Here is a 70,435-nt window from a genome sequence, read left to right on the forward strand (position 1 = left end):
CAGTGCTGTCTAGAACGACACAGCTCAGCGGGAGAGTCCCTTTCTTGTGGCTGAGATGGGTGCGCTGAGCTGACGGTCAGTAGGTCTGGGCTCCACTCCCAGCCATTTGCCCTCAAGCCACATTTTCTGCCTTGTCTGCTTCTCTAAAATAGGGATGGCCATCACTCCCTCACTCAAGACTGTCTGAGAATCTAATGAAAGAAGTGCTTCAAACCTGCTTGAAGGGACTTTCCTGGTGGTCCAGTGGTTAAGACTTCACTTTCTAATGCAGGGTGTGTGGGTTCGATCCATGGTTGGGAAGCTGAGATCCCACATGCCTCGGGGCCAAAAAACCAAACCATAAAGAAGAAGAAATGTCTTAACAAACTCTAGACTTCCACATCAACAAATCTTAAAAAAATGAAAAAACAAACCCGCTTGGAGATGCATTCCAGGGTATTAGAGAATGAGGTATTAGGAGTGAAAAGTTTCAGGGTCTGTGATTTGCTTAAAAGTGTTTCAGCCAACAAAAGGAGATGAAGCAAATACGGCAACATGTGAACAATGATTAATCTAGGTGAAGGGTGTATAGATGGGTATAGTTACCCTTATCTCTACACTTTTCTGAATACTTGAAATTTTTCATAGCAAGCATTCCATAGTCATCCAAAAAAGTACTTGAGCAAGGTAAACAGAAGAGAGGGTGTTACTCACGGAGAAGATGCCCTTGGGGAGGTCCAGTCCTAGGCTCTTCAGCCAGGTGGGGTTCACCATCCAAGGAGCTGCAGCAGCCCACCCTTTACCAGCCTTGGGCACAGAGCCATGGTCAGGAAGTGATTTTGGTTTCCCTGCTTCCTCCCCAGGCAGGCCAGGTGCCTGTGGCTGGGTGAGGGAAGCCTCCCACCTCTTCTCAGGGCAAGGCACTATCTGACAGACCCAGCTCCGAAGCCAAAGCAGCCGAAGCAGCCGCAGGCACTGGGGACAGTGGGGGCTGACTAGCACAGCCAACCAGTGTGGGGGGGGTGGGAGGGGCTGATGAATATGCAGATAGAGGCCGGAGCTGGTTGGCTGCCCCCTGCCATCTCCCATTCCCACCCCAACTCAGATGCGCAGAAGAGCCAGTTCAGAGAGGACCTTCTTGAAATGCCATCTCTTCTGCTGTTGCCTAAGGATCCACAGAGCCTCTTGAAATTTTGAGACTGAATTATCCAGCTTCTCCCATTACATAGCGCTCCCGACCTCTGCTTCCAGGTTCTCCAGGGAGTCAGCACCAAAGGGATCATTTTTCTCCCTGTCCCTCAAGTTTCTTGAGGATATGGAAACCAGCTCAGCACCAAAAACATGGCATCTCAGCTCTGCAGGAAAGCTATGTGACTTCTCCCTCCAGCAGAGGTCTGGAAACCGTAGGGGAGGTCATTTGCTGGGCCCAAAGCCCCCTTCTCTGGCAGAGCTGGGGAGAACTCACTGACCAAATCACTTCCCCCAAACATCACTTGAATTTTAGCAACTTCTCCTTCAGTTTGGGAAGTAAAGTGAATGTTGTGAAACACAGCAATGAAAATCGATGAGCTTAAAGCTCAATTCACCATGGATAAGTCCTCAAAACATAATGTTGAGTGAAAGACTTAAGTCACAGAATGATACAGGTACTGTGATTCCATTTATATTGCATTTAAAAATAGACCAAAATGTCTAGATTATTGCTGAGTACTTATCTATCCATTATTTTTAATTACAAATGAATGAAGAGATAGATGGATGGAATCTGGGTATCATGAGAATACAAAGAGAATATAGATACAGTCTCTATGGACCCCAGGCTCTAGCCCCATCTACCATCTGGTAAATATTAGGAAAAATGTAAGAAAGGATGCGAGTGTGAAGTTCAGGCCACACTTATGAATACTGGAGGATTTCAGTTAAAGAAAAATTAGACTGTGTGTATTATTTAGGCTGAGCTGCCCTCTTTGTGGGGCTTCCCAAGTGGCACAGTGGTAAAGAATCTGCCTATTGATGCAGGAAGACATAGGTTCAATTGCAAAGACCCAACACAACTGAGCATGCATGCACATGTCCTCTCTGCGGTGTTTGTTTTCTTTTTTTAATTAACTGAGCCATTTATTCTTCCTAGAAATACATACTTTTTTCTTGTACAATTTGAAAGTAGATACATGTTTTCCTCAGTTTAAAGAGCCAAAAACATGTACTGAAACTGCGATGAAAACGAGATGGTTAATATATAGTCCAGTATAGCAGGGGTTAACTCTGGGATGACCAGCAAGGAGGGTCACACAGGGCTTTGTCATTTCTTAAGTTGCATGGTGAGCATGGGTATTCTTTTTTATTCCTTTCCTTTAAATCACACACATGTATTTTATATGCCATTTTGAATATATATTTTACCATAAAAATTTAAAAATTTTCTTAGGACCCCTGCCATAAACACAAGTTTATGAACTTGTAGTCATCAACTCCTGTCCCAATAGATGATGCTGTGTCCTGGGAGGCTTTAAATACAGAAGGTGTAAGCTGATTGGGGTGGACCTTGGGCTCCATGGGAGCTTATATGAGAATTTCAAGAAAATTAGTTTCTACCTTTATCCTGTGAGATAAACTTTACATGTTACCACATACATGTGTACACACACATGTACACTCCTACATGTGTGCAGTATCTGATACTGTAATATCTAATTAACTTGGGTGACGACTGAAACTCCAGGAGAAATGCTTTGCCACATTGTCCAGGCCTGAGCTTCTAATCTGTCAATGAGAATCTCAAAAACTAATTATTGAAAACTGCAAAAATTAAGTAGCTATTAAGAAATATTAACAGCTACCCCTGCAAAGATTGCCACGAATCCTGATTACTGTTTTTGGATTCTTTAGCTGCATCCATCAGTGTTGTCAGCATGGCAGTATGTATTCATTCCATTTGTATTTATTGAGTACCTATGCAATACCAGAGACTGCATCCTGTGCAGAGCATTCAGGAAAACACAGTCAACTCTTTCCTCCTGCTACTCTTCCCAGTTGAGGAGACAGACAGGTAAAAATGTTATTATATTGCAATGTAGAGACACAGGCACATGCTTTGGAAAAACAGAAAAGATGTTAATTCTGCTACATGGGATTCAGAAGGGATTCAAAAGGTATTTAGAGGATGATTAGGAGTGCCTAGGAAAAGGCAATGGCACCCCACTCCAGTACTCTTGCCTGGAAAATCCCATGGACGGAGGAGCTTGGTAGGCTGCAGTCCATGGGGTTGCTAAGAGTCGGCCATGACTGAGTGACTTTGCTTTCCCTTTTCACTTTCATGCATTGGAGAAGGAAATGGCAACCCACTCCAGTGTTCTTGCCTGGACAATCCCAGGGACGGGGGAGCCTGGTGGGCTGCCGTCTATGGGGTTGCACAGAGTTGGACACGACTGAAGCGACGCAACAACAGCAGCAGCAGGGGAACAGGAGTTGGGAACAGCCCAGGCAAAGGTGTGAAGGAGTGCAATAAAGCTATTAAAGCTCAGAAGCCGTGAGAATGGGGGTGTGCAAGTAAGGAGAGCATTACAGTATAGCCAGTCAGTTCAGTTCAGTCGCTCAGTCGTGTTTGACTCCTTGCGACCCCTTGAATCACAGCACGCCAGGCCTCCCTGTCCATCACCAACTCCCGGAGTTCACTCAGACTCACGTCCATCGAGTCAGTGATGCCATCCAGCCATCCATCCTCTGTCATCCCCTTTTCCTCCTGCCCCCAATCCCTCCCAGCATCACAGTCTTTTCCAATGAGTCAACTCTTTGCATGAGGTGGCCAAAGTACTGGAGTTTCAGCTTTAGCATCAGTCCTTCCAAAGAAATCCCAGGGCTGATCTCCTTCAGAATGGACTGGTTGGATCTCCTTGCAGTCCAAGGAACTCTCAAGAGTTTTCTCCAACACCACAGTTCAAAAGCATCAATTCCTCGGCGCTCAGCCTTCTTGACAGTCCAACTCTCACAGCCATACATGACCACAGGAAAAACCATAGCCTTGACTAGACGGACCTTTGTTGGCAAAGTAATGTCTCTGCTTTTCAGTATGCTATCTAGGTTGGTCATAACTCTCCTTCCAAGGAGTAAGCGTCTTTTAATTTCATGGCTGCAGTCACCATCTGCAGTGATTTTGGAGCCCACAAAAATAAAATCTGACACTGTTTCCACTGTTTCCCCATCTATTTCCCATGAAGTGATGGGACCGGATGCCATGATTTTCGTTTTCTGAATGTTGAGCTTTAAGCCAACTTTTTCACTCTCCTCTTTCACTTTCATCAAGAGGCCTTTTAGTTCCTCTTCACTTTCTGCCATGACGGTGGTGTCATCTGCATATCTGAGGTTACTGATCTTGATTCCAGCTTGTGTTTCTTCCAGCCCAGCGTTTCTCATGATGTACTCTGCATACAAGTTAAATAAGCAGAGTGACAATATACAGCCTTGACGTACTCCTTTTCCTATTTGGAACCAGTCTGTTGTTCCATGTCCAGTCCTAACTGTTGCTTCCTGACCTGCATACAGGTTTCTCAAGAGGCAGGTCAGGTGGTCTGGTATTCCCATCTCTTTCAGAATTTTCCACAGTTTACTGTGATCCACACAAAGGCTTTGGCATAGTCAATAAAGCAGACATAGATGTTTTTGTGGAGCTCTCTTGCTTTTTCCATGATCCAGCAGATGTTGGCAATTTGATCTCTGGTTCCTCTGCCTTTTCTAAAACCAGCTTGAGCATCAGGAAGTTCATGGTTCATGTATTGCTGAAGCCTGGCTTGGAGAATTTTGAGCATTACTTTACTAGCATGTGAGATGAGTGCAATTGTGTGGTAGTTTGAGCATTCTTTGGCATTGCCTTTCTTTGGGACTGGAATGAAAACTGACCTTTTCCAGTCCTGTGGCCACTGCTGAGTTTTCCAAATTTGCTGGCATATTGAGTGCAGCACTTTCACAGCATCATCTTTCAGCATTTGAAATAGCTCAACTGGAATTCCATCACCACCACTAGCTTTGTTCGTAGTGATGCTTTCTAAGGCCCACTTAACTTCACATTCCAGGATGTCTGGCTCTAGGTCAGTGATCACACCATCGTGATTATCTGGGTTGTGAAGATCTTTTTTGTACAGTTCTTCTGTGTATTCTTGCCACCTCTTCTTAATATCTTCTGCTTCTGTTAGGTCCATACCATTTCTGTCCTTTATTGAGCCCATCTTCGCATGAAATGTTCCCTTGATATCTCTAATTTTCTTGAAGAGATCTCTAGTCTTTCCCATTCTGTTGTTTTCCTCTATTTCTTTGCATTGATCGCTGAGGAAGGCTTTCTTATCTCTTCTTGTTATTCTTTGGAACTCTGCATGCAGATGATTTTATCTTTCCTTTTCTCCTTTGCTTTTCGCTTCTCTTCTTTTCACAGCTATTTGTAAGGCCTCCCCAGACAGCCATTTTTCTTTTTTGGATTTCTTTTCCATGGGGATAATCTTGATCCCTGTCTCCTGTACACAATGTCACAAACCTCAGTCCATAGTTCATCAGGCACTCTATCTATCAGATCTGGTCCCTTAAATCTATTTCTCACTTCCATTGTATAATCATAAGGAATTTGATTTAGGTCATACCTGAATGGTCTAGTGGTTTCCCCTACTTTCTTCAATTTAAGTCTGAATTTGGCAATAAGGAGTTCATGATCTGAGCCACAGTCAGCTCTCGGTCTTGTTTTTGATGACTGTATAGAGCTTCTCCATCTCTGGCTGCAAAGAATATAATCAATCTGATTTCGGTATTGACCATCTGGTAATGTCCATGTGTAGAGTCTTCTCTTGTGTTGTTGGAAGAGGGTGTTTGTTATGATCAGTGCATTTTCTTGGCAAAACTCTATTAGTCTTTGCCCTGCTTCATTCTGTATTCCAAGGCCAAATTTGCCTGTTACTCCAGGTGTTTCTTGACTTCCTACTTTTGCATTCCAGTCCCCTATAATGAAAAGGACATTTTTTTGAGTGTTAGTTCTAAAAGGTCTTGTAGGTCTTCATAGAACTGTTCAATTTCAGCTTCTTTAGTGTTACTGGTTGGGGCATAGACTTGGATTACTGTGATATTGAATGGTTTGCCTTGGAAACGAACAGAGATCATTCTGTCATTTTTGAGACTGCATCCAAGTACTGCATTTCGGACTCTTTTGCTGACCATGATGGCTACTCCATTTCTTCTAAGGGATTCCTGCCCGTAGTAGTAGATATGATGGTCATCTGAGTTAAATTCACCCATTCCAGTCCATTTTAGTTTGCTGATTCCTAGAATGTCTTGCCATCTCCTGTTCAGATTAGAGTAGAGAGGATTTCCAGCAAATTTGGAAAACTCAGCAGTGGCCACAGGACTGGAAAAGGTCAGTTTTCATTCCAGTCCCAAAGAAAGGCAATGCCAAAGAATGCTCAAACTACCACACAATTGCACTCATCTCACATGCTAGTAAAGTAATGCTCAAAATTCTCCAAGCCAGGCTTCAGCAATACGTGAACCATGAACTTCCCGATGCTCAAGCTGGTTTTAGAAAAGGCAGAGGAACCAGAGATCAAATTGCCAACATCTGCTGGATCATGGAAAATGCAAGAGAGCTCCACAAAAACATCTATGTCTGCTTTATTGACTATGCCAAAGCCTTTGACTGTGTGGATCACAGTAAATTGTGGAAAATTCTGAAAGAGATGGGAATACCAGACCACCTGACCTGCCTCTTGAGAAACCTGTATGCAGGTCAGGAAGCAACAGTTAGGACTGGACATGGAACAACAGACTGGTTCCAAATAGGAAAAGGAGTACGTCAAGGCTGTATATTGTCACTCTGCTTATTTAACTTGTATGCAGAGTACATCATGAGAAACGCTGGGCTGGAAGAAACACAAGCTGGAATCAAGATTGCCAGGAGAAATATCAGTAACCTCAGATATGCAGATGACACCACCGTTATGGCAGAAAGTGAAGAGGAACTAAAAGGCCTCTTGATGAAAGTGAAAGAGGAGAGTGAAAAAGTTGGCTTAAAGCTCAACATTCAGAAAACGAAAATCATGGCATCCGGTCCCATCACTTCATGGGAAATAGATGGGGAAACAGTGGAAACAGTGTCAGATTTTATTTTTGTGGGCTCCAAAATCACTGCAGATGGTGACTGCAGCCATGAAATTAAAAGACGCTTACTCCTTGGAAGGAGAGTTATGACCAACCTAGATAGCATACTGAAAAGCAGAGACATTACTTTGCCAACAAAGGTCCGTCTAGTCAAGGCTATGGTTTTTCCTGTGGTCATGTATGGCTGTGAGAGTTGGACTGTGAAGAAGGCTGAGTGCCGAAGAATTGATGCTTTTGAACTGTGGTGTTGGAGAAAACTCTTGAGAGTTCCTTGGACTGCAAGGAGATCCAACCAGTCCATTCTGAAGGAGATCAGCCCTGGGATTTCTTTGGAAGGACTGATGCTAAAGCTGAAACTCCAGTACTTTGGCCACCTCACGCAAAGAGTTGACTCATTGGAAAAGACTGTGATGCTGGGAGGAATTGGGGGCAGGAGGAGAAGGGGATGACAGAGGATGGATGGCTGGATGGCATCACTGACTCGATGGACGTGAGTCTGAGTGAACTCCGGGAGTTGGTGATGGACAGGGAGTCCTGGCGGAACTGAACTGAGAGAGGATTACAATATAGCCAGAAGCCAGATCAAACTGAAGAGTTTGGACTTTATCCCACTGATAGGGAGATGCACCTATGGACTTTAAGCAGGGAAATGACAGGATTAGATTTGCATTTCAAAGACATCTTTGACACAGGTGTGGAGAATAAGTTAAGAGAATTTGGGAGTGGCCTCCTGGGTTCTTTGGGGAAGCCTTTTAAAATAATGCAGGTGAAGGATCGGAGAAGGCAATGGCACCCCACTCCAGTACTCTTGCCTGGAAAACCCCATGGACAGAGGAGCCTGGTAGGCTGCAGTCCATGGGGTCGCTAAGAGTCGGACACGACTGAGGGACTTCACTTTCACTTCTCACTTTCATGCATTGGAGAAGGAAATGGCAACCCACTCCAGTGTTCTTGCCTGGAGAATCCCAGGGACGGGGGAGCCTGGTGGGCTGCTGTCTATGGAGTTGCACAGAGTCGGACACGACTGAAGCGACTTAGCAGCAGCAGCAGCAGGTGAAGGATGCTGAGGACTTGATCGGGGCAGCGGCAGGGCAAGGATGTTTTCTCTATTTCAAGTTAGGGCTTCTGCTCACCCTTCCAGAATTCCAGTGGAAGTGCTTTCAGGGTTTGCATCATTGAAGGCACCAGAAAGTTCCTAAGGACCAGGCAAGTGGACTCAACTAAAGAAACCAACATGAGTAGGCATCAAGCGGCTCATTCATTCATTCTTTTTTTTTTTACATTCATTCATTCTTAATTCAACCAGAAGCCTATAGAACACCTTTTCTATTAGAAAAGTGAACTATGAAAGTGAATACTCAGGAGCCTGGGGCTTCAAGGGGAGGGGAAGCTAAAGAATAGAGGGAGTGCCATGTGCTTTCACTTTGAAGCAGGGCAGTCCAATTCAGCCCAGAAAATTTTACTGCACATCTAAACTATCACAATCTCTGTTCTAGGTGCTGGGGATACATTATACTTCAAAAACAAACAAACATATGGAGAAATCTGACTTGTGGTTACCAGAGGAAGGGGGATTGGACTTCCAATTATAAGTACTAGGGATGCAATGTACAATATGATAAATTATGTTGCATGTTATTAATATATATGAATGTTTTAAAGAGCGCAACTGCTAAGAGTTCTCATCACAAGAAAAACATTTTTTTAAATTTTCTTTAATTTTGTATCTATATGAGATGATTTGTTGTTTAGTTGCTAAGTCATGTCCGACTCCTTGAGACACCATGGACTGCAGCACTCCAGACTTCCCTGCCCTTCACTATTTCCCAGAGTTTGCTCAAACTCATGTCCATTGAGTCAGTGAGTGATGCTATCTAACCATCTCATCCACTGCTGTGCTCTTCTCCTCCTGCCCTCAATCTGTCCAGCATCAGGGTCTTTCCCAAAGAGTTGGCTCTTGCACCAGGTGTCTAAAGTATTAGAGCTTCAGCATCAGTCATTCCAATGAATATTTGGGGTTGATTTCCTTTAGGATTGACTGGTTTGATATCCTTGCAGTCCAGGGACTCTCAACAGTCTTCTCCAGCACCACAATTGGAGAGCCTCAGCCCTCTTTATGGTTCAATTCCCACAGCTGTACATGACTCCTGGAAAAACCATAGCATTAACTAGATAGACCTTTATCCGCAAAGCATGTCTCTGCTTTTCAATATGCTGTCTAGGTTTGTCATTGCTTTTCTTCCAAGGAGCAAGTGTCTCTTAATTTCATGGCTGCAATCACCGTCTGCAGTGACTTTGGAGACTTTATTAAGTCTGTCACGGTTTCCATTTTTTCCTCATCTATTTGCCATAACGTGATAGGAATGGATTGCCAAGATCTTAGTTTTTTGAATGCTGAGATGATGCTCGCTAAACTTTTTGTGATAATCACTTCATGAGATGCATAAATCAAGTTACGCTATCTTAAATTTATACAGTGCTGCTGCTGTGTCACTTCAGTCGTGTCCGACTCTGTGCGACCCCATAGACGGCAGCCCACCAGGTTCTGCCGTCCCTGGGATTCTCCACGCAGGAACACTGGAGTGGCTTGCCATTTCCTTCTCCAATGCATGACAATGAAAAGTGAAAGTGAAGTCGCTCAGTCGTGTCCGACTCTTAGCGACCCCATGGACTGCAGCCTACCAGGCTCCTCCGTCCATGGGATTTTCCAGGCAAGCGTACTGGAGTGGGTTGCCATTGCCTTCTCCGTATACAGTGCTACAAGTCAATAATATTTCAACAAAAACTGTAATTTTAATAAATGGCCGGAGATAAAAGAAGTGAACAAGATAGCCCAGGTTCCTAATCTCATGGAGTTTATATTCTAGGGGTAGAATGACAAATGAACAGCCTCCAAAACGCGCAAGAGGTATGAGGAACAACCAGCTTAGCTGGAGAGAGTTTGAGAAGGGACGATGAGGAGACAAGGATGCAGAAGAAGGCTTGGTGAACATCTTCAGGTCAGTTAACGGGCAATGGGAGCCCTTTAGCGGTTCCTCGGTGCTCCGTTTCTTTGTTCCGGGGTTAGGGAGCGAGCGAAGTGATTTTTTTTCCCCCCTGCTCTATCTTTGAGGAGGAACCTGAGGCTTAGAGAAGCAACGTCACCTGCCCAAGTCCACACAAAGTGTAAGATCGCACAGACACGTCAGCCAAGGTCCGAGTCCGAAGAAGCCCACGCTACCTTCCGCTTTTTGACCCCCGGGAATGCAGGGGAGGAATGGCGCGGTGCCCTGGGTGGGGGGTGTCCCAAGAGAGATGGGCGCCCAGTTTATCCGAACTCTCCGCGGAGAGATACGGGGAGGATGGGACCCCGGGGCGGGGGCGATCTGTCGCCGGACGGTCTCAGGAGCCTTCGGGAGGCCCGGCCTGAGCCTCAGCAGGCCCCCCCGTTCCGCCCGCCAGTGGTTCGGTCCGGACAGCCATCCGCCCCTCTCCCCGAGCAGCGGGTGCCGCGGCCCGCCCCGCTTCCGGTTGCTGCCGGGCCCGATATCCGGTGTCCGCCCGCCCTCGGCTCCGCCGCCGTGATGCTGTCCCGGTCCCGCTGCGCGTCCCGGGCGTTCAGCCGCTCGCTGTCCGCCTTCCAGAAGGTACGGTCCGACCGGGCCGGGACCCCCGGCGGGTGAGAAAGTCGCCGGCGGGCAGACAGGGGTGGGGTGGGGACGACAAGGGGCGTGGCGCGCCGGCCAGGCCGGGCACCAAGGGCACCGGGACGCGGAGGCCGCCGCCGCGGAGCTGGGCGGCCCGGAGCCGCTGTCGCCTCCGGGGCGTCTTGCGGAGCCTAGCGGCCGGGCGCCTTTCCCGCGGCCGCAGGCGCCGCGCCCCTGCCCGACCCCACCCTCAGTCCGCGCCGGCCGAGGAGCCGCCCAGAACCGCGCCCGCCCGGACACCAGACTCTATTAGAGCTCGGGGGCGGGGGGCGCCGCGGAAGCCCCCGACTGGATCCGGGGGCCTCTTTTCTAATCTGTTAAAAAGCCAGTGGGTTATCACTCCCGTGGGGGAAGGTTGAGATAGTCTGGCAGGCCCGGCGTCCCGCCCGCGTTGTTGCTGTAGCCTTTGCCTTTGGAAGGAGGCCCGAGGTTACCTGTCACCAGTCCCGGGGGCAGCTTTAAGTCTGTACTTGGAAAAGCTGTTTCCTCCCTCACTTTTCGTCTCGGGTGACCGACGTCTTCTTTCTCAACAGGGGAACTGCCCTCTAGTGAGACGTTCCCTGCCTGGTAAGTTCTGCCCTTTTGCCGTCCCCTAAAAATGCTCTCTCCTCCTCCTGGGCAGAGCCGCGTGTGAGGAAATCGGGTGCCTGTGTTTCTCCGCCTCGTGTTCAGAGAGAGAGAGAGAGGAGCGAAACAAAAGACGCTTTTTTTTTTTTTTTTTTTTTAATTATTGGTGTATTTGGCTGCACCAGGTCTTAGTTGAGGCACTTGGGAATCTAGTTCCCCGACCAGGGATGGAACGGGGATCGCCGCCCCCCCATCCTCGCCACCCGCCACCTACCCTCCACGCCCCGCATTGGTTGGAAGTGCCGAGTCCTAGCCACTGGAAGCCACCCCAAATGCTATTTAGTAACAGCTGTCGTTTGTTCATTTAGCACATAGTTACTCAGTATCTTCTCAGTGTCAGGCACCTGTGCTGCTAGGCACTCACAAGGGATACAGCAGTGAAGGGGGGGCGGGTGGGGGTGGGTTTCTCACCCTCCGGGAGCTTACAACCTAGTTAGGGAAAGACAATATGTAAATTGCTCAACAGATGGATTATCATGAATGCTGAAAAGGAAACAAATGAAGCTGGACACTGAAGCTGTGACCCAGAGGATGTGACAGGACAGGGGCCATCCAGATGAAGAGCAGGAGAAGGAAAGGGAATGACATGTATAAAGTCCTTGAGGAAGGAAAGCGCTCATCAGTATTTTGGAACTAGCATAAGAGGTGATTTGGCCAGAGCATTTTGGTTGAGGGAGAGAGTGGTATGAGATAGAAGATGGTAGAGAGATGAATGGAAAGAATTCAGGTTTTTATCCCAATAATTTTTTATATGCCTGGCATAAATATTCGTTGAATGAGTTGATTTTCTTATGGGCATTCTATGCGCCAAGTATTGTTTTGAGTGCTTTCTGTGCATTTTTTCAGTTACTCATCAAGAAACAGTAAAATAAATATTTTCTCTATTTTACAAATGTATGACTCAAGGCTAAGAGAGGTTAAGTGCCTTGACCAAGGTCACTCTGCCAACTATTGGTCAAGCCGGGTCTGCTCCTCAGCCTGAACTCCTACCCCATCATATTATCATTTACTCATGCTGCTGCTGCTGCCAACTCGCTTCAGTCGTGTCCAACTCTTAGTGACCCCATGGACTGCAGCCTACCAGGCTCCTGCATCCATGGGATTTTCCAGGCAAGAGTTCTGGAGTAGGGTGCCATTGCCTTCTCCAATCATTTACTCATAATGAATAGATTATTTGTTGAATTCTTACTACATAGCCAGACAGTATGCTAGGTGGCAGGGATAGAGGTGGTCTCTACCCTCCAGGAGGGTACATAAGTACCCTTAATTACATAAGTACATAATTACATTGTGATTACTGTGAAAGAGAAGTAGGGGGTGGGATGATATAGCCAGGCTTGGGAGGGTGGAGAGTGAGGTGGCACCATCAGTAAAGGCTTCCCCAGAGAAGTGACATTTATGCCAAGTCTTGGAGAATATATAGGAGTTGGCCAAGAGAACAATATTCTAGGCAAAGGGAATGGCTTATGCAAAGTTTTCAGACAGGAAGAGACATGACCAGTCATAGAAATGGAAAAGAAGCTTGTCTGGAAGGGCTGGACAGGAATGTGTAAAGTTTTTGGACTTTATCCTTATAGTCATGAGATCATAAGAACCTAGCACAGTGTTAGCTCATAGGGGACTCTCAGTAATAAACTCTTTACCTTGGAATTTTGAAAAATGTCAGTAAACATTTTCTCCATTTTATAGACTGGCAGGACAATGAGAAGAGCCTTGTTCTTGCTTTTTGTGCTGTGGTTCAGGGCTTCTCCTTGGGCTAGTCACTTAACCTCCAAAAGCCCTCCTTATATATGAAATGAGAATAATGGCAATGGTCATTCCACATCAGGGAGTGTTAGATGAAAATCAAAATGAGGTCATTATGTGAAAGCTTTTTATAAATTCTAAAGCACTGTATAAATGAAACTTGCTGTAGGATAAACTCTAAAGTGGAATTAGAGTTCCAAAAATCAGTATGGGCTGCTTGCTTGCTGCAAGCTCATATACATGCTGTGTTTGGGATTTGTACTATAGTTGTTGGCTATTGGACATAAAGAGGTGACTTACGTGACTGAAACCTTGAGGATGTTTGTGGGAAGCTGGGACAAGAGAGAATTGTCTTCCAGTTGGTATTTCCTGTGCCCATGGTTCAGCAAGAGTTGTTTTTGATCTGAAAAAACAAGACACATGAAAGAATATAATCAGGTGAAGCAGATAGAGTAATTAGTTGTCTGTTGCAGCAGTGCGGTTATTTGTAATAAGGACAATTGGTGGAGCAGAAAGAGGCTCTCACCTTAAGTGTGACCAGAATGGAAGGTCTCAGCAAGAGTGGGAAGGCAATAAACGGAAAGGAGGTGTAATAGTTTGCTTGAGCAAGCTGAAGACCTAGGGCCTGAAGTAGCCTAGTCTTTGCTGTTGGGATTCAGGCAACAAGACTTCCAGCTCAGTGCATTTTAAGTAACCAGGGAAACAAACTCTGGCCAGACGTTCCACTGCTTCACCAGGCTGTGTGGAGTCACAGGATAAGCTATCATGTGTCTCCTTCAGGCTTCAATTGTATTTGAAAACTTGGGAAGTAGAGGCATTCTATCATGAAAACATACAGGGATAATGAAAGTTTATGAATTTCGAGATAAATAAGATTATAGAATTCTCCCCTTTCTTCTTCAAACCCATTCCCTGCAGTCTCACATACCCATTATTCTCTGCCATTACGATTACTATGGTGGAAAAGTTTAAGAGACAGGACTCTGTGTGATACAGATTATATTATTGCCTGCTGTTGATCCTGCTCTCTCTGAGTTAGGGGGTGCACAACTTCTTCTCCATTCCCAGCAGGTATCCTGTATGAGATAAAGAGTTGTTGGTTAAGAGTTGTTTTGTTTCTTGCAGGGATCTCCTTATGTCAGGGACCAGGTTACCCTGACAGCAGGAAGACTGTGTAAGTATCACTGGGGAGCACAGATATGTGGACCCGGGGTATTGACACCAGTTTGACCATCTGCTTTCTTTCCTGTCTTTCAAGCCTAGTAATCAAGCTGGTTATATTGAGTCCCTCGACCTGACCTTGATGTTAATTTATGATATGAGCCTGAGCTTCAGCCCCATGTGAAGTATTGGACCAGGAGTGTGTCAGGACCAGGTGTTCAGATTATAGTGAAAGTGGAGCTGGAATCCTCTTTTTATGGAAATTGATAGAAGGGTGCTCCTAAATATTCTGGTTGGATACAAGTGAAGCTGAAGGACTGGAGGTTATGTTTATTGTGGAGGTTAAGAGCATCCTTTTGGTTGCATAGTTACGCATTTTAGAAACAGTAAAAGCAAGAGACTAGTCATTTAAGTCCTGGGACTTTGACTAGTGTAGAGGGAATGAATGCTACTGTTACATAATGCAAAATTTGGAGAGAGGCCACCCATGTGTGTTTCAGATTAACTTCTGCTTATGAATGTTGCTTAATGCTTCTTTGCTTCCAAATATTTTCAGGGTGGTTGTAAGAGGACGCTCTTTAGTTTCCTGTTGAGCAGCCATCAAGCTATTTTTCTCTATAGGTGGAATCTTCAAAATGAAGGGTCAGCAGATTGCTCCTTCTTCACTGTGTATTACAGTGTCAATTTGGCATTCATAAGTCTTTGAACTGTGTGTACCTTTTGATCTAGCAATCCCATTTCTAGGAATCTGTACTGAACTCCTGGTGTACCTGTGTTTCTCAGAATGGTCAAACAGCAATGGGTTGGTTAGGCTATGCTGTGTTATATGTTCATTCTATAAGTGGGAAAAAGCAGGTTATAAAATTATTCCTTTTGTATTGTATGGTATAGTCCCATTGTAAATTTTCTTTTTGGTCTTTCTAAGTTTACTATTGTTAACATCTAATACTTTTGAAAATTAAAAATTATTTAGGGAGTGTCAAACTGTGTTTCTCATCTATAGTTTAAATGAAAATTAGAGCGACCACAAATCCTATGCAATAAATAAAACAAATAACTATTTGAAAGTAAATTATTTTTAAAACCCCTAAACTTTGAATGATGAGGATCACAGATTAGGGTATTACTCTAATCTAGTAACTGTTTTTGTATTGTATTTTGTCTTTTTTCTGTGAATAAGGTACCTGTTTTACTAAAAATCTTTTATTGTAAAACTATGTTTGGTTTTATGTTTTTATTTAATAGGTTACACATTTACATGGTTGAAAAGTAAAAAGAGTGTGCATGAGAAGATTTTATCCTGTTCTCCTGTGCTACTACATTCCTATTCCCAGAGATAGCTGATGTGCCAGGTTCTGGGTGTCCTCAGAGAGCAGTCTCTGCATTGACACATTACCCGTTAGTTCTTGCCCATGAACGTGTATCCATACATGGTTGGAAACTTTTATGCAGGACACTTTGTGTTCTGTATTTTTTTTAATAACACATTTTCCCTTGATTTTACACAGAACTTAAAAATACCAAAGGCAACTTAAATCTGTTTCACTTTTTATTGTAAAGGTGCTAGTTGTAGAATATTCAGACAGTCCTGAAGTCCAAATCACTCTTCCAAAATGTGTGTATGTGACAGATAACCACAGATAGCATATATATCAACGTTTTCCCATCTCCAGTGGTAACCACTGTTCATGGCTTTATGCATACAAAGTCATATCATTCTCCAGGTTACATTATTTCAAGTTAGTGCCATATCAGAGAATACCTTGCTCTTTTGCGGTTCCTCTTGAATGAGTCCAGAGTGGACTGATGTGCTGCTTTCTGGCAGGAGAACAGGAGATTATGAGGTTTTCAGTGGGGTTTGTTTGTTTGTTTTGTTTTGTTTATTTTGCATATAACACCTTGTTTTACTTTCATCTTGCTGTCTTATCTAAATCTATAATCACATAAACAGAAATTCTGTTTTAAAGTGGCAAGTGGCAAGTACCCTGAGGGCATACAGTTTTATCTTACATGGATTTAGTTAAGAAAAAACCTAATCAGGAAGCTGAGTCCTTTTGTGATTATGCAAAGGACCAAGACGCTGTCTTTTTCTTCAAAGATGCAAATGTAAGTCTGTTCTGGAAGAGCTGGCATTTCACTGCAGCACATTTCACTCACCCAAGGGCCTCACTGCTTGAGGCACCCAAGTAATCCAGGCTTTACTCTAGACCTGCTGAGTCAGGGTCTCTGGGAATGGGGCCTAGACAGGTATGCTTTGAAAAAGTTCCCCAGGTAACAGTGATGGCCACTCCTAGTCAAGAATCACTGGTTTAAAGGGAAGGTGAAAGAATCTAAAAAAGAGTGGATATTTGTATAACTAACTCACTTTGCTGTACAGCAGAAACTAACACAACATTGTAAATCAACTGTACTCTAATAAAAATTAATTAAAAATAAAGGGAAGGTGATTCTCATGCCTTATCTAGACTAAAATGTGAGTGATTCACCTGTTAAAGGAGTTTACTTTTATGTTTGTTTTGTAGCATTAACAGCAGTAATATCTTCAGCGTTCGCTTCTTTAGAACTACAGCTGTGTGCAGTAAGTACCTTCAGCACCCTGCATTCTTGGGAATGGAATTTTAATGAGAAGAATAGCAATTGACTGAATTTAATGGCAGAAAAAAAAGGAGAAATATGGACTGCGTGATTTCCCCCCTCCCCTTTTTTCCTAGAGGATGATGTGATTACAGTCAAAACCCCAGCATTTGCAGAATCTGTCACAGAGGGGGATGTCAGGTGGGAGAAAGGTAAGATTTACTGCCTTCTCACTTGTTAAGTTTAAATACTTTTGAAAAGTCCCCTTTACTCCCCTTACCTCCATGATAATTAGTGGAACCTATGGCTCCACTCTTCTTTACATGCAGTGTACTTTCCCCTGGCTTGTAGGAAAGGGGTCCTGTAACACCTGCCAAAGGGGATTTTGTGGCTAGTTTTCTTGTTACCCACTGCTCACCCCTAACAGGTAGCCTTTGACTGTCTTTTCAGCTGTTGGAGACACAGTTGCAGAAGATGAAGTGGTTTGTGAGATTGAAACTGACAAGGTAGGCTTGCCCTATTGGTGCCATCTTTCATGGTCTCCCCTTGGTGTTTTAACCTAATGAAAGGAACAGGGACTTAGTTGTTGTTTGAAGATAATTGTTAGCTGCCTCAGTAAAATTGTTGGAATAGCTCAGTAAAAAGAAAAAAAAAAGCATTTAACGTTTAATTTTAGATTGTTCTAGGTGTATGTACTATGTACTTTAGTAGCTTTAGTTTTGTAGCTTTTGTGTGTGTATACATGAACTGTTTCCAGTTGTTTTTTATGTATCACTTGGCAACACACTAACTGAATCTTGCTTTAATGTTTCTGAGAAAGGACAGACAAGGTGCATCTTCACAGTAGCATTGATTACTCTTACTCTGAAAGTGTGGCCTTGATGTTTATGCAGGGTCTTGTATATCTGTGTTGCAACTCTTGTGACTCATTTGCGATTCTGTACAATTAATTTTCTAATGCTGAGTAAACATTTGGACTCTTTCTCCATCTGTCTTCCTTGTGAAGACCTCTGTGCAGGTTCCGTCACCAGCAAATGGCGTGATTGAAGCTCTTTTGGTACCTGATGGGGGAAAAGTAGAAGGAGGCACTCCTCTTTTCACACTCAGGAAAACTGGCGGTAAAGAAGTTCTCCTGGTTGTCAAGGTCTCCAGTGTTCCCCCTTGGAATTGGGGCTGAGCATAATATACTAATTCTTGATACATCAAATACCATTTTGCATTCCCTCTGCCTTTAGTGAGGCAGTAAGAGGAGAGAGATATATGTATGGTGTGAACTTTAAATGTCAAGTTTTAGAAGAAAAGGGTATTAAGAAAAGAAACCTCACAGTAGTGTTCTTTTTGGTGCTGGACCTTTTCTTAAATAGGAAGGAAGAAGATTCTAGAGAGAGTGTTTTTTTTCCTGTCCCCTTCCCTGACCCTGGCAGCAGAGTCACATGGGGGCTTTAAAAATAACACGAATGTCCAGATTCTGAGGCCAAGGGATTCTAATATATTAAATCTGGGGTTTTCAGATCCTGGTTATCTATCATAGTTTTTGTTATTGTCTTTAACACTCTCCAAGTGATTCTGATACACAGCCAGGGCTGGCAGCCACTGTTCTAAAGTGAGAAGAAGCAGTGTTTCATCATGTCTATTAGGGAGAATTTTGGAGTAGTTTTTTCACATCTGTTCTGTCACAACATTTTTTAGGGAGGGTTGAATTTTTCTTGGGAAGAAATAAGGAAATGAATTTATATTGGATCTTATAGTCAGTGTATTAGAGATTAGGGAAGAAAACTTTTGATTCTTAGTTAAATGCTGTAACTACTAAAGTCTATTTCATGGTTAAGATAGTTAAGCAGAAAGATTGTAGATGGCCTCATTATGTTTGATCAGGTTAAGATCAGAAGCCCAGAATGGAAAGAACATACACTTGTGTACACTTCTACACAAGTAGAAGACTAGGGAATAAGATTGATTCTTCTAGTTGGAGAATTTCATCTTCTGACCATTCCTTAAGAGGGTGTTCTTCTGATTTAAATATAAACCCAGATGGTGATATTCAAATGGGTAAAATAAAAAAATATTTAAAGTTGTGAATTTCATTGCTTGACCACCTCATTGTTTCTGAGAGTTATTCTAGATAAAATGCTTTGAACTCTTAAGTCTAAATGTGTCCTTGATTATTTAAGTGTTTATTTTTTAATAGTTAAGAGTTTTTCCACATGTGATGTTAAAATAGGAGACATAGGAGACAATCAGTATTACTGTACCTGGAAAGTTGTTACTTTTATGTGTGTGTTTCAACATCTTAAATTGCTGGGGTTTTTTTGCTTTGAAGTCTATTACCATTGACTTAGGTGCTTTGAAAGTACTGGCTGAATTTGATGACTAATAGACATTTATGCAATCAGGAAGGCAGCTGAATTCAGCCAGTTATCTTATGTAGGATGTTTAGGAGTCCTGGGGAAAGAACAGTGCCTTAAGTCACTCTGTGTATCTCATAGCCTTACGCGTATAGAAGGTACTCAGGAAGCATTTGTTAACTGATGAGAAAGAGAGCTTTTGCTGCTAAATTCTACTTAGTATCTGCAGTTTGGTTGCTTTCCATTCCACATAGTGCCAATGGCATCTATTTTTCTTGTTTTCCAGCTGCTCCTGCTAAGGCCAAGCCAGCTGCAGCCCCTGCTGCCGCAGCCCCAAAAGCAGAACCCACAGTGTCTGCTGTTCCTCCTCCCCCTGCAGCACCTATACCCACCCAGATGCCACCTGTGCCCTCGCCCTCACAGCCGCTCACTAGCAAACCAGGTAAGCCTCTGCCTCCCATGTGTCTTTCTACGGGAGACCATCTCATCTAATGCCACATTCCCTCAGAGGGCAAAGTCAGACTAATTATGGCTCTGGACAGGTTTCATTGGCTGCATTGTAAAAGAAACTTTAGACTTTGTATCAGAAGACCTGAGTTTGCATCTCAGCTTTCTGTGTATAGCTGTGTGACCTTAGACTAGTTATTTAACTTCTCTGACCAGATTGTTTATTTGTGAAGTAGGAGTGATACTGATGTATCTCAGCATACCTTGACACGTAAGTGACAAGTGCAGTGTGAAAGCATGGGCATATACTCGAGTAAATGTTTCTCATTGTCTGATGCAGTGCACCTGCTCTCATTTACAGTGTCTGCTGTAAAACCCACCGCTGCCCCTCCAAGAGCTGAGGCAGGAGCTGGTGTAGGTCTGCGTTCAGAACATCGGGTAAGCCTCTAAGGACCACTTCCAAGAAAGAAGCCGAGGAGCAGTGTTGAGATTAATAAAATACGGGTATGCTCTGCCTGCCTTTGAGTGGCCGGCAGCTGATTCCCTTGGCCTGGCAAGGAAATTCATTTTAGGAAATGACTTGTTCATTCACGTGACCGTCAAATGAAAAGACTGGAACTGGAGGTCTTCTGAACACTTGTCCACTGGTTTTTTCCCTCTCTCGTGCTACCACTGAAGTGCTGTGGGTGAGAAAGGTGCATACAGGGGATGGTAGCCTGGTAACGCGTCTCCTCCCTCCCACACTTCAGAGAGGTGGTTTAGCGAGCTCTATTCCTGTTCTTCCGGGATGCTTAGCTGAGGGCTGCCCAGTGGCAGTCAGGGGCAGACATAAAACCTCAAGGAAGTATGGTCAAGAGTGTGGGTTCCTCTGCCTGAGAATACCTCATAAAAATACGATAGCCTGAAAAATGTGTTGCTTCTGAGTTTCCATTCCACAAGTAGCTATTCTCATGCAAGTCTTTATCACCAGAAATTGCCTTGTCTATAATGACTCTTGGGCTGGCTAGCCCTACACCACACACTCTTCCTTTCCATAAATTGGTTTTGGTTTATAAACCAAACCATTTCCTGGGCCTCTATTCTTCATCAGACTTCAGGGCACATCAGAGTGAGTAGTTTTTAATCTGTATTTCCTTGTTTTTGCTCAGAGGAGCAAGCCACCACAGGAAAGAGGAAGCCTGGATCTCTTCCTGTATTTAGATACTACAGTCCTTAATTATCCCCTCCCAGCAAGCCCAGTGCTCCTGCAGACTAAGTGGGAGGGCTAGGCCCAAAGACACCAGGTTGGCAATACTTGTCGCACTCTCCCTTTCAGGAGAAGATGAACAGGATGCGGCAACGCATCGCCCAGCGTCTGAAGGAGGCTCAGAACACCTGCGCGATGCTCACCACTTTCAATGAGATTGACATGAGGTGAGAGCTCTAGTCCTCCTCCTCCCTGTGCTCTTTTTCTTGTAAAATACTTGAACTTGCCCAAAACTAACTTAACAGGAAAGAAGTACTTCTTTGCACTGTTTCTTGACTTACACAGAGTGACCCACTGGTTTCATTCTCTGATTGACTTTCCTAATACTATGCCTGCCTCCTCTGTGACTTAAAAAACTTAGCCTTGTAGATTTATACCTGAATCTTGTGATTTCTGATAAACGAGGCTGGTAATAGTCTTAAACTCTAATGATCACTGTTAACAAGTAGAGAGAGGGGAGTCAGGCCAACAAGGCTCCCATTCAGGATGGAGAATCATTTGACAGCATGCCCAGAGTCAGGGGGCCATATCCTGCTTCCTTCTCACTGTGACTGCTCCTTATGTGTGTTCCTAAGCGACTCAGGATTGAGTGGGTAGAAAGGCACAGGCTTTTCATATCTTTCACCTTTTCCAACTTCGATAATGAAATGGGAAGCAAGTTTTGCTTTTAAAGACAGAAACCTCAGAATATTAACCAAAGGTGCTGATTCAGTAAGCCCATTTCTATAGTAAGATAATTGTTGACTCACTTTTCTTCTGCAAGACTTTGTTTACAGGTATAGGGAAGAGATTGTAGTTAAAGTCAACAGACGGTTTTTGAGTGCTTACTGTGCACAATATATTACACTATATTTTGGTGGAATGCAAAGATGAGTGATAAAGAACGCTTAGCCTGGAGCTACCATCTTGTTGGATAAATGCAAAGTAAAATCTAGAAAAACAAGTATCAGAAAAATACAAAAAGTGTGAGGTGGAGGAGAGAATGAGATTGTTTGTTTTTGAGGTGGAGGTAGGAGTCAGAAAAGGATTCCTGGAGAAAAAGATCTTTAAGGGGCCTTAACGATTCACATTTTGATGTAATGGAGGAAGGTCATTCCAGAAGATGTTAACAGTATGGACCTGGCACAGATAGGAAAGTACAGGACACATCTGAGAAACAATCACTGTGAGGAAGATGTGTAGGAAAGAATGGTAAAGAAAGTTGCATCCATATTTCAGAATGTTTTAAGGGCCAGGTTAAGAGTTCATATCTAATACAGGAAGTAAAGTCATCAAGTCTTTAGGTCATCTCTTTGCTTCTTTTTATCCCAAGTGCTTAGTCTGCTAATCTGCATTTCACTAGGGTAAATGGTTTCCTTTGGAAAGGGTCTGAAAAATGTAGAGAGGGAGATGGTTTAGTGACAGCATGCTGTAGCATTGTTCACAGAGCAGGGTTCTGTGGTCCATTTCACTGGATGTCATCCATTCTATTGTGAAGCTTCCCCAAAAGACTAGATGTCATCCAAGCCAAAGATTTCTCTTGTATCCATAGGATGCAGGGAAGGACCTTGACTAATGAGTCACAAAGGCTGCAGCTTATGTTTCAGTGCATTAGGGCCAAATTGTACACAAATTGAATTGGATTTTGAAATTCTACCCAATTCCTTAAGACAAAACATGTAAATATTTGTGGCCTTGAAAGATGCAGTTGGCCCAACAGCTTTGATTGGAAAGTAAGTACAGTAGTTGGATCTCCTTTCAGCAGCTAATCGAGGTGTCACTTACTGATGGCCTGGGGTCCCTCTGCAGTCAGTAATCTGGTTTAGATTGAGTGCCCTTTGGGTCTTGTGCTGATCAGCTAACCCATAAGGGGCCTTTCTGAGACCTCCTCCTCTCCCCTGTTGTCCCAGCCTCTGCCTCCAAGGACAGAACTCTGAAATAGAAACTACTTAATGACCAGACAATAGCATTTGGGCAGTTTTGAGAGCAGAGATGTTTATCGCTTCTCTTTCTGTCTTCTGCAGCTCTTGTGTCTTGGGAACCAGTAATGTCTTTAGGGTGGTAATCCTAGCACTAAATGTAGTTAGACTCAGGAAAACAAACATTTTAAACCCAATCAGTCCCCCTAGGAAAACTTCCGTTTTAAAAAACAAGAGGTCTAAAGAGGGGAGTTAAAGTTATACCATCTTATCTTTCGTGCTAATGTCAGATTAAGCCATTATAGGGAGAAAGAGAAAACTGAGCATTTGGGCCTGAGATAAAGTTAAATTCAATTTCCATCATGCAACTGTCTTCCCATAAATACGGAGATTTCTGCAGCAAAATGATGGGAAAGCCATTTCCCGCTAACTCCAGTATATGTGTTGTATGTTCGTGAAAAACCAGCCCCAAAAGAACAAAGACTGGTCACACTGCAGAGGTTTCCCAGTAGCCTTGCTGCTTATACTTTAAAAAGCTTAGGTCCACACATGTTTCTAATTACCAAGGAAACTATGTCCATTAAATTAATTTTAAGGGCAAGAACTGTGTATTAGCTATGTCTTGGTGTCTTGCATTGACCACCATGTGTGGTGGGTATTAGTGCCCATTTGAAGGAACCAAGCAGATGGAACTGCTCACTCTGGGGAGATCCATGAATATACTGACTTCCTCATGAGCCTAACACAACACTGGATTGTATCCATCCATAGGTAGTCAAGACTGCTTTTGCTCACATGAAACCTGTGCACCTGTGTGGTTTGGGGTTTTATTTGTTTTCATTTGTTAGGAATGTCACAAGGAAGTCATAATTAGGTTTGGTGGTTATTTTGAAAATAAACAAGAAATATTTAATGAAAAAGTTCGTCGCTCAGTCATGTCCAACTCGTTGTGACCCCAAGGACTGTAGCTTGCCAATCTCCTCAGTCCATGGACTTCTCCAGGCAAGAATACTGAAGTGGGTTGCCATGCCCTTATCCAGGGGATCTTCTCAACCAGAGGATTGAACTTGGGTATCCTGAATTGCAGGCGGATTGTTTACCATCTGAACCACCAGGGAAGCCTGTTTAATAAAAAGAATGGTGCTTATTTTGTGGACTTTATGCTTTTAAGAAAAAAAACACCAAAACTATTTTCAGAGTAGATAGCTCATGAATTCAGTGTAGCTAGAAGTCACTTTCTTGTCCAGGGTGAAGCTGTTGATGTGCTGTATGAACTCATTCATTTTGTCTGTCACATAATCTCTGACTTCTGGAGCATTAAAATGTCCTTACATAGAGTGGATCTGATTCCCTTGGATCTAGGTTTTTAAAGGAATGAAGTAATTGTGTTAACCTCTAGTGGACTATTTCAAAACTTGAACTTAGATGGTACAGAATAAGGGAAAACTTTACCCAGTTGTATGCCTGGAGTTAGAAACCAGTGTGAAAGTCAGAATTGAGGTGTCTTTTGTGGTCAGTTTGTTTTGTAATGTGTTCTTGCAGTAATATCCAGGAGATGCGGGCTCGGCACAAAGATGCTTTTCTGAAGAAACATAACCTCAAACTAGGCTTCATGTCAGCATTTGTGAAGGCCTCAGCCTTTGCCTTGCAGGAGCAGCCTGTGGTAAATGCAGGTGAGTTTGTGGTGGCCAGAATCAACAGAGGTCCTGGAGGTATGTGTATAAATACAGAAATTCTCCCCCACGCTCAAGACACAAAGACGATGGTCCTCCAACTGAGGCTTCTTATTTCAGATGTGTGAGAACTTGAGTACCTTTCTTAGGGATTTCTGGACTGACCTTCCTGAATGGGCATCAAGAGTGCTTCCTCCCCACCAGCTGGACAGAACAGGTTCCCTTCCCAGTGCAGAGCTTGGCAGCTGCTCTGGCGACAGGCAGTTCTGAGCCAGTCCATTTCTCCAAGTTTCTCATGTCAGTGTGGAAACTTCATGTTGTGGCTGGTGCCCACCCTCCCACAATGGGACCTGACTTCTATATTTGGCATAGCTCCAGGGTGACCTTTGATTTCTGGTCAGTGGGCTTCATTGGAAGGCCTTGGGCTTGGCCCCTCTTTTGTGGGCTTGATGCTCATTTTCCTTACTTTTTCCTCACCTACATCGTTGAAATGTTGACTTAACAAGCAGTTCTCTTCTCCACTGAGACAATTCTCTGTGTCCTTAGAAGATTAGAGGACATGGGTACTTTTGCAGCCGTCAGCGTGCAGGGTCCCGAAAGGTCTAGAAATAGAAGTCCTAACCCCTTCCGCCAAGTGGCGCACCCTCAGGTAGGGGAAGGCTTCGTTTCATCCAAATGTGAAACCTCTGCACTTCTTCCATTCTTAGGCGTCCTGATGACTCTCTCCATCTCTTCTGCCTGCCCATACATGTAGGCGTTTCTTAGAGTTCCCTTGGCCTCTTTCTCACTTTATTTGCTTTTCCGGGATGTCTTATCTACAAAACAACATAGAATTCCTATGGAAAAGATTCTCAAGCCTGTATTTTCTCATGAGCATCAGACCTAAATTCTTAGCTATTGATTTGCTCTCTCAGGCTAGCATATTAAAGACAGACTACACCACTTCCTACTGAGTCTTCTGGAAAGAGGCTTCCCTCGCTCCTTGTTGCGACTGAGCAGCAGAATGGGTGACATCCCCCCACTTCCACTTCCTTTACTAACTTGCTCTTTCTGGGGGGCACTTTTAAACCTGCCATTAGCTGAGGGAGGGCTGGAGTAGAGCTGGTGAACGAGAACTTGGGCACATACTTACCCTGTGTTAGCCCGTGTACCGATCCTTCTCAGGGCTGCCGAGGAGACGGATGCTCCTGTGCTTAGTCAGGACACTTGGGAGAAGTTAGGCTTGGTTGGCATGGGAGTAAGAGGGGTGCTGGCTGCCACTTGTAATGCGGCGGTTTTTGTGCTGGCTGGTCAGTCCACACCGTACGAAGCCTCTCGGACTTTTACTCTATTAATGCAAATGTTGCCTCGCTAGCCTCGGCCTGGGGAGTTGTATGTAACGTGTGTCTTCTCTCTCATAGTGATTGACGATGCAACCAAAGAGGTGGTGTATAGGGATTATATTGACATCAGCGTTGCGGTGGCCACCCCTCGGGTATGTTGGAGCAAGAAGTGGGGAGCTCTGGTCTTTGACTCTTACCCATTTGAAGAAGCAGACCTCTTGAGAGACTTTTTTCTGTACTTTGATTTTTCTAGAAGCGAGTTGTTTGAAGAATAAATCTGTTTTTGACCATACCACATTCTTCTATCTTTTGCAAGTCTAAATATTTTAGACTACGTTAATCACATTGAGTAAGATACTCTGGGGCGGGGAGACCTTTGGCTTGAATCAAGAGAGTTGTAACTATAATGGGTACTGTTAATTTACACCTGAAAAGAACTTTTTACTCTCATCAGGGTCTGGTTGTTCCCGTCATCAGGAATGTGGAAACAATGAATTATGCCGATATTGAGCGAACCATCAGTGAACTGGGAGAGAAGGTAAAATGGACGGGTGTATGTGAGCTGCAGGGCAGGTCATGGAAGAGAGCCTGGGAAGGCTGGGCCAGTGAGCAGTGCTCAGGGAGCTAGAGCCTCCCTTTGTTGTGAAAGGAGAACGTGGCCCCTGAGAACGGCAGTCACGTGCGAGAGCTGAAGTACGGCTCTGGTGGAGCTTATGGTGCTCTTGTGAGTGAAGATCTCATCTCATCCAGTTAAACCTGCTTGGAAGAGGAAAGGTCCCGGAGTCCTTTCCTCTGGCCTGTAACTAGTCACAGGCATCTATCTCAGTTAAAGCTAGAACTTGGACCGTTGATCTCAGATGTGAGCCTTCTGGACTTCCTTTAGGTGGAGGGAGCTGAGTTGACATTACCTTTCAATTATAAAATCTGTTTTTAGGCCCGGAAGAATGAACTTGCCATTGAAGATATGGATGGTGGTACTTTTACCATCAGCAATGGAGGTGTTTTTGGCTCGCTCTTTGGAACACCCATCATCAACCCCCCTCAGTCTGCCATCCTGGGCATGCATGCCATCGTTGATAGGCCAGTGGTCATAGGAGGCAAGGTATGAACCATCACCATTAATGTCCCAGCAGCTACATGATGAGGTGAGGGAAGTCTTAACTAAATGCTCCTTAAAGATTTGCTATAATTTCAGGCATAAGTTGAATCTCTTCATTTCTAATTAATAGCTAAGGCATTGGTTCTCAAATTGTGTGTGGAACAGCAGCACCTGGGAACTTGTTGGAAATGCAAACTCTTGGCCCCTTCCCAGACCTAGTAAAGCAGAGAGTACAGATGGTTCTGAGGCACGTTAAGGTTTGAGCACCATGGAGCTGAGAAAGCTTGCTCCTTCATCTGGGACTAGTCAGCAGGCTTCGTTCTCTAGGGAGTGTGGGGGTGCCATCGAAGGCGTGGTCCTTGCCTCGGGAAGTGGAGGGCAGCAGTGCAGAGCCACTGCCAGCCTGCCCGCTTGTCGTGACGAGGCTCAGAGCTTTCCTGGGAATCAGGGAATGAGGCCAGAGGGTCTTGAGCTGGCCCCGCGAGCTATGCTGGTAGGAAAATGTTTTCTGGGACCCCTGTGTTTAGAACCTTTTGAAGTCCCTAACTCCTTGAACCCCAAAATTGTAGATATCTGCTGAAAATGCTCATATACCCAACCTTGCATAGAGTTTCAGAGAATTTGTGGACCCCAAGTTAAAAAAAATTATTATATCTTTAAAGAAAAAACTGCAGGTAGCCAAAATTGAAGAGGAACTTTTCCTTGTAGATGGCAGACAAGTGAGAGGGCAGAGCATGGTTTTTATTTAAAGACGGTTGCAAGGAGACTCCTGTTTTCTTGGGTTAAGCTTTTTGTTTTTGAGTATGTGAGTTTTGCACTCAGGGTCTGGCTTGGTCTTTGAACACATTGTATCTAGAACCAACAAAGCAAAGTAGGAAAGTCTCTGGACCTGGGGACTTACCTGTGGGCTGTGCTTAGTCATCTTCCCCCTTCATCAGGGCTTTCTCTGCACCACTGCAGACAAACCTGTTGACCTCTCTCCTCTGTAGGTGGAGGTGCGGCCCATGATGTACGTGGCCCTGACGTATGATCACCGGCTGATCGATGGCAGAGAGGCTGTGACTTTCCTCCGCAAAATTAAGGCAGCGGTAGAGGATCCCAGAGTCCTCCTACTGGACCTTTAGGAGGAAGCCTTGTGCCCTACACATCAACCATGCAGGAACTGAAAACCGGTCTTCTCCCTGTCCCCTCACAGGCCCCAGGTTAGCCTGGTGACAGGCACATGCTGTTGGCCTCAAGCAAGGAAACCAGGGCACTATGTAACCAGCAGTCGCAGGTCTCTCTTGGTGTTCTGCCAGGCTCTCTCCCTCTCTGCACCCTCTCCTATGCGCAAATATCTGATTTCCTTAGGCTTGAGGGAGAGAGAGAGCCTTAATGGATGCTCCTTATTATTCCTGCCTTTCCTCCCATTAGCCCTCCACAGAGATGATTTCGCTTTCTTCCTGTCCAGTACACTATAGGGAACCTGCCGGGGACCATGTGATTAAGTTTCTATCTTTTGAACGTCTGTTCTTCAGAGACGCCTAGGAGGGTGCTCTGCCTCCCAGGCTTGGAGCAGCCTCTGTCCTGGCTGTGCATGTCCTCACTCCATTCCACCCGTGTGGAGGTACCACAGGCCACGGGGTGCTGCTTTGCTTAAGTGGCACCTGCATTCTCAGCTGTCATTGTCTAAAAGCTGCCTCTTCTACCTCTTCCAGGAAGCACATGCTGGGGGATCTGGAGGGGCAGAGCTGGGGAGTAGGCAGCGTTGAGGTGGGAGAGGGCAGATTCTGAGGTCATGTGTTATTAACGAGATTGGAGCAGAGCCCAGGCCTGCCCTCATACTCTCCGTCATAACTCCACCACGAAGACCCATTTTGGCCCAAGCACACACAGCTGTGGTGGTGGTGACCTTTCCCAGCTGCTAGGAGCAGTTTATCCCATCTTGTCCTCACTTAGATGCTAGCACCTCTTGGTAGGGAGACAAGAGCGTGTCCCAACCTCGGGCTCACACGGCTCCTGGTAGAGACTGGCATGAAGGTGACTTCCTGTGGACTGGCTCGGATTGTCTTGAGCTTTTAAATTCCGTTGGTATAAACCTGTGGGCTGCAGAGGCGGTTCTGTTCCTTTCTGTGTCAATGCCCTTCGGGAGTGGCGCCTCGGCTCTTCTTCCATAGAACACAGGTCTGGTGCAGGACGGATTGTGGTGGAAACCAGCCCAAGATGCTCGTACACAATGGGGAAAAGGCCAGTGTCACCTCGGAGGTACTGCCTTGGGTCTGGGCACGACATTGGAATTCTTTGGAGCATGGTTAAATGCACACATCTTGTCAGGAGAGTTACTGGGCTTCATCACATTGTATCCAACTGTATCCAGGCCTGAGGCTGCTGACCCTTGACAACCAGGAGCCATTGACTTAGTGTGGAATGACCATTTGTATCTTGAGCGAAGAAGCAAGGCCTGGGGGTTGGGGGGGGAGGGGTGGGAGCCAGTACTGAGTGCCTGCAGCAGCTACTACGTCTTCACTATTCAGAACGTAACTAAAATATTTAAAAACTGATTTTAAATGCAAATTAAAGGGCAAATGTTCGCAAACGGTGTTTCTGCTTCTATACTTCTTTTGAGGTTGTACTGATGAAGAAAAACTTGTTCCCCCCTGCTTGAGGCCCCTTCAAATGCCAGCATTTACATTTTGGTGGGGCCTCGTGTTATTTCTGGGGTGGACTGGGGAGAGGTGGAGCGACCCATAATTTCATATTTTGCAGTTGATGGCCACGTGGGTACCCAGACGCTCAAGGTTGGTCAGAACAGATGAGGGTAGATCACTCCTCGGGGCAGTGGTCTGTGAGGGCCAGCGGATGGGGCTGAGAGCTGATCTGTGCGGCGTACGTGGGACATACATTGGTAGTGTCCAGGCTGAAGCAGCCTGGCTGTTGCCCATGCAGTCCCCACCTGCTGACCTTGCTCACAGTGGTACCATCTTCATATGAAGGTCTGTCACAGGAACAGAGTGGCTCCTAGAGGGCAGAACTAGAGCTGGTAGGGAGAAGAAACTTGGGTTCAGTGAAAGAATTTTAGAATGATCAAGTCTGGGGCATGGAGCTACAAGCCTTCATGTCTTTAGCAAACCTACAAAGGAGGAATATTTAGCCCCGTTTTTATCAAATGGAGACAGACTGTAAGCCCCGCTGGGACCACAGTTCTAAACCCAAGGCCTAGCAGAGTGCCAGATGTGCAGTGCTTATTGCACAAATGAGGCCAGAAGTTCAGAGGCAACTGGCACTTCGTAGGGTGATTGGAGGTTCTGGCCTGACAGGGAGTGTAGTAGAAGGAATAGACTTGGAATGGACTCCACCAGGCTCTGGCCAGGTCCTCTAATTTACCTCCCTGAGTTCCAGCCTTCTCAGGAGCCACCATGTGTTTAAGGGATCTCTGTGAGGATGGACCCCCACCCGCAAGCACCATGACCCTCTTTGAAGACTTGCCTGTTTTGTGTCCCACAGAGCCCAGTGTCCCCTACATGCTGGGACTTTTCTGTGGGTTCACAGCTGCTCTGTGGGGTATAGGCTGGCATGCTGTTCACTACCAGCCCTGCTTCCTCCCTCCTAGCAGGTTCCAAACACACTCTTGGTTATCATGGAGCTCCTCTGGGGGAACCCTCCTTTATTCCCATTCTAGCAGGGCCCCTCTCATTGCGTTGATGAGGCAAGGACACCAGAGGTAAGAGCAGGCTTTATTGGAGTGATGGTGGAGGAGGTGGGCAAGCCCCAGGGAGAGCCAGCACCTCCTTGCGTCCTTTGCCTCAGACTCATCCCAAGGACTCCCCACAGCACAGGTCCCCAGCCCTTCACAGCCAGGACTGGAGGGTGGTGTCAGAGATGCCCCCTGGTGGTGATGGAGACAGGCGAGAAAGGGTTGAGGGCAGAGGTCTATGGAAATTTCTGTCTTGGATGCCACACCCCAGTGACAGTCCTGAGAGGAAGAAGAGGGCCCCCAAATCTGGGGAGGGAATTATCTTTGGGGGTAACTACTTATGCTAGCTCTTCAGAGACCAGAAACTTCTTGCTTCTGGCTAGAAGCTTGGGCAATCATTCTGGGTGTTGCGTGGTTTCATTTCAAAAGGAAATGAAGTCACAGTGGGCAGTGGATTGAGTGGACCCTCAACACTGAAATGCAAAATGGTAAACAGGACAGAAGTCCAAGAAGGGAATCCTAGTGGAGACAACTTTCCTTCAAGCGGCTTCAGGCTGGCGACGGAATCATGGTCCCCCAGCTCAGACCCACGGGCCAGGGTTTGCTTTGTCTCCACGTGGGTGGGCTAGCTGGGGAAGGGAGCCCTTTATTCTGTTTTCAAAACTTCTGTAAGTGGCAGAGCTGTGCCTTCCCCTCTTTCTCCCCCTCCCTCCTTATCCTTATTTTCCTCCCCTCCTTTCCTTTTGCTCTCAAAGGTCTGTAATTACAAGATAAGCGGCATGGTCAGAGGGGGTGGGTTGTCCCGTCCCTCCCGCTCCACCACATATCTGCTACAGACTTCTTCCCTGCTTCCCCGCCTCCCCCATCCCCTGGGGAAGTAGCCTTTGGTAGAAGGGGCACACTGGTTGTGTGGCTAAGATGACCAGCTAGGACAGCCCTGGTTTGGAGCCAGGAAGCCAGGGGACTAGTAACCTGAGATGAGTCTCCAGAGCCATCCTGAGTGGGGCACATGTCAGATCACGAGTCAAGATTTCTCGGCTCAGCAGGTGGTGGTCAGTAGCTCAGAGCTAATGCCAAGGAAGGCACCTTTTAACAGGGCAGGTCCCAGTTCAAGGTACAGGGTGTAGACACAGAAGGTGACTTGACTGATGGGCGGAGGATGGACAGGCGGAGACGTTCAAGCTGCCTAACAGGCTGAGATCTCTGCCCCTCAGCACCAACTAGAAAGCATTTCTCCAAGAGGTGGCTGGGGGAGTCCACAAGGCCCTTCCTGGTCAGTGGTGATGAGACTTCTGAGGCCCAAGGGTGGGGTCCTGACCAGGAAAGGCAAGCTGCCTTGCATTCTTTGCCCAGGGGCCACTGCTGGGAGGTGGCAGGCAAAGAGACATGAGGAGATCCAGACCAGTCCAGCCACTCCCTTTGCCGATACCACGCCCTCCTATCCCCCCAGTTTGCTCCACTGGATGGAACTGAAAAAGGGGTGGGCCTTGAGCTCGTGGACGCCGCCGCCTCCAGCGCCCAGGCGCCGGGCAGGGTCGAACTGCAGGAGCTGCGGAGAAAAGCCCAGTCAGCCCTGGACAGGCTGGCCAGGCCCCCGGAACCCCGTGTTACCCTGGTGGGGGGGCAGGGGGCGGACATTGGTGTTTGGCCACCGAGGTAGAGAAATTTGTTGGCCCTGTGACCCTCCTGCACCCGTGCCGGACACCTAGCACATGGGGTGGCTTGTTCACACACACGGCTCTGCCCTCCCTTCTGTCCACCCTCAGGCCAAGAAGGCACCACCGGGAGGCCACCTGCACCTCACCTCAGTCAGCAGGGAGGCCGCCGGGCCACTGAGCCACTCGGGCAGCTGCAGCTGGGTGTGGGGCTGGATTCCTGAGGGGTGGCTCTGGGACAGCGCCTGGGAAGACACGGGGAGGCGGCCCCCAGGAGTCTGTACACTCCAATGGCGCCCGAGATTTTATGTCTTCCCCCTGTGTCACACCTCACGGGCACGGCCATGACTCCATCGCCTTCTGCTTTGGATCTGCTGCCTGCCGGGCTGAGGAAGGTGCCTGCACCTGTGATCCCTAGTTTCCGCAACAACCTTCAAAGTAAGCAATTGGCACCCCCATTTTAAGGGCAAGAAGCAGGTCGACGGATTTGTGCTGAGTTCAGGGTTTGAACCCAGGCCCCTGTGGCTCCAAGCTTGCTAGAAGCACCGGTCTTGGGTTGCCATCGGGGCAAGCACTCTATCAGGAATAGCACTGAAACCTGTCTCCTTACAGAAACCAAATCTCCACGGGTGGCTCCTTTGCCATGGCATGCTCCTGCCAGGGTCAAGGCAGGGCTGTGGTGGGAGAAGGCAGGACCTATCTGTGTTCCAGAAGGGTGCAGCTGTGGAGGAGCAGAGGAGTGTGTCTGGAGGTCAAGAAGACAGGCAAGAAGCCACCTGGAGGAAGGCCAGGAGCCCTGAGCTGGAGAGGTGGGAGGGCCCTGGCTAATAGGAGAGAACCACTCTGGGCGGCTGTTTGCAGCCAGGGCTCTCAGAGGCCCTGGCCTCGGGACCAAAGCAGGAGGGAGCCAGGAGAGACCAGTCAGCTCTGAACTTCCGGTTACACCACATCCACTCAGGACACTTCCTGCTCAAATGGAGCTTGGCTTCTCCCTGCTGCCTGACTTAACCAGCCCCAGGTGGAGCACTGAGCTCATGGGGGAGGACAGAGAGCTGAGCCCACCACCCTGAGCAAGGTGCTTGCGAGGGGAACTTCAAAGCTCTGGGTTGACCCAGGCGGGACAGGGAAGCTGCTGGCCTGGGATGATGGAAACCCTCTCTCTGGTCTTCCAGCCAAAGTCTGGGGGCCACAGCTCTGAAGGGTGTGGATGGGGGGACATGGTGTGAGCAGTGGGGAGAGGAGGCCTGTGGGGGATGATCTGAGGAAAAGGGCTGTGTCACACTCAGCCTCCCTCCAGAGCCAGGCCCAAGCGCCCTCTTCCAGGAAACTTCCTTGAGCACCTCAGCTCAACTCTCCCTCATCTAAGTTGACAGTCTCCCTAGCTATCGCCACTTGCCTGACGAGGGTCGGGGTGCAAAGTGTGGCCAAGGTCTGGGTGGGAATTGCTTCCTCCTCCTCTCACGGTCTCCGAGCTGGGGCAGAGGGGGCCTGTGCCGACAAGACATTGGGCCCAATGGCCAGGTCTTGAGCAATCAGGTAGGCTCAGCCCCCAACACTGACTGTTGGACTAACCCCAGCCCATCCTATGCTCAGTGACACCCGCCAGGCTCCACACCCTGCCCACACAGAGCTCACCGTCCCGGTCAGCAGTTCATACAGGAGAGACCCAAAGCTCCACCAGTCACAGGCGTCGGTCAGCTCCGAAATCCCACCGACCTCTGCGGGAGCCAGAACAGTCTTCAGTCTCGCTGAGAGGGCAGGTCTCCCCTCAACCCCTTCCCCACCACCCCCACCCCCAGAATGGGCCTGTTGCCTCTCTCATCCTCAGTCCCCCGGCCCACCCCACACACAGACACTCAGGGGCTGCCCCGCCCCTCCCTTCTTGCCTGGGGCACTGTAGAGGTTGTGCGAAGCCTCCCTGCAACACTGGGGCTCCACCTCTGACCACTGGCCAAAATACGTGAGTCGGATGTGGCCTTGTCATGCCGTGTGTGTTCAGGGAGGAGCCAGAGGGGACGAGAACTGCAGTTAGTCATCTTGGAACCTTTGACGTAGGGCAGGGGACCCCAGGAGCCAGTGGGCCGTGCTGGGCAGAGGTTCCCTAGGGGCTCGGCCCCTTGAGGCCCCCGGGACAACCTGGTCGTCAAAGGAGCGGCTGCCCCAGAGCTCAGGGTGGGGAAAGGGTCTGCTTTCCAAGCTTAACCACAGCCGGCCAGCTTGGCCGAGGCCTTCCAGAAAAGGCAGGGGACACGGGTGGCCCAGGGGAACAGTCAGATACCGTCCGCCTCCTCTGGGCTCTGGGGAAATCTTGAGGCTGTGGGGGCCTCCCTCCTGAGGGGGGGGTGGGGTTAGGGCCCACTCATCTGCCCCCAGCACCACCCCCCAGCCTGGGGCTCCTACCGGCCTGGTCCAGGAGCAGATTCCGGGGATTGAGGTCCCGGCACAGCACCCCTTGCTGGTGCAGCGCCTCCAGGGCCAGCAGCGTCTCGGCCGCCCACTGCCTCACCTGCTCCTCCTTCAGACTCCAGGCGCCCCCGCCGGACACTGGGCTGGCCCCTCCAGAGGCCGAGGGGCGGCTTGGGCCTGTGCCTCGGCAGCAGCCCCCCAGCACCCGGCCAGCCCCGGCCCGAACCCAAGGGAGCCCCCACGGGGGCGCGGGCTCTGAGCTCTGGCTAGGCCCTCGCCCAGCGTGGGAGTGCAGGCAGCCACCTGGGGCCTTTGGAAGGTCCCAGAAGCGGGCAGTGCTCGTCCTGGCTGAGGCTTCACCCCCAGCCTCTCTCTGGGCTTTAACGGACGCCACCCCTCTGGCTGGGGTGAGGCTCTGAGAAGTCCATGGAGGCTCCAGAGGGATTCCGTCCTGCAGGCGGGTGTATCCCAGGGGCACCGAGCTGGTCCCGAGGCTGAGGTGGGAGTTTAGCGGAGCCTTCATCCTCTCCAGGCTGGAGCCGGACCCGGTCCCAGACTGCTGGGGGCACGGCTGGGAGAGCAGGTGGGACCAGAGCGTACCTCCTGGGCCAAGCAGAGGGAGCCGCAAGCATGGGGACAGGAGAGGAAATGAGTGTGTCCGTGTCTTTGTCCCACGCCTGCTCCCCCTCTGTCATAGGCACAGACCCTCTGCCTTCAGGTCCTCACTCGGCTCCCTCCCCTCCCGAAGCCCAGGATGCCCTCTCTCCTCTCCACCCACCCATGACGGGGCCCCAGCCTCACAAAATATGTGCTTAACCCCTAAGGAGATATAAATTATTCTCTAATGTCCTTGGTCTAGGTGGCGGGTTCTCCAGTGTCTGATATATATTTGTCAAAGGGAGAATCCTGGAAAAGGGCATGGCAACCCACTCCAGTATTCTTGCCTGGAGAATCTCATGGACAGAGGAGCCTGGAGGGCTGCAGTCCACGGGGTCACAAAGAGTCGGACACGACTGAGCGACTAAGCACAGCGCAAAGGGAGAATAGTGTCATGAATTTAAGTAAAATAAAAGAAGGCTAGGCATGGATCTGTGATGACTATATGTCATGATCCAGAGAGATGTACCTCATTGAAAACAAACAAACAAAAAATCCTGGCTGATCAATAAATATCTGCTGTGGCCCAGTTCCTGTCCTTATAGCTTTGGCACCATCATCGCATGTGGCCACTCGGAGGGGTGGGCACGGACTAGAAAAGTGAAAAGAGCCAAGACTGGGGGAGATGGTGACAAAGGGGACACCTACATACATGCCCTCATTCACCCAAGACGTGAACGTCCTCCCTGGACGTCCCCTGCCCCCTGGCATCACTGAGAAGCCCACAGCAGGCTAGTCCTGCCTTCCCCCTCGAGGAAGGCTGGGCCTGTGGCTGGGGAACGAGCTCCGAATTTTAAGGGGATAAGACAGGACAACCTCCCGAGGCCTGAGGAGCTGACGGGGTGCCCAGGGCCCACTCACCTTTCACGTGCTCCAGGTGTAGGAAGATGGAGTCCTCGGTCACAAAGTACCGCAGCAGCTGGGTCATGTAGGGGACGCCGTGCGGGATGATGGTCAGCCGCTCTCGGCTCGTCATGTGGCACCTGGACAGGCCCTGAGGAGGGGGCAGGCCGGGCAGATCAGCTGGGGACTGGCCAGAGGCCACTCTGCTCTTCAGGGGCAACCAGATGAAGTGTGGGAGCCCCTCTGAGGAGCAGCTGCCTCCCCCCAGTTTCTGTCCTGACCCTCAACCCTCTTTCCACCATGGAAGGCAGGCCATCCCCTCCCTGTCTGGACCAAGGGTAAGGCAGTATATGTGTGTGTGTTTCTGGGAAGTCGGGCACATGCCCGGGGTGCAGAACTAGCAGCTGTGGGATCTGGAGGGAATGTGGGCTTCCCATACGGGTTCTGGGTAGAGGTTCCCCAAAGGGCAGGGGTTTCCAAGAACTCCAAGAAGGTCCCAAGGGGAAGGAGGAATGGCAGGGGGTGGGGTGGCACCTGCCTTCACCACGAAGGTCCCTCCAGTTGCTAGGTCCTGGACGAGCTGTACCTGCAGAGGTCCAGGAGGCACTAGTCAAGGCACAAGTTAGTTCCCGGGGCTCCACGCCCCCACCCCCCGCCCCCCAAGGCCCCACGCTCCTCCACCCAGGCTAGGCAGGGACGTCAGGCTTTGGTGGTACAGAGTATATCCCCTCCTCCACCAACATGACATTGAACCTATCCGATTCATCCACTCTCGTTAGACCTGCAGGTTTTATCAGGTACCACCTCCTCCAGGGAGGCTTCCCAACCTCAGATCAGGCCAGGACTCCTAATCTGTCTGCAGTGCTCTCTGGGCTCACCCCCAGCACACTGTGTGTGATTTCCTGCTGTTCCACTGGGCTGTGAGCTCCAAGAGCGCAGGGACCATGCTGTCCAGCTCTGTATTCCCAGAGCCCTGCACCTCACAGGGAAGTAGTCAGAGCTTTCCACACATGAGGTGAATGGTCCATTCCATAGGATCTGAGGATGTCGTGGCTGGAAGGGACCTCAGGGCCAGTCACCTTCTCTCAACTCTTATTTTACAGGTGAAGAAGCCCAGGCTCTGAGAATGTGGCCCCAATGGTGCCCCAAACCACATGGGCTTGCTCCTTCAGGTCGCACCCCCTGCCCCCCACTCCCTGTGCTGCGATGGTCTTTTTCTTTTTTTAAATGGTCTTTTTCTCTGGACTCTGGCAAGCAACCTATTCCTTCTCCTGTTGGTTTTGTTTGGAGGCAGTGGTCTGCCAATTGCTGGGTCAGAGCCTTGTTTGGAGCTGGGCCCTAGACTCATCTCCATTATGGGCAGGGTGAACCCCAGCCATAGGAGAGGACCTGTCAGGGCAGAAAGGTGGAAGATTCAGCCCAGACAGGGGGGCACGTGAGGACAAGACCTGCACCCTGGGTCATAGGAGTACCTGCTTCAGAAGGCCATTAAGAGGATGCTGTTGAGTCAGACAACTCAAGTATGGTGGCAGCTCGAGCCTGCTGTATAACATGCTCTCTATAGTCTTTGCTGATGACTATTAATATCGGCACAGGGAAACCTGTGTATAGTATTACTGTATAGTACTACTCTGTATAGTATTACTATAGTATAGTAGAGTATTATACTGTATACTGTATAGTACTACTCTGTGCTAAGGGCCTTAACTAGTTTACTTCATTTTATTCTTAAAGCCCTACCAGGTGAGTATTTCTATGCTGCTGTGCTGTGCTCAGTCGTGTCTGACTCTCTCAGACCTGCCAGGCTCCTCTGTCCATGCGATTCTCCAGGCAAGAAGACTGGAGTGGGTTGCCATTTCCTCCTCCAGGAGATCTTCCCGACCCAGGGACCAAACTCACATCTTTTACATCTCCTGCATTGGCAGGCGAATTCTTTACCACTGTGCCACCTGGGCAGCCCCAAGTATTACTAGTGACTCATTTCATTGATGAAGAAATCGAGGTTCAGAGAGGTAACGTTGCCTGCGGTCCCACAGAGCCGGGATGCGAATTCAGATGGGCTGACCCGGGAGCCTTGAAGACATAACTGAAAACAGGGGCACAGCTAGGCGACCTGGCACATGCCTTCCCCTCTGGGCCTCAGTTTCCCTGTCATCAGTGAGATGAAGGTGGTGGATTCTGAGGGCTGGGGCATCAGGAGTGAGGTACCCCTTATGACCACTAGAGGTCTCTCCTCCAACAGCCAGAGATGGAGTCCAGCCTGGTCCCCGCTCCTCTGCCCAGTGAGTTTGAAAGAGAGAACTTTGGGGTCATTAAGGATAACACGGTTTCCCACAAGTGCTGACACCCCGGATAATTCCCCACTGCCTCTTGCCAAGTGGGATTCCCCACCACCTTGTCCTGGGCAAGGCTTCTCGTTTACAGATTCAGAAAAAATAAAAACCAGCAGGGAGGGTCAGGGAGGCCAGAAACAAAACTTAATCAGTACACTGAAACAGTGTGTTAAAAAAGAAAAGAAAAAATACATACACACACACACACAAGAATCAAGAAATAATTAGGCCAAACCATCAATGCTGATTATCTTGGAACGAGGTAGTATGGTGGACAATCTTTGTTGTCAGTGTTGTTTCTGGCCCCACTGAATGGCTTGCGGGATCTTAGTTCTCCAACCAGGCATCAAACCTGTGCCCCTCTGCACAGTCCTAACCGCTGGACAACCAGGAAATTCCCACTTACTGTTTCAAACTCTTTTCTTTTACACCATATTTCAAAAGGGTAGCAAAGGGGGCATCTCCCCCCACCATTAAACCAAGCAAACAAAACAAAAAAAATCCCTTCCTCTTTTGTTCTGTGCTGTGGGAGACAGAGCACTGGCTTGTCACTTGACCTCTATGAGCCTCAGTTACATTCTCTGTAAAACAATGACTAAAATGCAGCACTTCCCAGGAGGACTTTCTGCTGTGACAGAAATATTGTCTATTTGTCCAATATAGAAGCCATGAACCACATGTAGCTATCAAGCCTTTGAAATATAGTGGGTGCCACTGAGAGAATATTTAATTTTTATTAAAACTGGACTTCCCTGGTGGTCCAGTGGTTACAGCTCTGCGCTTGCACTGTGGAAGGTGTGAATTCAATCCCCACTCGGGGAAGTTCTGCATGTCACGTGGTGTTATCCAAAAAAAAATTTTTTTAATAGTATTATGGGCTTCCCAGGTGGCACTAGTGGTAAAGAACCAGCCTGCCAATACAGGAGGCGTAAGAGACTTGCGTTCAATCCCTGGGTTGGGAAGATCCCCTGGAGGAGGGCATGGCAACCCACTCCAGTACTCTTGCCTGGAGAATCCCATGGACAGAGGAGCCTGGCGGGCTACAGTCCGTGGAGTCGCAAACAGTCGGACTGTGGCTGGTGACTGCTATATTTCCTTCTTCCCCCGCAGGGAGACTGAGTGGGTTTAATGCAGCAGCTGTGCCAACTACAATGGGCCTTACAGATGCCAGGTGAGATTGCTATCCAGAAAGTGTAAGGCAGTTCTGAGTGCCAGCTCCCATCTTTTTAAAAAAGGAAGTCTCTTTAAAAAAAAATAAAACGCACTGAGCTCTCGGGATGTATGGACAATTAAAACTTTGGTAAAACACATTAACCCTTTATTTAAAATGTCCACAGTGTCAAGGCCGGGAGGACTCCCTCCTGGAGCAAACAAATCCAGAAGTTTCAAATAGATTCTCAAGCACGAAGGTCCCCAGGGGCTGTTCATGTGTGCCAGTGGGCAGGACAGGAAAGGGTAGGCTGAGCACCTCATTAAAGCGGGCAGCCCTTCATCTGCCCAGGGTTGACCAGCAGGAATGTGAGCCTGCATTTCCAGATCCTCTCATTTCTCAGGAAAAGTAGGAAACTTGGACTTTCTCTATGAAACCTGCCAATTTTTAAATGCCGATAAACAGTAACAATTTTAAAAACACCCTCATGTTTGAGCCAAAAACACAGAAGGGATTTGTCTGTCCTTCTCTTTCTTCTCCATCCCTGCCTCAGGGCCTAGCTCCTGGACAAAGCTCAGCAAATAGCCAGTGTTGTCTTCTAAGCCTCCAAGGCTCCCTGAGAGCAGACCCTGGGCATCCTGGCCAGCTGCCCACCTAGTCCCTGACCCACCACCTCACTGTTCTCTGCCACCCCCTACCCCTGCAGGTATCTCTTCTGGCCCCGAGGAAACCCTCTTCAGCCCCATGAACTCTCACAGTGGGACTTCTCTGGGGGCTCTCAAGGCTTCCTGAGTGGGGCCTTTTGCTGCCCTAAGGCTGGGGGTTGCTGCAGACTGGCACTGCTCTGCCAACAACCCGCCCTGGGCTGTCTGGGCACAGCTATGGATGAAAGACAGTGACATCCATCCAGGCGTGGCTGCAGGGACCTGGGCCCAGCGGCCCTAACATCTCTTCTAATTTGGGCGACTGATTTTCCTGGCTTGCGAATGACACAGGAAAAGGCCACAGGATTTTAGGAGGGATGTGGAGTGGCTACGTTGAGTGTCCAAGAAAGGGTAATAAAGGAAAAAAGAGGGCACTTGTAAGACAGAATGGTTGGGCTTGGCCTGAATCTGTTTTTCCCATATGTACAGGCCTCGGAACACAGGATTCCAAAAATGCTTTGCACATGTGTGTCTGGGGTTAAACAAATTCAAATTCGGGGAATTCTGTCATAGACCTCCCTCTTGGAGATTCACTGTGTACATTTGCATCCTTAAAGCCTGAAACTTCCTAGAATTAAAGCAATGAAGTAATGTAACTTTAACTCACTGTTTCTAAAGCTTATTTGACCCAGAACCCCTCTCTCCATAACACCATCAATTCAGTGGGATCCCACATGGGCAAACAGTGGTGGCTGTCGCCTCCTTGGCCTGCCCGTGGGGGCGGCTGAGCCACGTGGACGAACGCAGTGGGCGAGAAGGGCTGGGCAGATGGAAGCTGGCTGGGCCTTGGCTGACAAACCGGGAGCCTGCTCCAGGGACTGGGGAGCAGCCGCTGGAGCAAGGCCAGGGATGGTAAGCCTGCTTCCTGCTGACCCACTCTTGTCATCAGCCTTCAGCCATCGAACTTGTATCAAATGCTTTAGCGTGTGCCAGGCCTTTCCCAAAAATTATTTCACTTTAGTTCCCACATCCCCCTGGGTGGGAGGGTGCGGGTGGGTGGGAGGATCCCTTCCCCACTTCCAGAGGAGGAAACTGGTGCCCAGAGAGGGCAAAGAGCTTGCCTGGGGCCATGTAGTGCCCGTCCAGACAGCACTTCATCCTCGGCGGCGTGTGAAGGAGCACACACCAGTCCTCTTTTCTCTGCTGGCTCCCACACCCGCCCGAATCCCCCATGAGTGTCTTAAATGACAGATGCCTGGGTTCAACCCTAGAAATTCTCACTCGGTGGGTTTGGGATGGGGCCCAGGCATCTGTGTGGTTAGGAAGCTCCCCCAGGTGATTCTGATGAACGGTTCAGTTTGAAAAAAAAAAAAATAAAAACACTTAAGCAAATACTCCAGCTATCTCTGGGTCCAGGTGGAGAGCAATTGATTATTGGCTCAAACCTCATTTGACTCAACCTGTCTGTCCTTCTGCTGAGTGTCCAGGTCCAGTTTGCACTGTCGACTCCTGTCTGCCCTGAATTAAGGGAGCCGATCCTGGATGGGGGCACCGCGGGAGAAGCCAGGAGACAGGGCAGAGCTGCCAAGGCCCTGGACAAGGCAGGTTTCTAGCGATGAGCACATTCCTGCCCCAGGAACTTCTGGGCTGGGCTTGGCAGGGGAGATTCTTGGCTGCAGCCCCTGGAGGAAGCGGGAAGTGGGGGCACGCAAGGGAGCGCAGGCTGGCGGGGTGCCCCTGTGGCTGCTGTCCTGAACTGCTGAGGGAGCGGCTCTGTGTCTGAGCCGGAGGGTCTGTGGGGAGGCGCTGTCTGCCTCTGTGGCTTCCTCACTTTTTCCTTTCCGGAGGGTCTGTGGGGAGGCGCTGTCTGCCTCTGTGGCTTCCTCACTTTTTCCTTTCCGGGGCTGGTGTGTGCTGGGCTGCAGGAGGGGTGGGGCACCCCTGGACCCGGCTGCCCTTCTCCGCTTGAACCCCCTGACGCCTTTCTAGCACTGGCCACTCCTGGTCACACATGCTGTGTCCTCCCACACCTTGGGCGTCGCTCACTCACCTTCTCGATGACTCCGACCACCTTGCAGCCCCTCAGCTGCTCCAGGGCAGAGCTCAGCGTGCGGATGGGCCGGAGCCTCAGGCTGCTGAAACCCTGCGGTAGCAGGAGAGAGCCCCACGGCGGCCTCAGGGTCATGGCCTCCTCACCCAGCGGAGGGCAGGGCTTGGCTTGCCAGGAGACCAGTGGCCACAGAGGGCAGGACAGGGGTACAGGCAGACCCCCACCTCACAGAGACAGACCCAGCCTCAGTCCAGGGTGGCCAGGCCACCCTCTCAGCTCAGCCCCAACCCGGGCTTCCTCCCAGGCCCAAGGAATCTTCCGAAACCCCCTCTCAAAAGCGGCATCCACAGGAGGCAGATGCGCCCAGGGGTGGGGAAATAACCCGGGCAACAGGCTTCAAAGACCAAGGCAGGCCCAGGTACCTGCACTGGGGGAAGCATCTTACAAGGTGCACCAGACCTAGAAGGAGTGTGTATGCGCACACCTAGGGGTTGAGGAGTGGGCGTGCATTCCCAACCCTCTCTGAGGGGCCCGCTGGGTCAGGATGTGGGGAGAGGCTTTGTGCATATTGGTATATGCACGTATTCACGTGTGTGTATATGCACGTGGGTATTCATGTCTGCTCCAAACACTCACTGCAGCCCAGCCAAAAAGCACTCTGGGAGCCTGAGTGTGTACACAGGTGAGCATGAGTATGGACTGTGTGGGAGGGTGAGGAGCTGCCTCTGTGTGTGTGTCTCCTCTATGAGGGTGCGAGACTGGACTGGAGATGATTCACCAAGTGTTAGAATGTGAATGAGCTATGGAGAGTGTGGGAGAGAGAGGGAGGAAGCCAGGAGGAGGAGGGCAGGGCGGCAGCCCCAGGACACGCGCCAGCCTGCCTGTGCTCTCCACCGTCTGCCCCGCCAGGGATGGCAAGGCGACAGCTCCCTGGCCTGGCGGGTGGGGGCCTTAGCTCTCTTCCCCCGGAGCCCTCAGGCCTCTGGGGGCTCCTCACCTCATCAGGGCTGGCTCCGCTGCCCAGCGTCCTCTGCAGGTGGCAATTAAAGATCTCCTCCGCCCGCCGCAGGTACTTGGTTATCTTCAGCTTGACAGCCTCACACCTCTCCTTGTTGGGGTCAACTGTGGGGAGAAGGAGTCAAGAGGACCCCGCCAGCCATGGGAGGAGCGGGGGTTTGGGCTCCCATTGCCCATGCTCTGCCCCCCACAGGAGGGCAAGGCCTATTTCTGAGGCTGGTCAGTGGATTCTGGCCCCGCATCTGTTCTTGGGTCCTCTTCTGGGTGGGAGACCAGCAGGGGAGGAGGACGAAGGATGGTGGCAGGAGAGCCTGGGAGCCGGGGAGGCTCCTCGGACTACAGCACCTTACAGTTGGCGCCCACCACCTCCTGGCCACCATCACAGCCTGGGAAGGGATGGAATGGAGATTTCCTGTCTGTTTTTTCAGGAAGAAAGAGAAGTCCCCCAGAGAGCACACTTTCTGCTATCTTTGATGCCCAGTATGAAAGAGGCCAGAACAGCATTGGGCCTGGAGGGTAAAGGTGTTCATGGGACAGGCATGAAGCCAGCTGTTGAGAGGCATCATCAGTGCAGGGACTGGAAGCGTGAACTGGGGCCTGACTCTTACCCTCCAGGCTGGCCATCAAGGCCCTTGGGTGTCTCCAACTGGCCTCAGGGCCAGCCTCTCCTACAACTTGGAAATGCCTGCCTTTGCCCTGAACAGGCCTCCCCTCTTACCTTCAGGCCTTTGCCTGTGTTCTCTGCCTGTCCCTTCTCTCTCCCTCTCCAGGCTCTTCAGCTGGACAGCATTCTTCAGTGCTCAGATTAGGGTTTTGACTTTTAGAAAATGCCCTTTGCCAGGCTTGCCTGGCCTCAGTCTCCTTCTTCCCTCCCTTTACTTCCTCCCCATTGTCCTTGCCACCTGGGACTTTAATTGTCCATCATCAACTCATCAATCTTCTGCCATTAGAATGCAAGTACCCAGAGGGCAGGACCCTAGCCCAGCTCTAGGGGCAGGAGGGCTTAGTGGGCCAAGCTCACAGCCTCTGGAGCCCAAACTGTTCAAATCTCAGCTTTGTCACTTGATAGCTGTGGAGTCTTAAGCAATCTATGTAACTGCCCTGTGCCTCAATTTCCTCATCTGGAAAATGGGAATAAAAATCATTCTTGTATATTTGGAAGTACATGCCAGAACATACACAGTGGTTTGTATTACTGTGAATCAGAAATGAATTGATACAGGTAAAGCCCTTAGACCAGCGCCTAGTGTAAAGGAACTGCTTTATAAGTGAAGGCTATTATTATCAATACTACTGTTCTTCTCATAGGTCCTGCAGGGTCAGCGCAGAGCCCTGCTCACCCAGCACAAATGGACAGATGATGGGATGAGCCCTTCCTCGGCCCCTGCCCAGCCCCAGCCTCACCGTGCATGCCTCGGAGGAGAACGTCCACGCCGTTCTGGTAGTGGTTGAAGGCGGCCTCGTAGTCCTCACTGACGTCACGCTCCAGGGCCAGCCGGATCTGAGAGGCTGCGTCCACCAGGTAGTCATGCTTAGTCATGTCAGGTGCTCCCGGAGCCACCCGGTTGCGAATCTGCTCCAGGTACACTCGAGCCTGGGACCGTGCTCGAGAGCAGGGTTTGGGCTCCAGGCCAGGGCCAGGAGGGCACTCACAGGCCACCAGGCTCATGGCTGCCCTCAGTCAGGGACCTGGAATGAGCAGAGGCATTAGGAAGAACCCAGTTGGGGACAACGTCCCATCTGTACCCTGGTTTCTTCCACTCAGTATTGTGGAGACTGACACTCACCTCCAAGAGCTGGAGGGATCAGAGCTAATGGGGGTAATATCCCTCACTAAGCCAGATCTTTCCTAAGTGGTGGTCATAACAGAATAAAAACATGCTTTGGGCTCTGAGTTGTTTTTACCATTCTTTCCATTCAAATTCAGTTCAACAAGTATTTCTGGAGCACCTACTAGGTGCTGAGTATCGGAGAGAGCTGAAGATATTCGTGATTCAGAGCTGCCTTCAAAGGGCCTCTGTGCACATTAAACATATGCAGGTCACCATACTTTGAGGCTGAAGCAAAAGCCGGGGCCCCACAGGCCATTCCTTATACTGTGCCCTGTCTACCCCTCCCTCCTCCTCCCATGGGAATCTCACTTATCCTTCAGGGTTCAGCTCCATGGTACCTCCCCGAACAGGAGGGATTGCCCCGGCTTTATTTCATTTCCCTTGGTCCCAAGATCAGTGAGGACCCCCAAGGAGCCAGGCGGAGAGCTGGGCACAGGGCTTGGCCTTAAAGACTGAAGGCAAATGAAATGACTGGCAGATTCAGTACCACTCTGGATGGAATTAGATGAATGAGGTCAGAGCCCAACCAGCCCTGGGGAGGGGATGGCTCTGTCCCCCTGGCTCTGCTCTGAGAAGTCCAGGAGGCCACGTGGCCTCCAAGGACCGGACAGCAGCTCCACCCTGAGCAGCAAGTGATACAAGTGGCCACCAGGGTTAGAGCAGTGGCAGAAGGAAAGGAAAGACCTCAGAGAGAGGCCAGAAAGCTGCCTCTATCCTTCACTGCAGCCTCTGCACCTTTGCTCTCTCAGGCCTCATTGCGAAAGGGCAGGGCCCAAACCCCAGGTCATTTCTACTTCTATGGAGACAGGGAAGAGAGAACAGGATGGGGAATGGGGCGGGGAGGAAAACCCACATTTCCAAGGCAGCGGGCAGCTGAGCCCCGGCCAGGATGCGGCCAGGAGGTGGAGGAGGGGAGGAAGGGAAGCCGCGCCCTTCCCATTCGGCCCAGTCACCAGGGCATGCAGCTCAGAGGCCTGTGATCAGAGGCACCCAGGTCGGCAGTGTGTGCTGCTCTGAGTCAGGGCCTAGCTTCAGGGTCCACCCGCCGAGCCAGGTCCTCCCAGGCAGAGCTACAAAGCTGCGTCTGGACCCAGAAAGACGTGCATCCAGCCCGTGAGTCCCCTGCACGCAAGGTGCACCGCCCCGTGAGGGTCGCCAAGGAAGGGGACTGGGGGAATGAGAGGTGAGGGCATCCTCTCCTGGGGAAGCGGGGATGGGGGAGGAGCCAGGCTAACACCGTACCTGCCCGAGCCAGGAGCTCGGTCCGCGCGGCCGGACTCAGCCCTGCGGCCACCTACCCTTCGCCCCCCGGACATAGCACCGCGGGCGGCTGCTTTCCGCCCTCCTCCCAGGTGCAGGGGTCTGGCCGATGCAGCCTGGTCATTGGTTGCAGATGAGCTCATCCGCTAGCGTTAGAATAAACCACCAATCAGCGCCCGGCTCGGCTTGTGCTGGCTCTTAAAGCAGCAGCGCCGGGAAAGCGGAGCTATGCGAGAGGGCATGCGGAGGGGATGGGGATGGGCAGGGAATGCTATGGGGATGGGGATGGGGATGAGGGTGGAGATGGAGCTGGGGACGGGCGGGTGGGTAGGAGCTGCGGAGAGTGGAGGTCCAGACTCTCTCAGGTATGCGGAAGGAGTTGCTTCGGAAGTTTAGGCCGAATAAAACACACGCGCCACTTTGGGGACTTTTCTCATTCGTTATTTCATGCATTTATTCAACTACTTGAATATGATTGAAGATGGTGACTGCAGCCATGAAATTAAAAGACGCTTACTCCTTGGAAGAAAAGTTATGACCAACCTGCTGCTGCTGCTGCTAAGTCGCTTCAGTCGTGTCGGATTCTGTGCGACCCCATAGACGGCAGCCCACCAGGTTCCGCCGTCCCTGGGATTCTCCAGGCAAGAACACTGGAGTGGGTTGCCTTTTCCTTCTCCAATGCATGAAAGTGAAAAGTGAAAGTGAAGCCGCTCAGTCGTGTCCAACTCTTCAAGACCCCATGGACTGCAGCCTACCAGGCTCCTCCGTCTATGGGATTTTCCAGGCAAGAGTACTGGAGTGGGGTGCCACTGCCTTCTCCGTATGACCAACCTAGACAGCATATTAAAAAGCAGAGACATTACTTTGCCAACAAAGGTCCGTCTAGTCAGGGCTATGGTTTTTCCAGTAGTCGTGTATGGATGTGAGAGTTGGACTATAAAGAAAGCTGAGCGCCCAAGAATTGATGCTTTTGAACTATGTTGTTGGAGAAAACTCTTGAGAGTCCCTTGGACTGCAAGGAGATCCAACCAGTCCATCCTAAGGGAAATCAGTCCTGAATATGCATTGAAAGGACTGATGCTGAAGCTGAAACTCCAATACTTTGGCCACCTGATTCGAAGATCTGACTCAATGGAAAAGACCCTGATGCTGGGAAAGATTGAAGGTGGGAGGAGAAGGGGACGACAGAGGATGGCATCACAGTTGGGTGGCATCACAGACTCAATGGACATGAGTTTGAGTAAACTCTGGGAATTGGTGATGGACAGGGAGGCCTGGCGTGCTGCAGTCCATGGGGTTGCAAGGAGTTGGACATGACTAAGCGACTGAACTGAACTGATTCAACTATTTAAGTATTATGTATTTAGAGAATACTGTGTGGGAGGAGCTAGATGGCAAGATACAGCGACTGAGTAGACAGTCTCTGCTAATGTCTTCCTGGGGGTTACAGTCTAAGTAACAGGGATTAAAGAACTAAAGAATACCATTGATATTTCATTCCAGGTGTGATCAGAGTTGTAAGAGAGAAGCACCATAGCAGCCGTGAGACTCACAGCAAGGGGAGTGACCTAGTTTGGGGGTCAGAAGTCCTTTGGGAGGGGGTGATTTCTGAACTGGACACACAGACTTCACCTGCACCCTAGAGCTGCCTGGACTTATACTATACTTCCTTAGTACACTTGCTCCCTGCTAGATATCATTCCATTCCCTTCTGATTCCCAGCGCCTTCCCCCAATCCTTACTCTCAGTCAAAAAGCATGCTTCTTCCATCCCTCAAAAACATGGGAACACAGACCCCTACTCTGCCTGCTGGCCAAGTCTGCATCCACATACCGTCTCCCCATCTCTTTCTGTAGATGACCTGTCTGTGCCGCATCAAAGGCCAGCCTTCCCCTCGGGGTCAATCTTGTGCCATCACCTACTCAAGGAACTTCCTCCAGCAATTCTCCCCTCTCTTTCCTCCACCATTAATTTTTGGCTTCTACTGCATCCTTCTTTCCCATCTGAAACAAACATCATGCTGATTCTTGCATCTTGAAAACCACACAAAAACCAGTCTTGGCCTCACTTCTCCCCTCTCTATCACCCCAGGGGAGAAGAGAAATTGGAGAAGAGAAACTTGCCACTGGAGAAGAGAAACTACTTGCTGTCCTCAGCTTCTTTTCTCCCGGTCTTTCTTGAACTCTTTCTATGAGGCTTTCTTCCCCGGCATTAGTCTGAAATAGCTCTTTGTCATGTTACCATGACCTCCTGGTTACTAAACCCAATGGTCATTTCTTGGTCCTCGTCTTACTTGACCTCTTAGGAGCCTCTGAGACCCAGGGATCACAGCCTTCTCTCCATGCAGTTTCTCCCTAGGCTTTCAGGACCCCCACTCGCTGTTGCAGCCCCTTCTCAGTCTCCTGTGATGGCTTCGTCTCTTCCAGATGTTTGAGGGTCCCAGGGCTCAGGTGTCCCAGATGCTTGACATCTTTGTTCTCTCTGTGCTTGCTTTCTTGATGATGGATTGCAGTTCATCTCATGATTTGAAATAGTGTTATTCTATATGTTAATGATTCTGTGCATCTATTTATAGGTATCATATATCTTTTGTATTCCTTAGCCCTCACCTCTCTACTACTTCTGCTGCTACTAAGTCGCTTCAGTCATGTCCAACTCTGTGCGACCCCATAGATGGCAGCCCACCAGGCTCTGCCATCCCTGGGATTCTCCAGGCAAGAACACTGGAGTGGGTTGCCATTTCCTTCTCCAAAGCATGAAACTGAAAAGTGAAAGTGAAGTCGCTCAGTTGTGTCCAACGCTTAGTGACCCCATGGACTGCAGCCTTCCAGGCTCCTCCGTCCATGGGATTTTCCAGGCAAGAGTACTGGAGTGGAGTGCCATCGCTTTCTCCTCACCTCTCTACTAGACTTAAATATTTAGAAGTCTAATAAAACACCTCAAATTCAACAAGTCCGGAACCTTGAAAACAGAATGCTGAGTGAAAGAAGCCAGACACAAAAGGCCACATGTTCTACGATTCTATCTACATATAATTTTCAGAAATAGGGAAATTCATAAAGACAGAAAGTAGATGTCAAGGAGTGGGGAATGGGGAGTGGATAGTGGGTATAGGTCTTTGGAGGGAGTCAATGGATTTTCTGGAATTAGATAGTGTGGTGGATACACAACTCATGAATATACTGAGAAGCATCGAAGCCACATTTTAAAGAGGTGAAGTTTATGATATGTGAATTATAGTCAATAAAAAAAATCATCATAATGAAAAAGAAAAACAACTGAATTCTTGATCTTCCCTCACCTGAAACCTTATCCACCTAAAGCCTCTTACGCTCTTCCAGCCCCATCCTTCCCATCACTCAGGCCAAAGTTTTGAGGCCATGTTGGCTTATTTTCTCACAGTCTACTCTAATCCATTAGAATACCATTATGGTAGTTTCCTTCAAAATATACCCAGAATCTGACCACTGCTCAGCATCTCCCCTGCTGTGACATCATCTCATACCTGATTTACCATAGGGGATTCTGCCTAGCTTTTTGTTTCTGCCCTTACCAGCCTACAGGCAGTTTTCAACACGGCATCGGGGGATCCTTTTGAAGCACAGTAGACTCTGTACCTCTTCTGCTCCAAACTCTTCCAGAGCTCAAAACTCATCAGCCCAAGAAAAACTGTTAAGTTTTTGCTATGACCTCCTCCAAGGCCCTCACGGTCAGCCTCCTCTACTATTTCTCCAGCTTCATTGCTTGCCAGGGCCATTCACTCAGTTTCAGCTCCCAAGCTTCCTCACTGATTCTAGAACCCACATGGCAACTCCCACCCTAGGGCCTTTAGCTCGCAGCTGCCCTCTGCCTGAAACAGTCTGCCTTTGGATACCTACCTAGTAAACTTTGCCCCTGTTTTGAGTCATTTCCCTGATGTCACCTCTTCGAGAGACTTACTCTGACTGCACCCTCCCTATACCTCCATTTCTCCCTTGCCCTGCTCTGCTTCTCTTCTGCTGTGTCCAAAACTATGGACAGGGACTTCCCTGGTGCTCTACTTGTTAAGAATCTGCCTGCCAATGCAGGGGGACATGGGTTCAATCCTTGGTCCGGGAAGATCCCACATGCCACAGAGGAACTAAGCCCTTGCACCATAATTACTGAACCTGAGCTCTAGAGCCCAAGAGCCACAACTACTAAGCCCATATGCTGCAACTACTGAAGCCCATGTGCCCTAGAGCCTGTGCTCTGCAACAAGAGAAGCCACCGCAATGAGAAGCCCTTGTACCACAACCAGGAGTAGCCCCAGCTTGCCACAACTGGAGAAAGCCCGTGCGCAGCAACGAAGACCCAGCACAGCCATCAGTTCAGTTCAGTTCAGTCGCTCAGTCATGTCCGACTCTTTGCGACCCCATGAATCGCAGCATGCCAGGCCTCCCTGTCCATCACCAACTCCCGGAGTTCACTCAGACTCACGTCCATCGAGTCAGTGAAGCCATCCAGCCATCTCATCCTCTGTCGTCCCCTTCTCCTCCTGCCCCTAATCCCTCCCAGTATCAGAGTCTTTTCCAATGAGTCAACTCTTCGCATGAGGTGGCCAAAGTACTGGAGTTTCAGCTTTAGCATCATTCCTTCCAAAGAAATCCCAGGGGTGATCTCCTTCAGAATGGACTGGTTGGATCTCCTTGCAGTCCAAGGGACTCTCAAGAGTCTTCTCCAACACCACAGTTCAAAAGCATCAATTCTTCGGTGCTCAGCTTTCTTCACAGTCCAACTCTCAAATCCATATATGACCACAGGAAAAACCATAGCCTTGACTAGACGAACCTTTGTTGGCAAAGTAATGTCTCTGCTTTTCAATAGGCTATCTAGATTGGTTGTAACTTTTCTTCCAAGGAGTAAGCATCTTTTAATTTCATGGCTGCAATCACTATCTGCAGTGATTTTGGAGCCCAAAAAAATAAAGTCTGACACTGTTTCCACTGTTTCCCCATCTATTTCCCATGAAGTGATGGGACCAGATGCCATGATCTTAGTTTTCTGAATGTTGAGCTTTAGGCCAACTTTTTCACTCTCCTCTTTCACTTTCATCAAGAGGCTTTTTAGTTCCTCTTCACTTTCTGCCATAAGGGTGGTGTCATCTGCACATCTGAGGTTATTGATATTTCTCCCAGCAGTCTTGATTCCAGCTTGTGCTTCTTCCAGCCCAGCATTTCTCATGATGTACTCTGCATAGAAGTTAAATAAGCAGGGTGACAATATACAGCCTTGACGTACTCCTTTTCCTATTTGGAACCAGTCTGTTGTTCCATGTTCAGTTCTAACTGTTGTTTCCTGACCTGCATACAGGTTTCTCAAGAGGCAGGTCAGGTGGTCTGGTATTCCCATCTCTTTCAGAATTTTCCACAGTTTGTTGTGATCCACACAGTCAAAGGCTTTGGCATAGTCAGTAAAGCAGAAGTAGATGTTTTTCTGGAACTCTCTTGCTTTTTTGATGATCCAGCAGATGTTGGCAATTTGATCTCTGGTTCCTCTGCCTTTTCTAAAACCATAAATAAACAAATGCTGCTGCTGCTAAGTCGCTTCAGTCGTGTGTGACTCTGTGCGACCCCATAGACGGCAGCCCACCAGGCTCCCCCCATCCCTGGGATTCTCCAGGCAGGAACACTGGAGTGGGTTGCCATTTCCTTCTCCAATGCATGAAAATGAAAAGTGAAAGTAAGTAAAAGTAAAAAATACTATTGGTATGCATCTAATTTACTTATTTGTTTCGTATGTTTATTTCTTTCCGCCCCCAGTGTAAGGTAGATCCACACGGGCAAGGCTGTCATCTGCTTTGTTCACTGCTGTCCTAAGTGCCTAGAATAACATCTGGCACGTAGCATTGCTCAATCAGTATTGATTGGATGAATGAATGAGGTCTAAAGAATGAGAAAGAATTAACAAGGAAAGTGTTTGAAGAGGACTGTGGAGGAGAATGTTTTAGGCAGAGAATCATCATGTATAAATGCCTTAACAAATTAAGACAGAAAAACAATATTTATACATAAAACAGATGGCATAAAACCAGTTGATAAAATTTAACACTCATTCACGATAAGGATACATTCTTTGCTTAACAAATTCTAAACAAACTCATGAACTTGCTTCTAAACTTGATAAAAGGCTATCTACCAGAAACTTAGAGCAAATACCATATATGACGATGGAGCATGAGGCACATTCCCGTGGCTCAGCTGTCTTTCTGACACATGGCAGGATCACACCTTCCTACTTCTCTGGAAGTTAGACTTGGCCATGGGCCTTGCCTTGAAATGCTAGTGGACAGAATATGGGTTACTTCAGGGCAGAGGCTTCCAAAGCCAGTGTGCAATTCCTTCTGTCATAGCAACTGTGGAAGCACACATCCATGGAGGAAAAGAGCCTCCATCAGCTTGAGGCTTTGACAAAGAACAGTAAGGAATGCTTCCCTTACCCACGACTTGTGTTGACTATGAGGTGCAAGTGAGAAATAAATTTTGATTGTGTTGAGCCACTAGATTTTGGAGCTGTTTGTTATTGCAGCAAACCTTGACCTTTTTGGAATGATACCCCCAATGCAGTCAGAAATGAACGAATACCTCTACTCGTCAATAGTATACTGGAAATTACAACCAACACAATAAGGAAGTAAAGACAAAGAAGAGGTTTAAGACTGGAAAGGAAGAAGCCATACTGCCATTATTTGTGGTAATGTGATTACCCACCTTGAAAACCCAGAGCAACAACTGATGTGTTCACCAGATCAATATTTAAAATCAAGAGACCAATTTGATGGGACTTCCCTGGTGGTCTAGTGTTTTAAGAATCTGACTGCCAATGCATGCAGGTTCAATCCCTGGTCTGGGAAGATCCCACATGCCAAGGAGCAACTAAGCTCCTGCACCACAACTACTGAACCCTCATGCCTAGAGTCCCTGCTCTGCAATAAGAGAAGCCACTGCAATGAGCAACACCCTCATTGCCATGAAGAGTAGCCCCCTCTTGCTACAACTAAAGAAAGCCCATGCATAGCAATGAAGACCCAGTGCATCCAAAAATAAAGAAAGAAAGAAATAAAAAATTTTAAAGAGGTTTAAAAAATAGTAATTTGAAAATGTAATAGTAACTTTAAAATTTCATTCATCAGAGTAACAAAAACTAGAAAATACTTAGGAATAAGCTAATTAGAATTATATAAGACCTTCTGCAATGCGGGAGACCCAGGTTCAACCCCTGAGTCTGGAAGTTCCCCTGAAGGAGGAAATGGCAACCCACTCCACTATTCTTGCCTGGAGAATCCCATAGACAGAGCATCTTGACCCACTATAGTCCATGAGGTCGCAAAGAGTCAGAGTCGACTGAATGATAACACTTGAGGATACACTTGCACTTTCCTGGAGAAAATAATAAAATTGAAAGTCACCAAAAAGGGAAGAGATGTGTTGTGTTGGGAAGATTCCCTGAAGAAGGAAATGGAAACCCATTCCAGTATTCTTGCCTGGAAAATCCCATGGGCGGAGGAGCCTGGTGGGCTACAGTCCATGGGGTCGCAAAAAATCAGACATGACTGAGTGACTAATGCTGGACAGCTGTTGTGTTCAATAATGGGATAACTATCATCATTAAAATGTCAATTCTCCTCAAAGTAATTCAATGCAATCTCAAACAAGATACTAAAAAGACTCTCTGTAGAACTTGATAGGATGCTTCTAAAATCCATATGTTTCTTCATTTCCTTAACAAAAACTTAGGGAGGGCCTACTTCGGGCCTAACCTTGTTCTAAGTACTGAGGATACAGTGGTAATAAAACAAAACAAAACAAAAAAAGGCTTCCTGGAGTTCTTATTCTAATGCAGAAAAAACAGTAGTAAACACACAGACATAGATACCTAATATCTCATGATGATTTTATGCAGTAGATATAAATGTTACATTAGCCCCCTAAAAAAAAAAAGACAAATGATGGGAGTTTGGATCCACTTTACCAGATCTAAAGACTTACTATAAAGCTGCAGTTTTAAAAACAGGTGGCTACTGAGACCGTGTGCCACAACCACTGAAGACCCCAAGTCCTAGACGGAGCCTGTGCTCCACAAGAGAAGCTACCGCAGTGAAAAGCCTGTGCTGCAACAAAGAGTAGCCCTCCACCCCCGCTCATTGCAAATAGAGGAAGGGTTCAGCAACAAAGACCCGTGTGGCCAAAAACAAATAAATAAATTTGAAAAAAGCAGTTGGCATCAGTGCACATAAAAACTGTGTTGGCTAAAAAGTTCCTTTGGTTTTTAAGCTTAAAAACAAAAAGACACGTTTTTCATTTCCACCGAGAATGTTATTGAACAATATATTCACCGTTTTGTTCCACTACTTCCTGCCATTTTCCAGGCAATGTCACAATTTCATCTTCTCAAAACCGATTCTTTTTGAGCAAAGAACTATTCCAGGTGACTTTTAGTTTTCCAGAGAATTGAAATTTTTTCCACTTAAGAGAATTTTGTAAAGACTGAAAAATAATGGAAATCTGAAGGTGCAATGTCTGGTGAATACGGTCGATGAATCAGAACTCCCCAGACAAGCTGTGACAGTTTTTGCCTGGTCATCAAATAAACAGGGTCCTGTGTTCCCCTGATGGAAGATTACGTGTTTTCTGTTAACTAATTCTGGATGCTTTTTGTTCAAGTGTTGCTTTCAGTTGGTCTAATTGGGAGAAATACTTGTTGGAATGAATTATTTGGTTTTCCGGAAGGAACTCATAATAGAGGACTCCCTTCCAATTCCACCATAAACATAACATCACCTTTGGATGAAGACCAGCCTTTGATGTGGTTGGTGGTGGTTCATTTCACTTGACTTTTCTATTCTAAATTATTTTACAGTATCCACTTTTCATCTCCAGTCACAGTTTGTTTTAAAAATGGAAGTTTTTGTTACGTTTAAGTGGAGAATTGCTTGTGGAAATATGGTCAAGAAGGTTTTTTCCGCTTAACTTGTGTGGAACCCAAACTTCCATGCAATTAACAAACCAAGCTGGTGTAGATGGTTTACAAGGCTTGATTTGGATATTTTGAGTGTGTTAGTTAGCTTGCATGGTATAACATTGATCATTCTCAATGAATGTCTAGGTTTGATTGCTATCAACTTCAACTGGTCTACCTGACAGCTGAGCATCATTCAGTGAGACATAATCAGCACAAAACTTTGCAAACCATTTTTGACTCTTATCAGTCACAGTAGCTTCTTCATATGCTGCACAAACTTTTCTTTTTTTCCTTTGCATTTTAATTGCATTTTTACCTTTCTTGTGATAATAAAGCATATGCTGAAATGTTCCTTCTTTTTCCATCTTCACTATTAAAATGGCTACACAAAAATTCACCAATTTTGATAAGTTTTTTTTTTAAAAACACATGCTCATATAACAGCTGTCACAATACAATCCAACAAAATTGTTTTGAATGAAATTAAAGACAAGTATGTACTACAAGAGGCTGCTTATGGAAAAAAATGTTTTTGGTCAACCAATTCTGTAAGAAAAGACTAGAGTCCAGAAAAAAAAAATTGATAAAAGCACTTCATGCATCTGAGGAGAATTTGACTTAGGATAAAGAAGGCATTTTGAACCAGTGGGGTAAGGACAACTCTTCATGAGAGGTGTCAGGACAATTGACTTAAGGAAAAAAAATCGATCCCTTCCTCACAATGTATACAAAAATAAATTCATGTTTAAAATTCTAAATTAAAAAAAAGAGAACAACCTCACAATTTTATAAGAATTAAAGAATATCAGCAAAATCTTCAGGTAGAAAATACCTTTAAATATTCTTGGTGGAGAGGGATATATAAATTAATGCATTTTGGAGGGTGATTTATCAGAACTATTTAAGTGGAAATACAATTAACCTAAATTATCTATAACCTATCAATTCTACTTCCAGATATTTAAGGAAAAAAAAACACCAGCCCAGATTCATAAGGATATATGTGGATATTCATTGCAGCATTGCCTGCAATATTAAAAAAATTGGGAAAAATTCCAAATTTCATGTATTGTGGAATATCAGTGTAGACTAGAATTAATAAAATGAGGTATATTTATATACTGATTTGTTATTATTTGGCATTTTAAAAGAATGAATTAGGACTAAATCTGTATGTACAAACATGCAAGATCTCAAAAATGTCTTGTTGAGTAAAAACAGTCAGTTCCTAAAAGCTACCTACAATTTGATGCCATTTATATTTATATTTTTAAAGTACACACCAAGACAATACTAAATGCTATCCATATTTTGCAGACTGTTAGGATTCTCCAGAGAAACAGAATCAATAGGGTGGATAGATGGTAGGTAGATAGATACTCTTACTGTAAGACATTGACTCGTGCAATTATGGAGGCAATTATCCCATGATCTGCTGCTCTGTCTGCATGCTGTAGACCTAGAAAAGCCTGGCACAGTTCCAGTCTGAGTCTGAAGACCTGAGAACCAGGCGCAATGATGGTCTAAGTCTCAGATCAATGTCCCAGCTCAGTCAGGCAGAGAGAGTAAATTCTCCCCCTTCCACTTTATTGTTCTATTCAGGCCCTCAGTGGATTGAATGATGCTCATCCGCTTTGAGGGCTTCCCAGGTGCTCAGGGGTAAAGAACCCACATACCAATGCTGGAGATGCAGGAGACGGAAGACATGAATTCAATCCCTGGATCAGGAAGATCCCTTGGAAGAGGCAATGGCAACCCACTCCAGTATTCTTGCCTGGAGAATCCCCTGGACAGAGGAGCCTGGTGGCCTACAGTCCACAGGGTTGCAAAGAGTCGGATACAAATGAGCGACTGAGCGTGCACACATGCATCCATGTTGGGAAAGGCCATCTGCTTTACATAGTCTACCAATTCAAATGCGAATCTCATCCGGAAACCCTCTCACAGACAGATCCAGACATAGTGTTTAACCAAATATCTGGGTACTCCATGACCCAGTCAAGTTGACACATAAAATTAACTATCATCGACAGCAATAGCTAACATCTATCCAGCACTTACTACAAGCTTGGCACTATCCCAATTATTTAACAAGGAACACCTTATGTGAATCCTAATCCTACACTATTAGTTACTATTATTAATCCTTACTTTACAGATGATAGAACTGAGGTTAAGTAACTTGCTTAATCTTACCCACTTAGGAAGGAGGAGCACTGGGAATCAAATCTAAGCAGTTTGGCTCCAGAACCAAGCTGGAACCTTATGCTGATCATATTAAGCTTCTAACAGTGGAGTTATCCAGGGAGTGGGGGAGGCAGGGACCGAGACTTGGGAGAGGAGATGGTCAGTGGGCAAATAAAGCTCTACAATACTGTAATGTTCTATGTTTTTAAAGGGCAAAGTAAACTGGTATATTATTTGTGATAATAAATTAATTTTAAATATAGGTATTTAAAATGATATTAACTGTTATATTGGGTGGGCCAAAAAAATTTCTCTTACCAACGCAATACATGAAATTAAAGGATTACTTTTTGGAACATGGTGATTCACAGGACTTCCTTGGTGCCTTCCAATGTATGGGGATGTAGGTTCAATTTCTGATCAGGGAACTAACATCCTACATGCCACAGGGCAACTGAGCCTGTGCACTGCAGCTAGAGAGAAGCCTGTGTGCTGCAACAAAGACCCAATGCAGCCAAATAAATAATCAAATATTTCTAAAAGAAGAATATAGTGGTTAATGCTAGTAGGCGGTGCTCCATAAGCCTCTAATGGTGGGCTTGACCCGGTTTAATGGGGAGTGGTGTTTGGGAAACTTTGCCGAGGAAGTGTCTTTGAGCTGAGCGGTGGATGATGTGTGTGTGTTAGTCAGCAAGGGAGTAGGGTGTGGGCAGGGGGAGGGGAAGCGGGGCGTAGATTTCCTGGCAGAGGAAACAGCATGAGCAAGAGCCCTGAGGCCGTCACCACACACCCCCGGAACACAGACAAGTGTGTTGGGCTCTAGAGAAAGAGGGAACATGGCTTGAAGTAAGGCTGCAGAGGTGGGCAGGCATCCAATCTCATGGAGGCTGGTAGGCTGAGGAAAGGCCTGGGAATTTAATTCTCAGAATAGTGTGTGCTGTTGGGTAAGGTGAAAACTGGATGCTGATGGCACCACCGAAATCCCTGGAGTCATTTTTGCAGGGCTGTGTCTCGGTAGTGGGTAGAAACGCCAAGAAAGAGGCTGAAGATGTAGTGGTGTTGAGATTATTAAGTCACGTCTGAGTCTTGCGACCCTATGGACCAATGAGTCTTGCGACCCTGTGGACCAACCAGGCTCCTCAATCCATGGGACTGTCCAGACAAGAATACTGGAGTGGGTTGACCTCGACAACTCTCAAAACATGTGGTTCTGAAGGATGAGGCTGGGATAGAGAGGCACCTGGAGGGTGAACAAGCCATTGAAAGCTGAGGTTAACTTGGGCTGGCTGTCATTATCTTTATGATGAGAAAGATTTACACCCAAAGACACATCCACAAGAATGTTCACCATAGCACGGTTTATTACAACAACAAAAAGAACTTAAATATCCAACAAAAGTTCAATTAACCGAATAATGGAGTATCTAAGTGATGCAAAGCAAACAACAGTATACTCAGACTCTTGTTTCCGACAGTGAGTGGTCACATCTTCCTCTAAAGCAATTCAGTGCTTAAAAAATCATTTTGTAGAAGAATGTCTATTGTTGTGGGGGAACATATAAAGTTCTATAGCATATTAAGTTTAAGAAGCCAGTTATAACATAATGAGTATATTATGATCTCATTTTGGTATCGGGACGTCTCCTCCATCTCTACCTTTCTCCCCATCTTCATGCTTGGTGGGTTGAGAGGAGGGGGTCTTTTGACATAATGCACCATGGCAAAAATTATGCCAAGGGAAGTGATCCACTTTATCAAACGAGAGATCTATTTGTCTTGTGGATGCTCCATGTAGGTTCAGAATGGAGCTGGGATGTTGTGGGGAGGGCAGAGGGGTAAGAAGGAAGGTCCTTCTGGCCCCAGCTTAGGCCAACTTTATACCAAAGCTGGAAAAAAAAAAGGTATTGTTCATTCTCTAGACTTTGGAGGAATATGTGATAGGTTATAAGAAAGATTTAGAGGTGGGGGGTAGTTTTAAAGGAAACTGTGACTACTCACTACCTGAAACAAAAGTCTTTGAGTCCACTGCTTGCTGTGGACAGCAACGGAGAGCTGTTCTTGCAAGGCAGTCTCTGAGCAAGGCAGAGGGGTCATCTCACACAGACTTTGGGGAAGGGAGGCGTGCGGCACTGGGTCAGCTTTCAGAGAATTTAGGGCTGGTTGACCCTCTAGAAGCACGGTCAACGGAATAGGCTGCTGATACCTGGTTGTTCTCAGAAGGGTGGGTTATTACTGGTTCAGCATGAGATTCCAGGTTACTGAAGCAAGTGCTCACAGAAGTGAGGTTTATCCCTGGTGTTAAGAGTTCAGTTCAGTTCAGTCGCTCAGCTGTGTCCGACTCTTTGCGACCCCATGGACTGCAGCATACCAGGCCTCCCTGTCCATCACCAACTCCCAGAGCTTGCTCAAACTCAGGTCCATCGAGTCAGTAATGCCATCGGTGTTGAGTCACTTGCTACCTAACAATTTATCTTTGTGTGTATGTGTGTGTGTGGCTTTGCTGCCGTGGCTTGTGAGACCTTAGTCCCCTGACCAGGGATCAAACCCAGGTCCCTGGCAGTGAGAGCATTGAGCCTTAACCACTGGACTGCCAGGGATTCCCAGCGATTCATCTCTTCCTAAGAGGATGGGAAATGTTATTTCCTTAGGGAAGAAGGACTGAGACGGCAGGACAATCTACATGTACATGAAGATGAATGGTCTCAGTGAAATAGCCCAGGTGGGGCCTTTGTGCTGGAGCTAATCCCGATTAGCCAGGACTAGTTTCTAAAGAAGGATCCCAAAGACACCCAGGGTTTCCTGGATTTGGACTCAGGACATGGTCGTGAGGGAAGAGTCCTACCCGTTCCTTACCTCCCCCAGTCTGGTGAGAGGGTGTATTTCACGTTGATGGTGGGGGTGGTGGGGAGTAGCCCCTGGGCACCCCCCACCCTCAGGTTCTGACTGGGCCCTCCTCCCTCCTGAGTGATGCCCTCCACGACCCCACAGGGCCGGCCCCCCAGTCCGCAAGCAGATCAGAGCCTGCGAGGCCTCGGCCTCTGCCTTACCCTGCATGGCAGCCGCAGCCAGCTGTCGGGACCCCCTGACCCTCCAGAGACTCTGGGGCTGGAATTCCCTGGGCAGATTTCTCACCCTCTCAGTACTTCCTTCCAGCTTGTCTGGCAAATGAGAAGACTTCACAGGCTTCAGAAAGAGGGCTGTGGCAGAGACAGCTTTGAGAGGGATCAAGAGCTCAAGGAGGGGAGGATATCACCGTTACAGTCTAAACCTCAGGCCCCGCTGGGGGCGTCAGACGATCACATGTCTGTAAACAACCAGCGCTGCTGGCCTGCGTTTCCGAGTGGCCCACATGGTGACTCACGGGGGTCCCCGGCTGACGGCTGGGTGGGTGGGACAGGGGCCTTAGAGGGGAGAGAAGGGGGAGACTTCGAGGGTCGGGAGTGGGGTGGGGGTGGGGGGGTCTCTCCTATTCTGAGCCCGGTGAGAACAAGGGGCTGGACCTTCTGCCTGTCATCCAGGTGACACTCTCTCGAGTGAGAGAAATGGAGGTGGTGGAGGCGGGGGCGCCCAGCTCTGTGGGGAAGCCCTCACCCTCCTCCCTGCCTGGTGGTTTCTATGGTAACAAAGTTACCTCAGGAACTAGAAACACACCATCTTGTTTGCCCCGAGCACCATGGCCTGTGAGGTGGGGCCCACAGACAGCTAGCAGGGACCAGGTTCTCATCTGCCTCAGTCACAGCCAATGTTGGGTGGGCGGTGAGGGGCCGGGAGGGGAGCTCCAGGCTCCCCTCAGGAAAGGGGAGGTTCAGCTTTCTCTAGAAAAAACAGCTGCTGGGCTCCGGTGCTGACAGAATCATCTTTCCACACCACGGCCCTGTCCTGTCACCGCCCTGTCTGGAGCCTTGGTTTCCCATCAGAGTGTGCGGAGGGGCCTGTTCTGTGGGCCCACCTCATAGATGTCTGGCCTGTTTCTCAGATTTGGAGCAGACACCGTTTGCTTCCCCGCCTCCTCTCCTCTGTTCTCCATCCTGAGACGAGATGATATGGTGAGGGGTAGAGAGCACAGGTTCTGGATTCGGATCTGGATTCAAATCCATTACAGTCGCTGGTCAGTCATGAAATTCTGGCTCACTTAACTTCCATAGCTTTGGACACACCTGGTCCTCAGCTTTTGGGCTTCCCTGGTGGCTCAGAGGGTAAAGAATCTGTTTGCAATGCAGGACATCCAGTTTGATCCTTGGGTCTCAGCTTCTTCATTTGCAAGATAAGGAGACAGAAATGGATTATTTCTAAGTTTTCTTTCAACTTTGAATGTCAAGATCATGCCACACTCATGCTTAAAGCATTTCAGTGCCTCCCACTGCTTTGCAAAGTCCTAATTCCCTAGGATGGAGTCTGGGGTCCAGCCCACCTTTCCCTTCCTGCCTTTTCCATCTGCTGGTACCTTAGGCATCACATCAGCTACACTGAACCACTTGAAAACCCCTGGCTTTTCTACCCTGGATCTTTGTTAACGGGTTTTCTCCAACCTGTTAATGGGTTCCCCAGCCATCTCCTCACACTCAGTCTGGCCTATTCCTCAATGTCACTGCCTTTGCGAAGCTGACCCTGATTTTCCCCATGTGTAAATTGGTTCAGACTTCTTTAATAGCAATCCATCTGCATTTGCTGAATCTACATGAACTTTTCCCCTTCTATTGTGATCATCTGTGCATATCTAATTCCTTTGACTCTCTTTTTAGGGTCAGGGAAAATGTCTTAGCTATCTCTGTATGTGTGTGTATGCATGCGCTAAGTCGCTTCAGTTGTGTCCGACTCTTTGTAAATCAATGCACTGTAGCCTGCCAGGCTCCTCTGTCCATGGATTTTCCAGGCAAGAATACTGGAGTGGGTTGCCACGCCTTCCTCCAAGTGACCTTCCCAATCCAGGGATCAAACCTGCGTCTCTTACGTCTCCTGCATTGGTGGGGATTTCTTTACCACTAGTGCCACCTGGGAAGCCCTGGCCCTAGATATCTATATCTATAGATATCTAGATATAGATATAGATATATATATATAGGGCCAGGGCTTCTATATTTTTCTATTATATATATATATATATAGAAGCCCTGGCCCTATATATATATATCTATATATATAGAAATATGTAGCCCTATGTATCTATATAGATATCTGTATATATAAGAAGTCCTATATATATCTCTGTACAACCCAGCTAATCCAGGTTTTTCACTGGGCTCTGCTTTGCCCTAAGACATTAGGGCTGGACATTCCTGGTGGTCCAGTGTTTAAGAATCTGCCTGCCAATGCAGGGGACATAGGTTAGGTCCCTGGTCCAGGAAGATTCCACATGTGGAAGGGCAACCAAGTCTGTGAGCTGCAACTACCGAAGCTCATATGCATACAGCCTGTGTTCTGCAACAATAGAAGCCACTGCAGTGAGAGCCCTGCCCACTGCAACTAGGGAGTAGCCCCTGCTCACTGCAACTAGGGAGTAGCCCCTGCTCACTGCAACTAGGGAGTAGCCCCTGCTCACTGTAACTAGGGAGTAGCCCCTGCCCACTACAACTAGGGAGTAGCCCCTGCTCACTGTAACTAGGGAGTAGCCCCTGCCCACTACAACTAGGGAGTAGCCCCTGCTCACTGTAACTAGGGAGTAGCCCCTGCCCACTACAACTAGGGAGTAGCCCCTGCTCACTGTAACAAGGGAGTAGCCCCTGCCCACTACAACTAGGGAGTAGCCCCTGCTCACTGTAACTAGGGAGTAGCCCCTGCCCACTACAACTAGGGAGTAGCCCCTGCTCACTGTAACTAGGGAGTAGCCCCTGCCCACTACAACTAGGGAGTAGCCCCTGCTCACTGTAACTAGGGAGTAGCCCCTGCCCACTACAACTAGGGAGTAGCCCCTGCTCACTGTAACTAGGGAGTAGCCCCTGCCCACTACAACTAGGGCGTAGCCCCTGCTCACTGTAACTAGGGAGTAGCCCCTGCCCACTACAACTAGGGAGTAGCCCCTGCTCACTGTAACTAGGGAGTAGCCCCTGCCCACTACAACTAGGGCATAGCCCCTGCTCACTGTAACTAGGGAGTAGCCCCTGCCCACTACAACTAGGGAGTAGCCCCTGCTCACTGTAACTAGGGAGTAGCCCCTGCCCACTACAACTAGGGAGTAGCCCCTGCTCACTGTAACTAGGGAGTAGCCCCTGCCCACTACAACTAGGGAGTAGCCCCTGCTCACTGTAACTAGGGAGTAGCCCCTGCCCACTACAACTAGGGAGTAGCCCCTGCTCACTGTAACTAGGGAGTAGCCCCTGCCCACTACAACTAGGGAGTAGCCCCTGCTCACTGTAACTAGGGAGTAGCCCCTGCCCACTACAACTAGGGAGTAGCCCCTGCTCACTGTAACTAGGGAGTAGCCCCTGCTCACTACAACTAGGGAGTAGCCCCTGCTCACTGTAACTAGGGAGTAGCCCCCGCTCACTGCAATTAGAAGAAGCAATGAAGACCCAGTGCAGCCAAACATAAATAAGTAAATAAATAAATTTTAAGGAAAAGAACACTAGCATCTTTGGGAATTCCCTGGCAGGACAGTGGTCAGGACTCTGTGCTTCCACTGCCAGGGGCTCAGTTTCAATTCCTGGTGGGGGAACTGTGATGCCACAAGCCACAGAGCTAAGAAACCAAAGCAAAACAAAAAATTAGGGCCTTCAACATTAGCAAAGCAGTGTTGCAGCATTTCCCAAGTCACTTCCTTCATACCCCATACTTATTATCATAAGCTCCAAACAGAACACCAAGCTCCTTCTCTAGCTCTGACCCTGATGTCTTTTATTTCCCTCTCCCATCGTGTCTTCTCTCTCTTGGTTCTCAGGTAGACAACTTAGCCTTTCTAACTAAGACCTCTCTCTTTATCCTTCTTTCTTCCAGAATGGGGTTTTCTTCAGTAAGTGGGAAACTGGAAAGACTGTGAGGAGATACCCCACATCCAAGGGCAAAGGAGAAGCCCCAGCAAGATGAACAGTCAGCTCACCTTGGGAAATAATACAGTATCCATCTTTTCTGGCTTCGTTATGTTGATTTTATAGCCATATATAACAAGAGATTATGTCTTCTTGCCAATGGGAAGAGGAAAACAACAGCGAAGAAGAAGAAAAATTTTGAATAAACACGTCATGAAAGAAGATATAAAATCTGAGGCTCTGGAAGATGGCCAGTGCATGACAGGAGTGAGCCTCAACCCCTGAATGACACCATGGAGCAGAGCTGTCTCTCCCAATTTCCTCACCTTGGGTGAGATGGAAATGAAGAGGCGTTTCTGAAGTTGGTTATTTCCCTTTCCCCCCATCAAAGTACAATTTAAGGAGACATCCCACGTTCAAGGGCAGAGAAGCCCCAGCAAGATAGTAGGTGCTGGAGCGACAGCTGTGTGGTGCTGGAGTGACTTTGAGGAGATACCCCATGTTCAAGGGCAAAGGAGAAGCCCCAGCAAGACGGTGGGAGGGGTGAAATCACATTTAGAATCAAACCCCGTACCTGCCACAGATGCTCAGAGGGCTCAAACATACCTTGCGCACACCAGGATCCAGAGACCCCACAGAGACTGAGACAGAACTGTGTCTGAGTGTCTCCTGAGGAGGTACGGGTCAGCAGTGGACTGCTGCGGGGGCAGGGGCTCTGGGTGCAGTAGACTTGGGTATGGCATATGCCCTCTTGGAGGAGGTCGCCATTAACCACCATAGACCACCAGCACTTACACAGGACTGGGAAACAGACTCTGTGAGGACACAAGCAGAACCTTGTGCACACCAGGACCCAGGGGAAAGGAACCGTGACCCCACAAGAGACTAATCCAGACTTGCCTGTGAGTGTTCAGGAGGCTCTGGCAGAGGCATGGGTTGATGATGGCCTGCTGCAGGGTTGGGGGCACTGAGTGTAGCAGTGCATGCATGGGACCTTTTGAAGGAGGTCGCCATTATCTTCATTAGTTCAGTTCAGTTCAGTTCAGTCGCTCGGTCGTGTCCAACTCTTTGCGACCGCATGAATCGCAGCACGCCAGGCCTCCCTGTCCATCACCAACTCCCGGAGTTCACTCAGACTCACATCCATCAAGTCAGTGATGCCATCCAGCCATCTCATTCTCTGTCATCCCCTTCTCCTTCTGCCCTCAATCCCTCCCAGCATCAGAGTCTTTTCCAATGAGTCAACTCTTCGCATGAGGTGGCCAAAGTACTGGAGTTTCAGCTTTAGCATCATTCCCTCCAAAGAAATCCCAGGGCTGATCGCCTTCAGAATGGACTGGTTGGATCTCCTTGAAGTCCAAGGGACTCTCAAGAGTCTTCTCCAACACCACAGTTCAAAAGCATCAATTCTTTAATCAAACCATAGTTTGGCCTCCCTCAAATAACAGGAAAGGAACACAGCCCAGCCCTTTGACAGAAAATTGGATTAAAGATTTACTGACCATGGCCCCGCCCATCAGAACAAGACCCAGTTTCCCCCTCAGTCAGTCTCTCCCATCAGGAAGCTTCCATAAGCCTCTTATCCTTCTCCTTCAGAGGACAGAAAGACTGAAAACCATAATCACAGGAAACTGACCAATTTGATCACATGGACCACAGCCTTGTCTAACTCAATGAAACTATAAGCCATGCCATGTAGGGCCACCCAAGACAGACGGGTCATGGTGGAGAGTTCTGACAAAATGTGCTCCACTGGAGAAGGGAATGGCAAACCACTTCAGTATTCTTGCCTTGAGAACCCCATGAATGGTATGAAAAGGCAAAAAGATAGGACACTGAAAGATGAACTCCCCAGGTCAGTAGGTGCCCAAATTGCTACTGGAGATCAGTGGAGAACTAACTCCCAAAAGAATGAAGAGATGGAGCCAAAGCAAAAACACCCAGTTGCGGATGTGACTGGTGATGGAAGTAAAGTCTGATGCTGTAAAGAGCAGTATTGCATGGGAACCTGGAATGTTAGGTCCACGAATCAAGGCAAATTGGAAGTGGTCAAACAGGAGACGGCAAGAGTGAACATCAACATCTTAGGAATCAGTGAACTAAAATGGACTGGAATGGGTGAATTTAACTCAGATGACCATTATATCTACTACTGTGGGCAAGAATCCCTTAGAAGAGATGGAGTAGCCATTTCTCCAAAAGAGTCAACAAAAGAGTCCAAAATGCAGTACTTGGATGCAATCTCAAAAACAACAGAATGATCTCTCTTCATTTCCAAGGCAAACCATTCAATATCACAGTAATCCAAGTCTATGCCCTGACCAATAATGTTGAAGAAGCTGAAGTTTAACAGTTCTATGAAGACCTACAAGACCTTCTAGAACTAACACCCCAAAAAGATGTCCTTTTCATTATAGGGGACTGGGATGCCAAAGTAGGAAGTCAAGAAATACTTGGAGTAATGGGCAAATTTGGCCTTGGAGTACAGAATGAAGCAGGGCAAAGGCTAATAGAGTTTTACCAAGAGAATGCACTGGTCGTGGCAAACACCCTCTTCCAGTAACACAAGAGAAGACTCTACACATGGACATCACCAGATGGTCAATACTGAAATCAGATTGATTGTATTCTTTGCAGCCAAAGGTAGAGAAGCCCTATACAGTCAGCAAAAACAAGACTGGGAGCTGACTGTGGCTCAGATCACGAACTCCTTATTGCCAAATTCAGACTTAAATTGAAGAAAGTAGGGAAAACCACTAGACCATTCAGGTATGACCTAAATCAAATCCCTTGTGGCTATACAATGGAAGTGAGAAATAGATTCAAGGGATTAGATCTGACAGACAGAGCACCTGGAGTAACTATGGACAGAGGTTCGTGACATTGTACAGGAGACAGGGATCAAGACCATCCCCAAGAAAATGAAATGCAAAATGGCTGTCTGAAGAGGCCTTACAAACAGCTATGAAAAGAAGAGAAGCGAAAAGCAAAGGAGAAAAGGAAAGATATACCCATCTGAATGCAAGTTCCAAAGAATAGCAAGGAGAGATAAGAAAGTCTTCCTCAGTGATCAATGCAAAGAAATAGAGGAAAACAAAAGAATGCGAAAGAGTAGTGATTTCTTCAAGAAAATTAGAGATATCAAGGGAAATTTTCATGCAAAAATGGGCTCAATAAAGGACAGAAATGGTACGGACCTAACAGAAGCAGAAGATATTAAGAAGAGGTGGCAAGAATACACAGAAGAACTATACAAAAAAGATCTTCACAACCCAGATAATCACGATGGTGTCATCACTGACCTAGAGCCAGACATCCTGGAATGCAAAGTCAAGTGGGCTTTAGGAAGCATCACTGTGAACAAAGCTAGTGGAGGTGATGGAATTCCAGTTGAGCTATTTCAAATCCTAAAAGATGATGCTGTGAAAGTGCTGCACTCAATATGCTAGCAAATTTGGAAAAGTCTGCAGTGGCCACAGGACTGGAAAAGGTCAGTTTTCATTCCAATCCCAAAGAAAGACATTGCCAAAAAATGCTCAAACTACCTCACAATTGCACTCATCTAACACACTAGCAAAGTACTGCTCAGAATTCTCCAAGTCAGGCTTCAACAATACGCGAACTGTGAACTTCCAGATGTTTAAGCTGGATTTAGAAAAGCCAGAGGAACCAGAGATCAAATTGTCAACATCTGTTGGATCATCGAAAAAGCAAGAGAATACCAGAAAAACATCTACTTCTGCTTTATTGACTATGCCAAAGCCTTTGACTGTGTGGATCACAACAAACTGTGGAAATTTCTTCAAGAGACTGGAATACCAGACCACCTGACCTGCCACCTGAGAAATCTGTACGCAGGTCAAGAAGCAACAGTTAGAACTGGACGTGGAACAACAGGCTGGTTCCAAATTGGGAAAGGAGTACTTCAAGGCTGTATATTGTCACCCTACATATTTAACCTATATGCAGAGTACATCATGAGAAGTGCTGGATGAAGCACATGCTGAAATCAAGATTGCCATGAGAAATATCAGTCACCTCAGATATGCAGAGGACACCACCCTTATGGCAGAAAGCAAAGAGGAACTAAAGAGCCTCTTGATGAAAGTGAAAGAGGAGAGTGAAAAAGCTTAAAAGTCAACATTTAGAAAACTAAGATCATGGCATCTGGTCCCATCACTTCATGGCTAATAGATGGGGAAGAGTGGAAACAGTGAGAGACTTTATCTTCTTGGGCTCCAAATCACTGCAGATGGTGACTGCAGCCATGAAATTAAAAGACGCTTGCTCCTTGGAAGAAAAACTATGACCAACCTAGTCAGTTAGTCAGTTAGTTCAGTTGCTCAGTCATGTCTGACTCTTTGCAACTCCATGGACTGCAGCACGCCAGGCCTCCCTGTCCATCCTAGGCAGCTTATGAAAAAGCAGAGACATTACTTGACCAGCAAAGGTCCATCTAGTCAAAGCTATGGTTTTTCCAGTAGTCATGTATGGATGTGAGGGTTGGACTATAAAGAAAGCTGAGCACCAAAGAATTGATGCTTTTGAACTGTGGTGTTGGAGAGGACTCTTGAGAGTTCCTTGAACTGCAAGGAGATCCAACAAGCCCATCCTAAAGGAAATCAGTCCTGAATATTCATTGGAAGGACTGATGCTGAAGCTGAAACTCCAATACTTTGGCCACTTGAGCTGACTCATTTGAAAAGAGCCTGATGCTGGGAAATATTGAAGGCAGGAGGAGAAGGGGACAACAGAGAATGAGGTGGTTGAATGGCATCATGGACTCAATGGACATGAGTTTGAGTAAACTCCAGGAGCTGGTGATGAAAATGGAGGCCTGGCATTCTGCTGTCCATGGGGTCGCAAAGAGTCGGACATGACTGAGCGACTGAACTGAACTGGAAAGACTTTCATGTGCTAATATATTTTGCCCCTTTACACATGTATCCATTACAAAATGCCTGGTCCTAGTAGACTCAAAAAATGTTCAGGAATGAATGATTGATCAGGGTAACCACCTCACACGCATAATTAAGATCGAACTCTCTTCTGGCCTTCTCAGTGGTATTTGTACCTCTGGTCTCATGCCCGTAGGGTCCATTCTCCACACGGAAGGCAGAGTGAGCTTTAAAAAAAATGTGCGGATTATCACTTTGTTTCCTTGCTTGAACCCCTGCAATGGTTTCCATCCACATTATAACAAAATTCAAACTCCTTACCCTGCAAAGCCCTTCACGATCTGCCTACCTCTAACATCACATCTCACGGCCCTTCCTCCCTTGCCCTTCAGGCTCCAGATACATTGGGATTCCTTCCAGGCTTTAGCATCAGCTGTGTTTTATGTTTGAAGGACTCTTGTCCTGCTTTGGAGTAATTGTCACATGACCATAACTTCACCATAAAGGTCACCTCCACGAGAGGCCTTCTGTGACCTCCTGGTCTAGAATACTTTCCCAAAACACTGTCTCATGACATTTCTGTATTTCCATGAAGCCTCCACTGCTGCATGACAACTGCCTCCAAACACTCTGTTATTATTTTATTTCATAATTCAACAATGAGGAAATCAATTAGGGTACAGCGGGTACAGCTTCTCCTCTCTATTTTTGATTTTTTTAGTGGGAAACAATTTCATTATTTATTTGTTTGGATGTGCTGGGTCTTTGTTGCAGTGCACAGGCTTCTCCTGCTGTGGAGCAGGGACTCTGGAGCGTGCCAGCTCAGCAGTTGCAGCTCACGGACTAAGTTGCCCTGCGGCATGTAGGATTCCAGTTCCTCAAGCAGGAATCAAAGCCACTTCCCCGGAATTGAAAGGCGGACTCCCAGCCACTGAACCACCAGGGAAGTCCCAAT

The 70,435-nt window shown here is 47.8% G+C and overlaps 2 protein-coding genes across 10 annotated transcripts; one reads left to right on the forward strand and one right to left on the reverse strand.

The window, feature by feature from the left end:
• Positions 1-10,605: 10,605 nt before the first annotated feature.
• On the forward strand, positions 10,606-29,514 carry DLST (dihydrolipoamide S-succinyltransferase). The gene is made up of 15 exons (XM_027552448.1): positions 10,606-10,736; positions 11,330-11,363; positions 14,295-14,343; positions 16,853-16,908; positions 17,042-17,116; positions 17,355-17,410; positions 17,911-18,022; positions 19,536-19,691; positions 20,058-20,134; positions 21,012-21,109; positions 24,383-24,513; positions 25,914-25,987; positions 26,290-26,373; positions 26,770-26,937; positions 27,924-29,514. Exons 1-15 carry the CDS (start codon positions 10,674-10,676, stop codon positions 28,056-28,058), a joined length of 1,368 nt encoding a protein of 455 aa, XP_027408249.1. The 5' UTR covers positions 10,606-10,673; the 3' UTR covers positions 28,059-29,514.
• Positions 28,813-46,568, reverse strand: RPS6KL1 (ribosomal protein S6 kinase like 1). Of its 9 annotated transcripts, none has more exons than XM_027552445.1 (11): positions 46,437-46,567; positions 44,767-45,051; positions 43,343-43,467; positions 42,346-42,438; positions 36,707-36,754; positions 36,187-36,319; positions 34,663-35,271; positions 34,149-34,238; positions 33,898-33,980; positions 32,412-32,507; positions 28,813-29,950 (listed from the first exon to the last, which is right to left on the reverse strand). In XM_027552445.1, exons 2-11 carry the CDS (start codon positions 45,029-45,031, stop codon positions 29,945-29,947), a joined length of 1,548 nt encoding a protein of 515 aa, XP_027408246.1. In that variant the 5' UTR covers positions 45,032-45,051; positions 46,437-46,567; the 3' UTR covers positions 28,813-29,944. The 9 variants fall into 9 exon arrangements, 8 of the variants coding, with proteins under 8 accessions (XP_027408246.1, XP_027408248.1, XP_027408240.1 ...); XM_027552439.1 differs by lacking the exon at positions 28,813-29,950 and adding an exon at positions 30,629-32,156; XM_027552441.1 differs by lacking the exon at positions 28,813-29,950 and adding an exon at positions 30,629-32,156 and having other exon boundaries at positions 46,493-46,560.
• Between the last annotated feature and the right edge of the window lie 23,867 nt (positions 46,569-70,435).

This window comes from Bos indicus x Bos taurus, chromosome 10 (genome assembly GCF_003369695.1).
Source record: "Bos indicus x Bos taurus breed Angus x Brahman F1 hybrid chromosome 10, Bos_hybrid_MaternalHap_v2.0, whole genome shotgun sequence".
In the NCBI taxonomy this organism is placed as follows: Eukaryota; Metazoa; Chordata; class Mammalia; order Artiodactyla; family Bovidae; genus Bos; species Bos indicus x Bos taurus.

Excerpts from the sequence above, each read along its gene's own strand:
- DLST (XM_027552448.1), top strand. The coding sequence starts at position 10,674 with ATGCTGTCCCGGTCCCGCTGCGCGTCCCGGGCGTTCAGCCGCTCGCTG. Across the intron at positions 10,737-11,329 it reads CGCTGTCCGCCTTCCAGAAG|GGGAACTGCCCTCTAGTGAG; the intron begins GTACGGTCCGAC and ends CTTTCTCAACAG. Across the intron at positions 21,110-24,382 it reads TTCAATGAGATTGACATGAG|TAATATCCAGGAGATGCGGG; the intron begins GTGAGAGCTCTA and ends GTGTTCTTGCAG.
- RPS6KL1 (XM_027552439.1), bottom strand. The coding sequence starts at position 45,031 with ATGAGCCTGGTGGCCTGTGAGTGCCCTCCTGGCCCTGGCCTGGAGCCC. Across the intron at positions 36,755-42,345 it reads TGGTCGGAGTCATCGAGAAG|GTACAGCTCGTCCAGGACCT; the intron begins GTGAGTGAGCGA and ends GGACCTCTGCAG. Across the intron at positions 35,272-36,186 it reads ACACCTGGAGCACGTGAAAG|GAGGTACGCTCTGGTCCCAC; the intron begins GTGAGTGGGCCC and ends TGCTTGGCCCAG.